Here is a 72089-nt window from a genome sequence, read left to right as displayed (position 1 = left end):
AGCTCTGCTGAGAGAATTTACCTCCCTTCAAAGAAGTTTGAAGACCCCTGAGATCTGTCAGAGATGAACCGGATCATGCAGGACATATAAAAGTAGCTGACTGGAATTTTTTGATGCGTAGCAAAGAGCGCCAAAAACGGCCCCTCCCTCTCCCACACAGCAGTGAAGAGAAACGAAACTGTCACAATTAAAGCAAAAAACTGCCAAGTGGAAAATAATGCCCAAACATTTATTCACACAGTACCTCAGCAATGTAAACGATTCTACATTCCAGCAAAAACGTTTAACATGAGAATAGTTATTAAAAGGATTAGTGACCTTAACACAGTAGTTCCGGTGAAATACCATCCCCAGAATACTGAAGTGTATACATACATGTCATTTTAACGGTATGGCAGGCTTTTCTCATCAATTCCATTCAGAAAATAAAAACTGCCACATACCTCAATGCAGATTCATCTGCCCGCTGTCCCCTGATCTGAAGCCTTTACCTCCCTCAGATGGTCGAGAACAGCAATATGATCTTAACGACTCCGGTTAAAATCATAGTAAAAAATCTCTGTCAGATTCTTCCTCAAACTCTGCCAGAGAAGTAATAACACGCTCCGGTGCTATTTTAAAATAACAAACTTTTGATTGAAGTCATAAAAACTAAGTATAATCACCATAGTCCTCTCACACATCCTATCTAGTCGTTGGGTGCAAGAGAATGACTGGGACTGACGTAGAGGGGAGGAGCTATATGCAGCTCTGCTGGGTGAATCCTCTTGCATTTCCTGTTGGGGAGGAGTTATATCCCAGAAGTAATGATGACCCGTGGACTGATCACACATAACAGAAGAAAAAAAAGCCATGTGCCCTCTTGTATACACTGAAACATCGTAACACTGCACTCCCTCAGGCCAATGATAAAGGTAACAGCCCTTAAGCAAACCGCAACTCCCAGCGTACAGCCCTTGAATAAGCCTCAAAGAGATATTTACATACTTTGGCAAATAATATAAAGGGATTCCAGGTACACCATTTCCTTTCATATAGTGCATACTGCTTACCCTTCCCTATATAGGAAAAATTGTCAGCCTGTTCTGATGCATCAAGTCTCCCCAGAAACAAAAGACTGAACATACCTCAATGCTGCTTGTAGCAAGACACCGTTCTCCACACTGAAGATTTCTCTTACACTACCTTCAGCTGCGCTGTGGTACCCATCATGGATCTTAGATAATGTTTGCTAAGATCATCAATATCAGGGCAGAAAATAAGATGTCTCCACTCCTCTTGGAAAGCAATAGACTGACGATTTCCCCCTGAGAAAAATAGTACTCACTGGCACCATTTTAAAATAAAATAACTTCTTGATTGAAGAATCTAAACTAACACCTCACTTTACCTCTTCCTATTACTAACACAGGCAAAGAGAATGACTGGGGGTGGAGGGAAGGGAGGAGCTATATATACAGCTCTGCTGTGGTGCTCTTTGCCACTTCCTGCTAGCAGGAGGTTAATATCCCACAAGTAAGAATGAAATCCGTGGACTCGTCATATCTTGTAGAAGAAAACAGGCCTGATTTGAGACAGAGCCTGAACAAAAGATTGGATGTCAGGGAGATCAGTGAGTCTCCTATGCAACAGAACGGATTTAGCCGAATTTTGTCCTTTTAGGGAATTAGCGGCGAGACCCTTCTCAAAACCCTCTTGGAGAAAGGAGAAAATCCTGGATACCCTCAGCTTGTGCCAAGGGTAGCCATGACTCTCACACCAGGACAAGTAAGTCCTCCACACCTTATGATAGATGCATCGAGTGACCGTCTTTATTGCCTGAACTAGAGAGAGTGTCAATCACATTCTCAGAAAAAAACCTTTTTGCCAAGACTAATCGTTCAATCTCCACGCAGTCAGCCTCAGAGAATAGAGATATTGATGTTGAAAAGGACCCTGCTCCAGCAGATCCCTGCAACAGGGTAACCTTAACGGCTGAGAGGATGACATCCCCACCAGATCCGCAAGCCACGTCCTCCTCAACCACGAAGGAGCCATCAGAATGGAGGACGCTCTCTCCCACTTTATACAAGCCACTACACGAGGAAGAAGCGGGAACTGAGGAAATATGTATACTAGACCAAACCCCCAAGACATCGCCAATGCGTCTATTAGCTCCGCCTGGGGGTCCCTCGACCTCAATCCGTATCGGGGAAGCTTGAAATTCAACCTTGACGCCATGAGATCGATCTCCGGCGTCCCCTATCTGAGACAGATCTCCGCAAACACTTCGGGGTGAAGAGACCATTCCCCCAGATGAAAAGTCTGCCTGCTGAGAAAATCTGCTTCCCAATTGTCCACTCACGGGATGTGGATCGCAGAGAGCGACAGTTGTGGGTCTCAGCCCACTCCAGGATCCGAGACACCTCCCTCATTGGCAGGGAGCTCCTCGTGCCCCCCTGGTGGTTGATGTAAGCCACTGAGGTAATATTGTCCGTCTGGAACCTGATAAAGCTGAAGTCTCCCAGACAAGGCCACGCCTTCAGAGCATTGTAGATCGCCTGAAGCTCCAGAATATTTATTGAAAAAAGAGACCAAGCGAGACCACTTCCCCATGCCATCCTGGCACCCCAAACAGCTCCCCATCCCGCCAGACTCGCGTCCGTGGTAATCTCCCAGGATGGTCTCAGGAAGGATATCCTCATGGGCAGGTGATCCGGGCGGATCCACCAGGAGAGGGAAATCTGAGTCCGAGCATCCATGTATATCGGCTGAGACAGATCGGAGTGATCGCCGTTCCACTGTCTCAACATGCACAGAAGAGGTCAGAGATGAAACCTGGCGAATAGAATGATGTTCATGCTGGAGACAATGAGCCCAATCATTAACATGCACTGAGCTACAGGTGGTCTCACTGTAGACTGAAGGGCAAGACAGGTAGACGCCATCTTTGTGCGTCGCTTGTCCGTGAGAAAGATCTTCATGGACACGGAATCTATGATCGTGCCCAAGAACTCCACCCTGGTACTGGGAACCAGATAACTCTTCTCGAGATTGATCTTTCAACCGTAAGATTGAAGTAACTGCAGCAGGACCCTGGTGTGGGCCTCTGCCAGATGGAATGACGGCGCCTGAACCAAGATGTCGTTCAGGTAGGGCGCCACCACAATGCCCTGGGATCTGGCTACTGCTAGAAGGGCCCCCAGGACCTTCGTGAAGACTCTCCGGGCCATCGCCAGGCCGAAGGAGAGAGACACAAACTGGAAATGCTGATCCAGAAAAGCAAATCTGAGGAACCTGAAATGGTCCCTGTGAATCGGAACATGAAGGTAGGCATCCTTCAAGTCTATAGAGGTCATGAGCTGCCTCTCTTGAACTAGGGGCAGAATGGATCTGATAGTTTCCATTTTGAATGATGGAATGGACAGGAACTTGTTTAAACATTTGAGGTCCAGAATCGGGCGGAACGTGCCCTCCTTCTTTGGAACTACGAACAAATTGGAGTAATACCCTACACCCCTTTCTGCACGGGGTACTGGTACGATAACACCTAGAGTGGAGATCCCGCACACAACTCAGAAAGGCCTCTTTTTTCCGGCCTTGAAGACAGGTTTGACAGAAAGAATCTGCCCCTCGGCGGAGTGGACTTGCCCTATCCTGTAACCCTGGGCGACTACTTCCAGAACCCAGGGGGGTCCTGAACATCCTGCAACCAGCCATCTAAGAGTAGAGATAATCTGCCCCCCACTTGGTTCCCCAACAGTCGGGGGCCACTCCTTCTGCGGGTGTCTTGTTCTGCTTATACTTGTTCCAAGCTTGAGCAGGCTTCCAGGCAATTGGTCTGCTTGGGGCTGTTGGCGTTGCGCCTTATCCCCCCGAAAGGAACAAAAATTAGAACCCTTAGGTTTCGCCTTCTTATCCTGGGGAAGGAAGGCCCCCTTGCCTCCTGTAACCGTGGATATAATAGAGTCCAGACCTAAACCAAACAGGATCTTGCCCTTAAAAGGCAAAGACATCAGCTTCGTCTTAGAGGTCATGTCCGCATTCAGGCGGATAATATGCATATTAGCATCACGAATGAAGGAATTGGCCACCTTTAGGGCCTTAATCTTTTCCTGCACTTCCTCAAAAGAGGGTTTCACCCTCAATCATATCAAATAAAGCATTGCACCAATATGACGCAGCTCCAGAAACTGCGGCGACTGCCGCTGCCGGTTGAAAAACAAACCCTGGGTGTTGAAACATCTTTCGTGACATGTTTTACAACTTTTTATCCATAGGCTCTTTGAACGAAGAACTATCCTCTAAAGGAATCGTCGTGCACCTAGCGAGCATGGAGATGGCCCCATCCACCTTGGGAATGGTCCCCACAACTCCAGCTGGGCCTCCGGGACATACTTTTTAAATCGAGAAGAGGGGGAAAATGAAGAACCTAACCGCTCCCACTCGTTCTTTAGAATGTTCGCCATCTTGACAGGAACAAGGAAAGTCTGGGAAACCACCCTGTACTCGTTGACCTTATCTAATTTAGGAATGGAGGGCTCTTCTGGAAGCTTAGGTTCCGGAACCTCTGAAGTAGCCAGTACTTGCTTTAGTAAGAAACGCAAGTTCTCCATCTTAAACCTAAAACTGGGCTCCTCCTCTACCGGAGGTTTAGATGACACAGACTCAGACCCGAAAGGGCCCCTTCTGATGCGTTGGAATGGGCCTCACCATTGTACCACCCTTCTGGGGCGTCCGACAGACAAATCCTAGGACGGGCCGCTTTGAAAAGCGCAACAAAGCATGGATCATCTTAGTGACTGACGTTTCAAGCTGATCCGCAAAATAAGGCGGCCAACCAATCTCCCCCGAAGGGGTAACAGTCGGACCCTGGGGCTCTGCATGTGGGATAGGGGACGCCATTAGAGAACGCACCTCACGGGACGGTGACCCCTCAGAAGTGGACAGCTCAGTAGTGCTAGACATTCTCTTATGTTTGGAAGTCGTAGCCTTCTCAAGGCATGTGGAACACAGCTGCGCAGTCTGGTCTAGCAAGACCTCACAATAAACACAGGTATAAGACTTAGATAAAGAGGGAGTACCCTCTAACGCGTCAGAATCCTCCATAGCTTTTAGAAAAAAAATAAGACAGGCACCCTTATAACCACCAATGGCCGGGCACTCACCACCTCCTATGACCCGGACTGCAGAAACCGTTCGTCTCCTCCATCACAGATCAGACCGGAAGTGAAGAGGCCTCATCTGGTCACAAGGATGTCTACGCAGGACCGCTCCTGCCGAGGAGAAAACGCGCAAAAAAGACTGAGCAAAAAATCCCGGAAGAGAACCTGTCAGTTCCACAAAAAAATGCCAGAGCCCCGTCCTTGCCCGTAACACAGCAATCACACAATAAACTTATCATGTACCTACCCCCCTGGTCAATAATCCCCTTATAGGAATAATAACCCTCAATTCTATAAAGATAAAGGCGCCACCCTGTGGCCCTGTCTTCTGCGTTATGATATAAAAAATGAAACGATCTTACCAGAATCTACGGCGTGGAACAGGAACACGGCCCTTCAAGTGTGACAGCTGGTAGCTGCGCTCCTGACATGGACTTGAGAGAACGCAATCTGCGAAACTCGTCAACGCCAATTGCTGTAGGAGCTGTTAATATGAGTCGGGATCGTGTCACAAAGGGAAGCTCTCTCTGCATCTCCGGACTCTAACGTTTACCCAGGCCCTCAACTGAGAAGCTTGAAGGGCTATTTAAACTCCTGTCCCATAGCGAAGGGTAGAACCCCTCATAAGAGACCTCCGATTTTCCGGCACCTCTCTGGTGGCCAGGTTCTTAATTCCCACAAGTAATGAATGAAGCCGTGGACTCTCCTCCCCTTTAGATGGAAATAAGTCTCCCAAAAATTTCAAAGAAAAAACATAAATCATAAGCAGAAGAATCAAACTGAGACAGCTGCCTGAAGAACTTTTCTACCAAAGACTGCTTCAGAAGAAGCAAATACATAAAAATTGTAAAATTTAGTAAAGTTGCTGCTTTGCAAATCTGATCAACCGAAGCTTAATTCTTAAAAGCCCAAGAAGTGGCGACTGATCTAGTAAAATGAGCTGTAATTCTCTGAGGCAGAGACTGTCCTGTCTCCAAATAAGCCTTGTGAATGAAAGGTTTTAACCAAGATGCCAAAGAAATGGAAGAGGTTTGCTGACCTTTCCTAGGACCAGAAAAAACAGACTAGAAGTCTTCCTGAAATCTTTAGTAGCTTCGACATAATAGTTCAAAGCTCTAACAACATTCAAAGAATGTAAATATCTTTCAAGAGTATTCTTAGGATTAGGACACAAGGACAACAATTTCCCTACTAATGTTGTTAGAGTTCACAACCATAGGAGAAATTTAAACGAAGTCCACAAAACAGCCTTATCCTGGAAAATCAGAAAAGGAGACTCACAAGAGAGCAGACAATTCAGAAACTCTTCTAGATGGAGATAGCCAAAAGAAACAACACTTTTCAAGAAAGTAGTTTAATATCCAAAGAATGCATAGGCTCAAAATGAGGAGCCTGCAAAGCCTTCAAAACCAAATTAATACTCCAAGGAGGAGAGATTGATTTAATAAAAGGCTTGATACGAAGCGATTTAAGATCCTGATAAAAAAAACGGCCCTTGACACATAAAGTCTGGCCTTAAAGGAAGTGGCTAAGGTTGGCAACTGGACATCCAAACAAGATCCGATAACAAAACCTGTGAGGCCATCAGAAACACATGCAATTGTTCCATTATGATCTTGGAGATCACCCTTGGAAGAAGAACCAGAGGCGGAAAAATTTAAGCAGGTTGGTAAAACCAAGGAACTTCTAACGCATCCACCATCTCCGCCTGACGATCCCTGGACCTGGAAAGGCACCTGGGAAGCTTCTTGTTTAGATGGGAAGCCATCAGATCTATTTCGGGGAGACCCCACATCTGTACAATCTGACAAAATACATCTGGATGGAGAGACCACTGCCCTAGATGTAAAGTCTGACGACTGAGATAATCCGCTTCCCAATTGTCTACACCTGGGATATGTATTGCAGAAATTACACAGGAGTTGGATTCCGCCCAAGAAAGTATCCGAGATAATTCTTTCATCACTAAAGGACTGAGAGTCCCACCCTGATGATTGACATATTCCACAGTTGTGATATTGTCTGTCTGAAAACGAACAAATGATTCTCTCTTTAATAGAGGCCAAATCTGAAGAGCCCTGAAAATAGCACGTAGTTCTAAAATATTGATTGGTAACCTCGCCTCTTGAGGATTCCAAACTCCTTAGGCTGTCAGAGACCCCCAAACAGCTCCCCAACCTGTGAGATTTGCATCTTTTGAAATCACAGTCCAGGAAGGACGAACAAAAGAGGCCCCTTGAATAATCCGACGATGGTCTAATCACCAAGTCAGATAGAGTTGAGTGTTGGGATCTAAGAATATCAATTGTGATATCCGAGTATAATCCCTGCACCATTGATTCAGCATGCAAAGCTGAAGAGGTCTCATATGAAAACGAGCAAAGAAGATAGCGTCATAGCTATGCACATAGCCACTGAAGGGAATGATCGAGACTGGAAATTTCGACAGGCAGAAACCAATTTCATTTGTCTCTGGTCTGTTAAAGACAGAGTCATGGACACTGAATCTATCTGGAAACCTAAAAAGGTGACCCTTGTCTGAGAAATCAAGAAACTCTTTGGTAAATTGATCCACCAACCATGTCTTTGAAGAAACAACACAAGTTGATTCGTGTGAGATTCTGCTAAATGAAAAGATTGAGCCAGTACCAAGATATCGTACAAATAAGGAAATACTGCAATACCCTGCTCTCTGATTACAGATAGAAGGGCACCTAGAACCTTCGAAAAGATTCTTGGCACTGGCGCTAGGCCAAATGGAAGAGCGACAAATTGGTAATGCTGGTCTAGAAAAGAGAATCTCAGAAACCGATAGTGGTCTGGATGAATCGGAATGTGAACTGGTCTGAACGAATGGTGAAACACACCTCAGAGATTTATCAGTGTCAATGTCTGAAGTAGGATCTTCTGAATCAGAGAGATCCTCATCAGAGGTGGATATATCAGTATGTTGTCGGTCATTACAAATTTCATCAGTAGTATGAGAAGTTTTAAAAGACCTTTTTACGTTTATTAGAAGGCGGAATAGCAGACATAGCCTTCTGTATCGCATCCGCAATATAATTTTTCATATAAACAGGGATATCATGTACTTTAGATGTTGAAGGAACAACAGACACTGTACTAGCACTAATAGAAACCTTTTCTGCATGCAAAAGCTTATCATGACAACTGTTACATACTATAGCTGGAGATATAATCTCCACTAGCTTACAACAGATACACTTAGCTTTGGTAGAACTGTGTTCAGGCAGCATGGTTCCTACAGCAGCTTCTGAGACAGGATCAGATTGAGACATCATGTAAAATGTAAAAGAAAAAATAACATTTAAACAAAAAACAGAATTTATGTTTACCTGATAAATTACTTTCTCCAACGGTGTGTCCGGTCCACGGCGTCATCCTTACTTGTGGGATATTCTCTTCCCCAACAGGAAATGGCAAAGAGCCCAGCAAAGCTGGTCACATGATCCCTCCTAGGCTCCGCCTACCCCAGTCATTCGACCGACGTTAAGGAGGAATATTTGCATAGGAGAAACCATATGTTACCGTGGTGACTGTAGTTAAAGAAAATAAATTATCAGACCTGATTAAAAAAACCAGGGCGGGCCGTGGACCGGACACACCGTTGGAGAAAGTAATTTATCAGGTAAACATAAATTCTGTTTTCTCCAACATAGGTGTGTCCGGTCCACGGCGTCATCCTTACTTGTGGGAACCAATACCAAAGCTTTAGGACACGGATGAAGGGAGGGAGCAAATCAGGTCACCTAAATGGAAGGCACCACGGCTTGCAAAACCTTTCTCCCAAAAATAGCCTCAGAAGAAGCAAAAGTATCAAACTTGTAAAATTTGGTAAAAGTGTGCAGTGAAGACCAAGTCGCTGCCGTACATATCTGATCAACAGAAGCCTCGTTCTTGAAGGCCCATGTGGAAGCTACAGCCCTAGTGGAGTGAGCTGTGATTCTTTCAGGAGGCTGCCGTCCGGCAGTCTCATAAGCCAATCGGATAATGCTTTTAATCCAGAAGGAGAGAGAGGTAGAAGTTGCTTTTTGACCTCTCCGTTTACCAGAATAAACAACAAACAAAGACAAGTTTGTCTGAAATCCTTAGTAGCTGCTAAGTAAAATTTGAGAGCACGAACTACATCCAAGTTGTGCAACAAACGTTCCTTCTTTGAAACTGGATTAGGACACAAAGAAGGCACAACTATCTCCTGGTTAATGTTTTTGTTAGAAACAACTTTTGGAAGAAAACCAGGTTTAGTACGCAAAACCACCTTATCTGCATGGAACACCAGATAAGGAGAAGAACACTGCAGAGCAGATAATTCTGAAACTCTTCTAGCAGAAGAAATTGCAACCAAAAACAAAACTTTCCAAGATAATAACTTAATATCAACGGAATGTAAGGGTTCAAACGGAACCCCCTGAAGAACTGAAAGAACTAGGTTGAGACTCCAAGGAGGAGTCAAAATTTTGTAAACAGGCTTGATTCTAACCAGAGCCTGAACAAAGGCTAGAACATCTGGCACAGCTGCCAGCTTTTTGTGAAGTAACACAGACAAGGCAGAAATCTGTCCCATCAAGGAACTTGCAGATAATCCTTTTTCCAATCCTTCTCGAAGGAAGGATAGACTCTTAGGAATCTTAACCTTGTCCCAAGGGAATCCTGCAGATTCACACCAACAGATATACCAAATTATGTGGTAATTTTTCTGGCTACAGGCTTTCAGGCCTGAACAAGAGTATTAATAACAGAATCTGAGAACCCTCGCTTTGATAAGATCAAGCGTTCAATCTCCAAGCAGTCAGCTGGAGTGGGTCGAACGGACCTAGAACAAGAAGGTCTCTCAAAGGTAGCTTCCATGGTGGAGCCGATGACATATTCACCAGATCTGCATACCAAGTCCTGCGTGGCCACGCAGGAGCTATCAAAATCACCGACGCCCTCTCCTGATTGATCCTGGCTACCAGCCTGGGGATGAGAGGAAACGGCGGGAACACATAAGCTAGTTTGAAGGTCCAAGGTGCTACTAGTGCATCCACTAGAGCCGCCTTGGGATCCCTGGATCTGTACCCGTAGTGAGGAACTCTGAAGTTCTGACGAGAGGCCATCAGATCCATGTCTGGAATGCCCCACGGTTGAGTGACTTGGGCAAAGATTTCCGGATGGAGTTCCCACTCCCCCGGATGCAATGTCTGACGACTCAGAAAATCCGCTTCCCAATTTTCCACTCCTGGGATGTGGATAGCAGACAGGTGGCAGGAGTGAGACTCCGCCCATAGAATGATTTTGGTCACTTCTTCCATCGCTAGGGAACTCCTTGTTCCCCCCTGATGGTTGATGTATGAACTTGGCCCTCGCTAGCTGAGGCCAAGCTTTGAGAGCATTGAATATCGCTCTCAGTTCCAGAATATTTATCGGTAGAAGAGATTCTACCCGAGACCAAAGACCCTGAGCTTTCAGGGATCCCCAGACCGCGCCCCAGCCCATCAGACTGGCGTCGGTCGTGACAATGACCCACTCTGGTCTGCGGAAGGTCATCCCTTGTGACAGGTTGTCCAGGGACAGCCACCAACGGAATGAGTCTCTGGTCCTCTGATTTACTTGTATCTTCGGAGACAAGTCTGAATAGTCCCCATACCACTGACTGAGCATGAACAGTTGTAATGGTCTTAGATGAATGCGCACAAAAGGAACTATGTCCATTGCCGCTACCATCAAACCTATCACTTCCATGCACTGCGCTATGGAAGGAAGAGGAACGGAATGAAGTATCCGACAAGAGTCTAGAAGTTTTGTTTTTCTGGCTTCTGTCAGAAAAATCCTCATTTCAAAGGAGTCTATTATAGTTCCCAAGAAGGGAACCCTCGTTGACGGAGATAGAGAACTCTTTTCCCCGTTCACTTTCCATCCGTGAGATCTGAGAAAGGCCAGGACAATGTCCGTGTGAGCCTTTACTTGAGGAAGGGACGACGCTCGAATCAGAATGTCGTCCAAGTAAGGTACTACAGCAATGCCCCTTGGTCTTAGCACCGCCAGAAGGGACCCTAGTACCTATGAGAAAATCCTAGGAGCAGTGGCTAATCCGAAAGAAAACGCCACGAACTGGAAATGCTTGTCCAGGAATGCAAACCTTAGGAACCGATGATGTTCCTTGTGGATAGGAATATGTAGATACGCATCCTTGAAATCCACCTTGGTCATGAATTGACCTTCCTGGATGGAAGGAAGAAGTGTTCGAATGGTTTCCATCTTGAACGATGGAACCTTGAGAACTTGTTCAAGATCTAGAGATCTAAGATTGGTCTGAACGTTCCCTCTTTTTTGGGAACTATGAACAGATTGGAGTAGAACCCCATCCCTTGTTCTCCTAATGGAACAGGATGAATCACTCCCATTTTTAGCAGGTCTTCTACCCAATGTAAGAATGCCTGTCTTCTTATGTGGTCTGAAGACAACTGAGACCTGTGGAACCTCCCCCTTGGAGGAAGCCCCTTGAACTCCAGAGAATAACCTTGGGAGACTATTTCTAGCGCCCAAGGATCCAGAACATCTCTTGCCCAAGCCTGAGCGAAGAGAGAGAGTCTGCCCCCCACCAGATCCGGTCCCGGATCGGGGGCCCGCATTTCATGCTGTCTTGGTAGCAGTGGCAGGTTTCCTGGCCTGCTTTCCTTTGTTCCAGCCTTGCATAGGTCTCCAGGCTGGATTGGCTTGAGAAGTATTACCTTCCTGCTTAGAGGACGTAGCCCTTGGGGCCGATCCGTTTCTGCGAAAGGGACGAAACTTAGGTTTATTTTTGGTCTTGAAAAGACCTATCCTGAGGAAGGGCGTGGCCCTTGCCCCCAGTGATATCAGAGATAATCTCTTTCAAGTCAGGGCCAAAGAGTGTTTTCCCCTTGAAAGGAATGTCAAGCAATTTGTTCTTGGAAGACGCATCCGCTGCCCAAGATTTTAACCAAAGCGCTCTGCGCCACAATAGCAAACCCAGAATTTTTTCGCCGCTAACCTAGCCAATTGCAAGGTGGCGTCTAGGGTGAAAGAATTAGCCAATTTAAGAGCACGAATTCTGTCCATAATCTCCTCATAAGAAGAAGAATTACTAATAATCGCCTTTCCTAGCTCATCAAACTAGAAACACGCGGCTGCAGTGACAGGGACAATGCATGCAATTGGTTGTAGAAGGGAACCTTGCTGAACAAACATCTTTAGCAGACCTTCTAATTTTTTATCCATAGGATCTTGGAAAGCACAACTATCTTCTATGGGTATAGTGGCGCGCTTGTGTAGAGTAGAAACCGCCCCCTCGACCTTGGGGACTGTCTGCCATCAGTCCTTTCTGGGGTCGACTATAGGAAAACAATTTTATAAATATGGGGGGAGGTACTAAAGGTATACCGGGCCTGTCCCATTCTTTACTAACAATGTACGCCACCCGCTTGGATATAGGAAAAGCTTCGGGGGGCCCCGGGGCCTCTAAGAACTTTTCCATTTTACATAGTGGTTCTGGAATGACCAGATAATCACAATCATCCAAATTGGATAACACCTCCTTAAGCAGAGCGCGGAGATGTTCCAACTTAAATTTAAAAGTAATCACATCAGGTTCAGCTTGTTGAGAAATGTTTCCTGAATCTGAAATTTCTCCCTCAGACAAAACCTCCCTGGCCCCCTCAGACTGGTGTAGGGGCCCTTCAGAAACCATATCATCAGCGTTCTCATGCTCTACAGAATTTTCTAAAACAGAGCAGTCGCGCTTTCGCTGATAAGTGGGCATATTGGCTAAAATGTTTTTGATAGAATTATCCATTACAGCCGTTAAATGTTGCATAGTAAGGAGTATTGGCGCACTAGATGTACTAGGGGCCTCCTGTATGGGCAAGACTGGTGTAGACGAAGGAGGGGATGATGCAGTACCATGCTTACTCCCCTCACTTGAGGAATCATCTTGGGCATCATTTTTACTAAAATTTTTTATGACATAAAATACATATAGTTAAATGAGAAGGAACCTTGGTTTCCCCACAGTCAGAACACAATCTATCTGGTAGTTCAGACATGTTAAACAGGCATAAACTTGATAACAAAGCACAAAAAACGTTTTAAAATAAAACCGTTACTGTCACTTTAAATTTTAAACTAAACACACTTTATTACTGCAATTGCGAAAAAGTATGAAGGAATTGTTCAAAATTCACCAAAATTTCACCACAGTGTCTTAAAGCCTTAAAAGTATTGCACACCAAATTTGGAAGCTTTAACCCTTAAAATAACGGAACCGGAGCCGTTTTTATATTTAACCCCTTTACAGTCCCTGGAATCTGCTTTGCTGAGACCCAACCAAGCCCAAAGGGGAATACGATACCAAATGATGCCTTCAGAAAGACTTTTCTATGTATCAGAGCTCCACACACATGCAGCTGCATGCCATGCTGTCCTCAAAAACAAGTGCGCCATACCGGCGCGAAAATGAGGCTCTGACTATGATTAGGGAAAGCCCCTAAAGAATAAGGTGTCTAAAACAGTGCCTGCCGATATAATCATATCAAAATACCCAGAATAAATGATTCCTCAAGGCTAAATATGTGTTAATAATGAATCGATTTAGCCCAGAAAAAGTCTACAGTCTTAATAAGCCCTTGTGAAGCCCTTATTTACTATCTTAATAAACATGGCTTACCGGATCCCATAGGGAAAATGACAGCTTCCAGCATTACATCGTCTTGTTAGAATGTGTCATACCTCAAGCAGTAAGAGACTGCACACTGTTCCCCCAACTGAAGTTAATTGCTCTCAACAGTCCTGTGTGGAACAGCCATGGATTTTAGTTACGGTGCTAAAATCATTTTCCTCATACAAACAGAAATCTTCATCTCTTTTCTGTTTCTGAGTAAATAGTACATACCAGCACTATTTTAAAATAACAAACTCTTGATTGAATAATAAAAACTACAGTTAAACACTAAAAAACTCTAAGCCATCTCCGTGGAGATGTTGCCTGTACAACGGCAAAGAGAATGACTGGGGTAGGCGGAGCCTAGGAGGGATCATGTGACCAGCTTTGCTGGGCTCTTTGCCATTTCCTGTTGGGGAAGAGAATATCCCACAAGTAAGGATGACGCCGTGGACCGGACACACCTATGTTGGAGAAATATCTTATTTCCACATATAGCAGTTTCAGGAATGGGAAAAAATGCAAATGCTAAAATTGACAAAAAAGCAAATAGCATAGCCCTCTGAGCATAAAGAAGGCAAGGAGCATATAGGAAGTGAGGTAAAATAAACTGAATTGTTTGGCACCAAATAAGACGCACAACGCCAAAGAAAGTTGCTAAGACGCAGGAAATGACGAACTTGAGTCTTTATAGACGCATATTCGCGCCAAAAAAAATCTTGCGCCAAGAATGACGCAATAAATAACAGCATTTTGCGCTTCACTGGCCTAATTGCGCGCAAGTTTTTCAAAAGAAAAAACAAATCAAATTGGACTGTAAAAGGAAATACACATATACCTGACTCATGTCATAAGTAAAATACCTAGATTTAATACTTTATATTAATACATAAAGCACCAAACCATAGCTGAGAGTGTCACTTCCCGAAAGACACCCATCCACATATAGCAGCTAGCCAAATCAGTACTGAAAACTATCAGCAGAGGTAATAGTATATAAGAGTATATCGTCGATCTGAAAAGGGAGGTAAGAGATTAATCCCTACGACCGATAACAGAGAACCCTTGAAAAGATTTCCCGCAAGGGAAAACATAAAAAAACAACATCCCTCTGACAAACACTGTACTCTGAGAGGAATTGGGTTTCAGAATGCTTAGAAGCGCTTATCATAGAAGAAATCATAAAAATCAAGCACAAACTTACTTCACCACCTCCATAGGAGGCAAAGTTTGTAAAACTGATTTGTGGGTGTGTTGAGGGGTGTATTTAAAGGCATTTTAAGGTTTGGGAAACTTTGCCCCTCCTGGTAGGATTGTATATCCCATACGTCACTAGCTCATAGACTCTTGCCAATTACATGAAAGAAATATAAACAGTGAATAATAAAGATACATACGCATTATATCCACTGTTTGCACTGGTGTGGGGTGGAAGGGTGGAAGTGAGCATGCCTGCAAGGTCTTCTTAGAGAAGCTGAGCAGAGAGAAGGCCCTGGAGCACAAATAAAGGGACTGCAGCGGGTAGTACGGCTTCACCGTGGCTGCACCACCAATTGCTTAAAATAAACCTCTGGGCTCCTTTCCACGAGTTAGCTGCATAAAGCGGTAAGGTAGAGGCACCATAGAGGCTCTTAGGAGTGATAGGATCTGGGCTTCCCAAAAGTATCAACATGTGTTAACAGTTGTACGTAGGCATACACAGCTAGGATTAATATGATTAAATAATTACAGCTGCTACACTGTTAAGTTGCTTCTACCGGATATCAATAGTTACATAACTAACGCCCTCAGTCATTAAAGGATAGTCACCTTAATTCTCTACTATTTAGTATAGGGGTTATTGCACAGGCTTATTCACGTGGCCTGCTTGGAGACCATTACCGTGTGTATGAATGTGTGTGTGTGTATATATATATATATATATATATATATATATATATATATATATATATATATATATATATATATAGGTGTTAGTTTGCCTACTCACCTGTGTACCTGCAACCTTGTTGAATAAACCACACACTTGAACCAGGTTTTTGTTCTCGGACTAGTCTCATTTCTTTCCCCTTGGGGATTATATATATATATATATATATATATATATACAGGGAGTGCAGAATTATTAGGCAAATGAGTATTTTGACCACATCATCCTCTTTATGCATGTTGTCTTACTCCAAGCTGTATAGGCTCGAAAGCCTACTACCAATTAAACATATTAGGTGATGTGCATCTCTGTAATGAGAAGGGGTTTGGTCTAATGACATCAACACCCTATATCAGGTGTGCATAATTATTAGGCAACTTCCTTTCCTTTGGCAAAATGGGTCAAAAGAAGGACTTGACAGGCTCAGAAAAGTCAAAAATAGTGAGATATCTTGCAGAGGGATGCAGCACTCTTAAAATTGCAAAGCTTCTGAAGCGTGATCATCGAACAATCAAGCGTTTCATTCAAAATAGTCAACAGGGTCGCAAGAAGCGTGTGGAAAAACCAAGGCGCAAAATAACTGCCCATGAACTGAGAAAAGTCAAGCGTACAGCTGCCAAGATGCCACTTGCCACCAGTTTGACCATATTTCAGAGCTGCAACATCACTGGAGTGCCCAAAAGCACATGGTGTGCAATACTCAGAGACATGGCCAAGGTAAGAAAGGCTGAAAGACGACCACCACTGAACAAGACACAAGCTGAAACGTCAAGACTGGGCAAAGAAATATCTCAAGACTGATTTTTCTAAGGTTTTATGGACTGATGAAATGAGAGTGAGTCTTGATGGGCCAGATGGATGGGCCCGTGGCTGGATTGGTAAAGGGCAGAGAGCTCCAGTCCGACTCAGATGCCAGCAAGGTGGAGGTGGAGTACTGGTTTGGGCTGGTATCATCAAAGATGAGCTTGTGGGGCCTTTTCGGGTTGAGGATAGAGTCAAGCTCAACTCCCAGTCCTAGTGCCAGTTTCTGGAAGACACCTTCTTCAAGCAGTGGTACAGGAAGAAGTCTGCATCCTTCAAGAAAAACATGATTTTCATGCAGGACAATGCTCCATCACACGCGTCCAAGTACTCCACAGCGTGGCTGGCAAGAAAGGGTATAAAAGAAGAAAATCTAATGACATGGCCTCCTTGTTCACCTGATCTGAACCCCATTGAGAACCTGTGGTCCATCATCAAATGTGAGATTTACAAGGAGGGAAAACAATACACCTCTCTGAACAGTGTCTGGGAGGCTGTGGTTGCTGCTGCACGCAATGTTGATGGTGAACAGATCAAAACACTGACAGAATCCATGAATGGCAGGCTTTTGAGTGTCCTTGCAAAGAAAGGTGGCTATATTGGTCACTGATTTGTTTTTGTTTTGTTTTTGAATGTCAGAAATGTATATTTGTGAATGTTGAGATGTTATATTGGTTTCACTGGTAAAAATAAATAATTGAAATGGGTATATATTTGTTTTTTGTTAAGTTGCCTAATAATTATGCACAGTAATAGTCACCTGCACACACAGATATCCCCCTAAAATAGCTATAACTAAAAACAAACTAAAAACTACTTCCAAAACTATTCAGCTTTGATATTAATGAGTTTTTTGGGTTCATTGAGAACATGGTTGTTGTTCAATAATAAAATGAATCCTCAAAAATACAACTTGCCTAATAATTCTGCACTCCCTGTATATATATATATATTATATTATATATATATATATACACAGGTAGCCCTCAGTTTACGCCGGGGTTAGGTTCCAAAAGGAATGGTTGTAAATCGAAACCATTGTAAAGTGAAACCCAGTTTATAATGTAAGTAAATGGGAAGTGAGGGAGATAGGTTCCAGGCCCCTCTCAAAATTGTCATAAGTAACACCTAATACATTATTTTTAAAGCTTTGAAATAAGACTTTAAATGCTAAACAGCATTATAAACCTAATAAAACAATCCCACAACACAGAATATATAATTAAAGTAATATAAATTAACAAAAACATTTGCTAAACTGCATTATAAACCTAATAAAGTAATCACACAACACAGACTTCACTTGCATTTTTCTGCAAACAGTTATTTCTATGAATTCCAATCTGGACTGATTTATAGACAGGAAGATCTTGTTCCTTTGAAATCTGCTCGATAGCTCAGGTCTGGTTATAATAATAAATGCACTGCTTCTCAATGCTTTTCAATAGCAGTCACTTGACTGGAAAAAAAGGTTGTTATTCTGAAACGGTGTACATTGAACCGTTGTAAAACGAGGGCCGTGTGTGTGTGTGTGTGTGTGTGTGTGTGTGTGTGTGTGTGTGTGTGTGTGTGTATGTATGTATGTATATATATATATATATATATATATATATATATATATATATATATATATATATATATATATATATACATATATACATATTCATACTTTCTTCACTCTACCTATAACCATTCATAGCTTTAATCCATGATGTCTCAATTTGGGATTTTAAAGCCCAACTTCAACCTTATATAGCCTAAAGTAATAGCCCTTGACCTGCAGACAGCGGCCGAGTTTGTGGGATAGGATAAGCTATTTTCTAAAAAGGCTTAAAGGGACACTGATCCCAAAAAAAAATTATTTCGTGATTAAGATAGGGCATGCCATTTTAAGCAACTTTCTAATTTACTCCTATTATCAAATTTTCTTCATTCTCTTGCTATCTTTATTTGAAAAAGAAGGCATATAAGCTTTTTTTCTTGGTTCAGAACTCTGGACAGCACTTTTTTATTGGTGGATGAATTTATCCTCCAATCAGCAAGGACAAACCAGGTTGTTCACCAAAAATGGGCCGGCATCTAAACTTACATTCTTGAATTTCAAATAAAGATACCAAGAGAATAAAGAAAGATTGATAATAGGAGTAAATTAGAAAGTTGCTTAAAATTTCATGCTCTATCTGAATCACAAAAGAAAAAAATTGGGTTCAACTGGGCAGCTAATGTATTGGTTACAGTAAGTGCATTCACTGCTAGATTAGCCACTGTCATTTTCAGGAAATATTTGAAGCTTTAGCAAGCTCATAAAATAATGCCCATCATGAAAATGTTTTAACCCCATTAGGTACGAATATAATCTGTTATAACTTATGAACATAAATGTACTACAGATCTGTGTTATAATTGTTATACTGTTCTTCTTTGTATAGTATATTTTTGCCCTCTGCCTGGACTCTATACTCTTCCAGGTCTGCTATCCCTTATAACCCGCTTAAAGTTGATGAGCAAATATACCCGGTAATTTTTAGGAAGTTCTAGAAGTAATTTCAGACTCATGAAACAACGCCTCTGCTACAATTTTTTTTTTTATCTCAACTAGGCACAGACATTCATGCATTCCAGTATGAGCATAACTGTATTATAGATTTTGTTCTTTAATTGTTAAACTGTTCTTTTTCTGTATAGTATATGATTGGGCTCCCTCAAGCACTTATATTCTCTAAGGTCTGTTGTCTTTTGTAATTTGGTTAAAGCAAATGAGCATACTCCCCCAGTAGCTAATCTCACAAGTGACCCCATAGTAACTACTATCCGTTTTAAGCATTAGTCCTCCTCAACTCATTAGAAGATATGATAGTAGTTACATAGTAATCTAAGCATACCCAAAAAAAAAAAAGATAGTTCATAAGAGGCCCCCTATAACTCAAATACTTGTACGATATGACATAAGCTATACTGGCCTATTTTTACTAACTTACAACTTAACACTTCCAGGTCCAAGAGTGACCGTTTGTTTCACTAGCTTTCCTCCTCTATGTTAAAGGGACACTGAACCCAAATTTTTCCTTTTATGATTCAGATAGAGCATGACATTTTAAGCAACTTTCTAATTTACTCCTATTGTCACATTTTCTTCATTCTATTGGTATCTTTATTTGAAATGCAAGAATGTAAGTTTAGGTGCCGGCCCATTTTTGGTGAACAACCTGGGTTGTTCTTGCTGATTGGTGGATGAATTCACCCACCAATAAAAAAAAAAGTGCTGTCGAGAGTCTGAACCAAAAAAGTGCTGTCCAGAGGTCTGAACCAAATAAAAGCTTAGATGCCTTCTTTTTCAAATAAAGATAGCAAACGGACAAAGAAACATTGATAATAGGAGTAAATTAGAAAGTTGCTTAAAATTGCATGCTTTCTTTATCTGAATCACAAAAGAAAATATTTGGGTTCAGTGTCCCTTTAATTTTACTTCTTCTCTTGGGTCCAAGAGAGGCCCAATATAATCTAGGAAGAATTAATGGTACAATTATGTAAAATGAGGTTCCAATACCCTATAAATCTAAATCTCACAGACCCTGATGCATCTACTGTTTCAGATTGTTCATGCAATATTGTCTGTAAATAGGTATAACTGTATTCTATCACAGATCAGTGTAACTATGCTTGTGATATTATGTCATGTTATCAATACTTCTTCTTTGTAACAAGATCGCTTATTATTGTATTTGCTGACAACCTCAATAAAAAAACATTAAAAAAAAAAACATATTTTACATTACCTACAATGTACAATTACATCCTGATAATAAGTACAACATTTGTACTATACTGTTCACAAAGTATTGCAAATCCCAAATTAAAATATGATCAAATATACATATACAGTGCTGCAAAAAGAATTATAAAACAAATACAGAAAAATCCAACTCCTTATTCATTCCTATTGGTTGCATTGAATTCAATTTATGGATCCAAAATGCCTCTTTTCTTATAAAGAAGATCTCCCTATTACCCGTAGGGAGGGGAACTGTGTCTATGATTGGAAAACTAAGCTGACTAATTATATGGGCAAATTTTAGAAAATGAGCAGATACCGGGGCCTCTGTATTTTTACACCTGATATTATCCCACATGGGCATTTAATCAAGTATATTGCATATATTGTATTGCAAGTAAAAAAACATAATTTATGCTTACCAGATAAATTCCTTTCCTTCCGGATAGGGAGAGTCCATGGCTTCATTCTTTACTGTTGGGAAATACAACACCTGGCCACCAGGAGGAGGCAAAGACACCGCAGCCAAAGGCTTAAATATCCCTCCCACTTCCTCATTACCCCTTCCTCATTACGTAGACAAGAAAAAACAGGCGGGGGCCGTGGACTCTCCCTATCTGGAAGGAAAGGAATTAATCTGGTAAGCATAAATTATGTTTTCCTTCCTAAGATAGGAAGAGTCCACGGCTTTATTCCTTACTGTTGGGAAAACTATACCCAAGCTCCAGAGGACACTGAATGAAAAACGGTAGGGAACAAAAATGAAGAGGCAGACCATATTCTTAGGGCACCACAGCCTGCAAAACTTTTCTCCCGAAAGCTGCTTCAGTCGAAGCAAAAACATAAAATTTGTAAAATTTTGAAAAAGTATGTAAGGAGGACCAGGTAGCCGCCTTACAAATCTGATCCATAGAGGCCTCGTTCTTAAAGGCCCATGAGGAAGCCACTGCTCTAGTGGAATGAAACGTTATCCTCTCAGGAGGACGATTTCCAGCTGTCTTGCAAGCTAAGCGGATGACACTCCTTAACCAAAAAGATAGTGAAGTAGAAGTAGCCTTCTGCCCCTTACGCTTCCCCAAAAATATAACAAAGAGGAAGATTGTCTAAACGCCTTAGAAGCCTGAAGATAGAACTTCAAGGCGCAAACCACATCCAAATTGTGAAGTAAGCGTTCCTTCGTTGAAGAAGGATTAAAACACAAGGAAGGAACCACAATCTCCTGATTGATAGAAAGAAAACCTAATTTAGTAATTTATCTGCATGAAAAATCAGGTAAGGGGGCTCACATTGCAAAGCAAAGCAATAGCAAATAAAAAGAGAACCTTCCAAGACAACAGTTTAATGTCAAACGGAACCTGTTGCAAAACACGAAGAACAAGATTTAGGCTCCAAGGAGGAGCCCCAGATCTAAACACAGGTCTAATCCTAATTAGAGCCTTAACAAAGGACTGAACGTCTGGAAGCTCAGACAGTCTCTTGTGCAATAAAACCGACAGGGCCGAAATCTGTCCCCTCAGGGAACTAGAAGAAAGGCCCTTCTCCAGCCCATCCTGGAGAAAAGATAAGATCCTGGCAACCTTAACTCTGTGCCAGGAAAAACCACGCTCTTCACACCAAAATAAGTAGGCCCTCCACACCTTGTGGTAGATACGGCGAGTAACTGGTTTACGAGCTTGAATAAGAGTATCAATGACACTCTCAGAGAAACCTCTCTTGGCTAAGACTAAGCGTTCAGTCTCCACGCAGTCAGCCTCAGAGAATCTAGATTTTGATGAACAAATATACCTTGTATCAGCATGTCTCTGCGACAAGGTAACTTCCACGGAGGAGATGAGGACATCACCACTATATCCGCAAACCACGTCCTTCACGGCCACGATGGAGCAATCAGGATTACTGATACCCGCTCCTGCTTGATGTGGGCCACCACTCGAGGAAGAAGCGGTAATGGAGGAAAAAGATATAGGAGTTTGATCCTCCAGGGCACTGCTAGTGCATCTATTAGATCTGCTTGGGGATCCCTCGACCCGTACCTGGGTAGCTTGGTATTGAGATGGGACGCCTTGAGATCCATCTCCGGCATCCCCCACTTCCTGCAAATCTCTGATAAACACCTCAGGATGGATAGACCATTCCCCTGGATGGAAGGATTGCCTGCTAAGAAAATAAGAAAATCCGCCTCCCAGTTGTCCACACCAAGAATGTGGATCACTGATAGCGAACAGCTGTGGGCCTCCGCCCACTCCAGAATCTGAGATACTTCCTTCATCGCCAAGGAACTTCTCGTTCCCCCCCTGATGGTTGATGTAAGCCACCAAGATTATATTGTCTGATTGGAATCCGATAAACTGGGACGAACTCAGAAGTGGCCAAGCCTTCAAGGCCTTAAAGATTTCCCGTAGTTCCAAAATATTGATCGGGAGATAGGACTCCTCCTGAGTCCACAACCCCTGTGCCTTCCTGGCACCCCAAACAGCTCCACATCCAGAAAGGCTTGCATCCGTAGTCACAATCACCCAGGATGGTCTTAAAAAGCATGTCACTCGGGACAGATGATCTGAACAAAGCCACAAAAAGAGAGCGATTCTCTTAACCAGCTGTCTAATACAATCTGTTGAGACAGATCGGAATGATCGCGGTTCTACTGCCTCAGCATGCAGAGTTGCAAAGGTCTGAGACTGAACCTGGCAAAAGGAATGATGTCCATGCAGGACACCACGAAACCAATCACCTCCATACACTGAGCCACAGAGTGACTCAAGGAGGTCCGGAGGGCAAGACATGCCGAAGTTAGCTTGCACCGTCTCTGGACTGTTAGAAATATCCTCATGGATATGGAGCCTATTATAGTTCCCAGGAATTCAACCCTGGTACTTAGGATAAGAGAACTCTTTTCCAAGTTTAACTTCCATCCATGTGATTGAAGAAGACTGAGAAGAGACTCTGAGAATTCTTCCACAAGACGAAAGGATGGTGCTTGCACCAGAATATCGTCCAAGTATGGGGCTACTGCAATACCCTGAGTTCTGGCAACGGCTAGAAGAGCCCCCAGAATCTTTGTAAAGATTCTTGGAGCAGTAGCTAGGCCAAACGGAAGGGCAATGAACTGGAAGTGCAGGTCCAGGAATGCAAACCTCAGGAACTGAAAGTGTTCCCTGTGGATAGGAACATGAAATTAAGCGTCCTTCAGATCTATAGTGGTCCTAAACTGGCCTTTCTGAATCAAAGGAAGGATGGACCTTATTGTCTCCATCTTGAAGTAAGGGACACTGAAAAATTTGTTTAAGCACTTTAGGTCCAGAATCGGGCAGAAATTTCCCTCCTCCATTGGGACCACGAAAAGGTTTGAATAAAACCCCAAACCTCTTTCTTCAATAGGCACCGGGACAACAACTAAGGTGGATAGATCCTGAACGCACCCTAGAAAGGCATCCCTCTTTTCTGGTCTGGTAGACAGATTCAATAAAAAGAATCTGCCCCTTGGCGGATGGGATTTGAAGCCTCTCTTGTATCCCTGAGATACCACCTCCAGGACCCACGGATCCTGTACGCCCTTGAACCAAGCATCTGAAAAAAAGAGACCGTCTGCCCCCTACACGATCCGATCCCGGATTGGGGGCCGCTCCTTCATGCCGATTTGTTTTCGGTGGGCTTCTTATTCTGCTTGGATTTATTCCAGAACTGAGCCGGCTTCCAAGTACTGTTGGGTTGCTCGGGTTTGGAGGAGGATTGTTGTCGTTGGGATTTGTCAGAATGAAAGGAACGAAAATTAGAAGATTGTCGTCCCTTAGACTTGTTCTTCTTATCTTGTGGTAGGAAGGCATCCTTGCCTCCGGTAACTGTAAAAATAATGGAGTCCAGGACTTGACCAAATAAAATCTTTTCCTTGAAGGGAAGAGAAAGGAGTCTGGACTTAGAAGTCATATCCGCAGACAAAAACTTCAACCAGAGCGCCCGGCGGGCTAGGACCGCAAAGCCAGAGGGCTTTGCATTAAGGCAAATAATTTGCATGCTCGCATCACAGATAAAAGAATAATTAATTCTCAGAGCTTTAATTCTGTCTTGAATATCCTCGAGGGGAGACTCCACCTCAATGAGTTCCAACAACGAGCCGCACCAATAGGTAGCCGCTACGGCAACCATGGAAACATCTTTCTCAGAAAGGTTTCCATTTTCTTATCCATCGGCTCTCTGAACGAAGAACTATCTTCAAGAGGTATAGTAGTACGTTTAACAAGCGTAGAGATAGCACCATCCACCTTCGGAATGGAGCCCCACAAAACCAGTTGAGAGTCCAGGACAGGGAACAACTTTTAAAAAGTAGACGAGGGGGAAAAGGAAGAACCAATTCTTTCCCTTCATTCTTAATAATGTTCGCCATCTTAATGGGCTCAGGAAAAGTCAAAGGAACTTTCAAGTCTTCGTAAACTCTGTCTAATTTAGGTATCATAGGTTCATCAGGCAGCGCGGCCTCTGAAACCTCTAACATAGACAGAACCTCCTTTAATAAAAAAAAACTCAAGTGCTCAATTTTAAATCTAAAGGACGGTTCCTCTTCAGCAGGAGGCTTAGACGCTAAGGACTCAGACTCAGAAAGTTCACCCTCTGGCTACAGAGGTCAACTCATCATCGAATAACTGGGACATAATAGCTAAATCCAATAAATATTTAGATGACTCCGGGTTAGGAGAGCTATGTTTAATCTTTCTTTTGCGTTTGTTAGAGTGAGGTAATGCACTAAGGGCCGCAGACACCACCGTTTGTAACTGCGTGGCAAAGTCTGCAGGAAGACGGCCCCCTCCGGATGGAGGATTAGATGTGCTACAGGGAACTGCATGTGGAGTGGATAATGTAGCAAGGGTAGTAATCTCACGGGACGCCTAGCCCTGAGAGGTAGACGGCTCAGAGGGACTAAGAGCCTTAGCAGGCTTATCTCCCTTCTTAGACTTTATAAACGGTGTTAAGGCATGTGAAACATAATTGAGTGGGCGGGAAAACCACAGCCTCCTCACAATATAAAACAGGTATGATTTACTACAGAAGGAGTACCTTCTAACATGTCAGATTCCTCCATAGTTCAGGTTATACCCACAGGAGGACACAAATAAAAACATTTTTTATTATAGAAAACTGCACATTTATACTATAAATATAAATATAACATTTATACTATAGAATGGCTGGGGCACTCACCACCTCCTAGACCCAGACAGTTAACAGAGGAAACACTCTCCTCAGGTTCAAGTCTCAGGCGGAATGGAGGAAATGAACATAGACCACACCTGGTCACATGGAGCACCAGCAAGTAATAGGAGCTGTGCAACACTTTCAAAAACGAAAGTGAAACTTAAAAGTGAAACCTGTTTGTTCCAGCCAAAAACACAGTCTATCAGCCCAGGAAAAAAAAAATCACATAAAGCAGCATGTAAATAATTAATACACTGATCAATTAACCCCAACTGTTCAATAAACCCCCTTCAGAGGATATTAACCCTGGATCCTATCAAGGTATAAAGGAGCCACACTGTGACCCTGTTACAGCGTTTTATGTGTAAAAATTGAAACGATCTTACCTACAGGATCCATGCTGTGGAACAGAACACAGCCTCTTAAGTGTGACAGTCTTTTAGCAGCGCTCCTGACATGGACTTGAGTGAGAGAAAGCAGGCACTGAAACTCGTCAACACTGATTGCTTAGGAGCTGTTAGCAGTAGTCTGGATGGTTTCGTAGAAAAACTTTCCCTGCATCTCCAGACTCTAACTTTCATCAATACTCTCACTGAGAGGTTGACATGACTACTTAAAACTCCAGTCCTATCTCAAAGGGCAGATACCCTTTTTCAGGGCTCTCCGAATCTTCTGACACTTCTCTGCCACCTCCTAACGTGACGAAAGGCAAAGAATGACTGGGGTAATGAGGAAGTGGGAGGGATATTTAAGCCTTTAGCTGGGGTGTCTTTGCCTCCTCCTGGTGGCCAGGTGATGTATTTCCCAACAGTAAGCAATGAAGCCGTGGACTCTCCCTATCTTAGGAAGGAAAGCCCCTGATTCCATATATCTTCCCTGCAAGTGGATGTTCAAATTGTGAACCTTTAATCATGGAGTTAATGTTTCCACAATTCAGACAAGGAAAACTGCCATTTCTTTTGCATGTCAGAAAGCTTTGCTGCCCCTTAGTACTACCCAAGTCAGTGTGTACAAGTTAATTCCTTAAAATTCTCCTTCTCCTATACACTGGTCTTGGTGGAACCTTAAATTCCACTACCTCTGAATGACAGGATTGAAAAAACATAATTTATGCTTACCTGATAAATTTATTTCTCTTGTAGTGTATCCAGTCCACGGATCATCCATTACTTATGGGATATTAACTCCTCCCCAACAGGAAGTGCAAGAGGATTCACCCAGCAGAGCTGCTATATAGCTCCTCCCCTAACTGCCATTACCAGTCATTCGACCGAAAACATGCAGAGAAAGGAAAACCATAGGGTACAGTGGTGACTGTAGTTTAATGGAAAAATTACCTGCCTTAAAGTGACAGGGCGGGCCGTGGACTGGATACACTACAAGAGAAATAAATTTATCAGGTAAGCATAAATTATGTTTTCTCTTGTTAAGTGTATCCAGTCCACCGATCATACATTACTTATGGGATACCAATACCAAAGCTAAAGTACACGGATGACGGGAGGGACAGGCAGGCTCTTTATACGGAAGGAACCACTGCCTGAAGAACCTTTCTCCCAAAAACAGCCTCCGAAGAAGCAAAAGTGTCAAATTTGTAAAATTTGGAAAAAGTATGAAGAGAAGACCAAGTTGCAGCCTTGCAAATCTGTTCAACAGAAGCCTCATTCTTAAAGGCCCAAGTGGAAGCCACAGCTCTAGTAGAATGTGCTGTAATTCTTTCAGGAGGCTGCTGTCCAGCAGTCTCATAGGCTAACCGTATTAAGCTACGAAGCCAAAAGGAGAGAGAGGTAGCCGAAGCTTTTTGACCTCTCCTCTGACCAGAATAAACGACAAACAGGGAAGACGTTTGTCGAAAATCCTTAGTTGCCTGTAGATAAAATTTCAGGGCACGGACTACATCTAGATTGTGTAGCAGACGTTCCTTTTTCGAAGAAGGATTAGGACACAAAGATGTAACCACAATCTCTTGATTGATATTCCTGTTAGTGACCACCTTAGGTAGGAACCCAGGTTTAGTACGCAGAACTACCTTGTCTGAATGAAAAATCAGATAAGGAGAATCACAATGTAAGGCAGATAACTCAGAGACTCTTCGAGCCGAGGAAATCGCCATTAAAAACAGAACTTTCCAAGATAACAACTTGATATCAATGGAATGAAGGGGTTCAAACGGAACCCCCTGTAAAACATTAAGAACTAAGTTCAAACTCCATGGTGGAGCAACAGTTTTAAACACAGGCTTGATCCTAGCTAAAGCCTGACAAAAAGCTTGAACGTCCGGAACTTCTGACAGACGTTTGTGTAAAAGAATGGACAGAGCTGAAATCTGTCCCTTTAAGGAACTAGCGGATAAACCCTTTTCTAAACCTTCTTGTAGAAAAGACAATATCCTCGGAATCCTAACCTTACTCCATGAGTAACTCTTGGATTCGCACCAATATAAGTATTTGCGCCATATCTTATGGTAAATCTTTCTGGTAACAGGCTTCCTAGCCTGTATTAAGGTATCAATAACTGACTCAGAAAAACCACGTTTTGATAAAATCAAGCGTTCAATTTCCAAGCAGTCAGCTTCAGAGAAATTAGATTTTGATGTTTGAAGGGACCCTGGATCAGAAGGTCCTGTTTCAGAGGTAGCGACCAAGGTGGACAGGATGACATGTCCACTAGATCTGCATACCAAGTCCTGCGTGGCCATGCAGGCGTTATTAGAATCACTGATGCTCTCTCCTGTTTGATTCTGGCAATCAATCGAGGAAGCATCGGGAAGGGTGGAAACACATAAGCCATCCCGAAGGTCCAAGGTGCTGTCAAAGCATCTATCAGAACCGCTCCCGGATCCCTGGATCTGGACCCGTAACGAGGAAGCTTGGCGTTCTGTCGAGACGCCATGAGATCTATCTCTGGTTTGCCCCAACGTCGAAGTATTTGGGCAAAGACCTCCGGATGAAGTTCCCACTCCCCCGGATGAAAAGTCTGACGACTTAAGAAATCCGCCTCCCAGTTCTCCACTCCCGGGATGTGGATTGCTGACAGGTGGCAAGAGTGAGACTCTGCCCAGCGAATTATCTTTGATACTTCCATCATTGCTAGGGAGCTTCTTGTCCCTCCCTGATGGTTGATGTAAGCTACAGTCGTGATGTTGTCCGACTGAAACCTGATGAACCCCCGAGTTGTTAACTGGGGCCAAGCCAGAAGGGCATTGAGAACTGCTCTCAATTCCAGAATGTTTATTGGTAGGAGACTCTCCTCCTGATTCCATTGTCCCTGAGCCTTCAGAGAATTCCAGACAGCGCCCCAACCTAGTAGGCTGGCGTCTGTTGTTACAATTGTCCAGTCCGGCCTGCTGAATGGCATCCCCCTGGACAGATGTGGCCGAGAAAGCCACCATAGAAGAGAATTTCTGGTCTCTTGATCCAGATTCAGAGTAGGGGACAAGTCTGAGTAATCCCCATTCCACTGACTTAGCATGCACAATTGCAGCGGTCTGAGATGTAGGCGTGCAAAGGGTACTATGTCCATTGCTGCTACCATTAAGCCGATCACCTCCATGCATTGAGCTACTGACGGGTGTTGAATGGAATGAAGGACACGGCATGCATTTTGAAGCTTTGTTAACCTGTCTTCTGTCAGGTAAATCTTCATTTCTACAGAATCTATAAGAGTCCCCAAGAAGGGAACTCTTGTGAGTGGAAAGAGAGAACTCTTCTTTTCGTTCACCTTCCATCCATGCGACCTTAGAAATGCCAGTACTAACTCTGTATGAGACTTGGCAGTTTGAAAGCTTGAAGCTTGTATCAGAATGTCGTCTAGGTACGGAGCTACCGCAATTCCTCACGGTCTTAGTACCGCCAGAAGAGCACCCAGAACCTTTGTGAAGATTCTCGGAGCCGTAGCCAATCCGAATGGAAGAGCTACAAACTGGTAATGCCTGTCTAGAAAGGCAAACCTTAGATACCGGTAATGATCTTTGTGAATCGGTATGTGAAGGTAAGCATCCTTTAAATCCAAATTGTCCGAATAGTTTCCATTTTGAACGATGGAACTCTTAGGAATTTGTTTAGGATCTTTAAATCCAAGATTGGCCTGAAAGTTCCCTCTTTTTTGGGAACCACAAACAGATTTGAGTAAAACCCTTGTCCTTGTTCCGACCGCGGAACCGGATGGATCACTCCCATTAATAAAAGATCTTGTACGCAGCGTAGAAACGCCTCTTTCTTTATTTGGTTTGTTGACAACCTTGACAGATGAAATCTCCCTCTTGGGGGAGAGAATTTGAAGTCTAGAAGGTATCCCTGAGATATGATCTCTAACGCCCAGGGATCCTGGACATCTCTTGCCCAAGCCTGGGCGAAGAGAGAAAGTCTGCCCCCCACTAGATCCGTTCCCGGATCGGGGGCCCTTGATTCATGCTGTCTTAGGGGCAGCAGCAGGTTTCCTGGCCTGCTTGCCCTTGTTCCAGGACTGGTTAGGTCTCCAGCCTTGTCTGTAGCGAGCAACAGCTCCTTCCTGTTTTGGTGCAGAGGAAGTTGATGCTGCTCCTGCTTTGAAATTACGAAAGGAACGAAAATTAGACTGTCTAGCCTTAGGTTTGGCTCTGTCTTGAGGCAGGGCATGGCCTTTACCTCCTGTAATGTCAGCGATAATTTCTTTCAACCCGGGCCCGAATAAGGTCTGCCCTTTGAAAGGTATATTAAGCAATTTAGATTTAGAAGTAACGTCAGCTGACCAGGATTTTAGCCACAGTGCTCTGCGTGCCTGAATGGCGAATCCGGAATTCTTAGCCGAAAGTTTAGTTAAATGTACTACGGCATCTGAAATAAATGAGTTAGCTAACTTAAGGGCTTTAAGCTTGTGTGTAATCTCATCTAATGGAGCTGATTCAAGTGTCTCTTCCAGAGACTCAAACCAAAATGCTGCTGCAGCCGTGACAGGCGCAATGCATGCAAGAGGTTGCAATATAAAACCTTGTTGAACAAACATTTTCTTAAGGTAACCCTCTAACTTTTTATCCATTGGATCTGAAAAGGCACAGCTATCCTCCACCGGGATAGTGGTACGCTTAGCTAAAGTAGAAACTGCTCCCTCCACCTTAGGGACCGTTTGCCATAAGTCCCGTGTGGTGGCATCTATTGGAAACATCTTTCTAAATATCGGAGGGGGTGAGAACGGCACACCGGGTCTATCCCACTCCTTAGTAACAATTTCAGTAAGTCTCTTAGGTATAGGAAAAACGTCAGTACTCGCCGGTACCGCAAAATATTTATCCAACCTACACATTTTCTCTGGTATTGCAACTGTGTTACAATCATTCAGAGCCGCTAACACCTCCCCTAGTAATACACGGAGGTTTTCCAGCTTAAATTTAAAATTTGAAATATCTGAATCCAGTTTGTTTGGATCAGAACCGTCACCCGCAGAATGAAGCTCTCCGTCCTCATGTTCTGCAAATTGTGACGCAGTGTCTGACATGGCCCTAATATTATCAGCGCACTCTGTTCTCACCCCAGAGTGATCACGCTTACCTCTTAGTTCTGGTAATTTAGCCAAAACTTCAGTCATAACAGTAGCCATATCCTGTAGTGTGATTTGTAATGGCCGCCCAGATGTACTCGGCGCTACAATATCACGCACCTCCCGAGCGGGAGATGCAGGTACTGACACGTGAGGCGAGTTAGTCGGCATAACTCTCCCCTCGTTGTTTGGTGAAATATGTTCAATTTGTACAGATTGACTTTTATTTAAAGTAGCATCAATACAGTTAGTACATAAATTTCTATTGGGCTCCACTTTGGCTTTAGCACATATAGCACAGATATCTTCCTCTGAATCAGACATGTTTAACACACTAGCAAATAAACTAGCAACTTGGAAATACTTTTCAAGTAATTTACTATAATATGAAAACGTACTGTGCCTATAAGAAGCACAGAAAAAGTTATGACAGTTGAAAATTAATAAACTGAAAAGTTATAGCATCAAATCTTTGTAAAAAACACAATTTTAGCAAAGGATTGCTCCCATTAGCAAAGGATAACTAACCCTGATAGCAGAAAAAAAAAAAAAAAAAAAATACAGAAATAAACGTTTTGGTTTTTTTATCACAGTCAACTACAATCTCACAGCTCTGCTGTGAGTGATTACCTCCCTCAAAACAAGTTTTGAAGACCCCTGAGTTCTGTAGAGATGAACCGGATCATGCAGGGAAGACAATAAACTTCTGACTGAATTTTTTGATGCGTAGCAAAAGCACCAAAAAAGGTCCCTCCCCCTCACACATAACAGTGAGAGAGATCAGTAAACTGTCATAAATTAAATAAAACGACTGCCAAGTGGAAAAAAATAGTGCCCAAAACATTTTTTCACCCAGTACCTCAGAAAATTAAACTATTTTACATGCCAGCAAAAAACGTTTAACATTAATAAATTGAGTGTTATTAAAAAGCCTGTTGCTAGTCCCTGCAAATTAGGCTAAAGTTTTATGCATACAGTATAATTCCAGTGAAGTGCCATTCCCCAGAATACTGAAGTGTAAAATATACATACATGACAGCCTGATACCAGTTGCTGCTACTGCATTTAAGGCTGAGTTTACATTATATCGGTATGGCAGAATTTTCTCATCAATTCCATTGTCAGAAAATAAGCTGCTACATACCTCTTTGCAGATTAATCTGCCCGCTGTCCCCTGATCTGAAGTTTACCTCTCCTCAGATGGCCGAGAAACAGCAATATGATCTTAACTACTCCGGCTAAAATCATAGAAAAACTCAGGTAGATTCTTCTTCAAATTCTACCAGAGAAGGAATAACACACTCCGGTGCTATTATAAAATAACAAACTTTTGATTGAAGGTATGAAACTAAGTATAATCACCACAGTCCTCTCACACATCTATTCGTTGGGTGCAAGAGAATGACTGGTAATGGCAGTTAGGGGAGGAGCTATATAGCAGCTCTGCTGGGTGAATCCTCTTGCACTTCCTGTTGGGGAGGAGTTAATATCCCATAAGTAATGGATGATCCGTGGACTGGATACACTTAACAAGAGAAATTGGCCAGTTTCCTTACTATACTATTACTATATCATTATTACAGTCGTTGTGGTCCATAACCAATGTTAACCTCTTATCCTTCATTTTACCTCTTCTCTGAAAATCCTTCCCCTTACCAGACTGTGTCACAACCTGACTTAACTCATTCTGTACCAGTATTATGGCCAGTCATGAGTCAGTTCATGAGAGTAGACAGGATAGTATCGGAACCAAAACATTTGCAGACATGATATGATGAAATGACAAGGAAATTTACAGCTAGGGGATATCCTATGGAACATGGACTCTCCCTGCCTTATGGAAGGAAATTTATTAACCCCCTAAACAGCCATTCCCCACAATGCAATACACCTAATTACACTATTAACCCCTAAACCGCCATTGCCCACAACGCAATACACCCAATTACACTATTAACACCTAAACCGCCGTCCCCCACAACGCAATAAACCTAATTAAAATGTAGACCCCCTAAACCGCCATACCCCACAATGCAAATAACTAATTTAATCACTAAGCCCCTAAGCTAACATCCCCTAAATTAACCCCAAATACATAAAATAGAAAAATACTAAGTTAAAATTAAAATAAAAAATCCTAACATTACTTAAAAAAACAAAATGAAAATAAATAAATCTAAAATTACAAAAAAAAAAAAAAAAGTCTAAAATTACAGAAAAAAAAGCAAATGATCAAAAATTAAACCTAATCTAATACCCAAAAGAAATAAAAACACCCCCCAAAACAAAAACACCCCCTAATCTAATACTAAGATACCAATAGCCCTTAAAAGGGCCTTTTTTAGGGCATTGTCCCAAGTTAAAAAGCTCTTTTACCTCAAAAATACAAATTAGCCCTTAATAGTAAACCCCCCAACCCACCAAACCCCCAAAATAAAAAACCGAACACTAAAAAAACCTAAGCTACCCATTGCTCCTAAAGGGGCATATGTATGGGTATTGCCCTTAAAAGGGCAATCCTCTCGTTTGCAGCCAATTAGAATAAAAAAATCCCTAATCTAAAAAAAAACTACACCAAAAAAAAAAAAAAAATGAATTTATGCTTACCTGATAAATTTCTTTCTCTTGTGATGTATCGAGTCCACGGATTCATCCTTACTTGTGGGATATTCTCATTCCCTACAGGAAGTGGCAAAGAGAGCACACAGCAGAGCTGTCCATATAGCTCCCCCTCAGACTCCGCCCCCCCAGTCATTCGACCGACGGTTAGGAGAAAAAGGAGAAACCATAGGGTGCAGTGGTGACTGTAGTTTTACAAAAAACATAATTTATGTAAGAACTTACCTGATAAATTCATTTCTTTCATATTAGCAAGAGTCCATGAGCTAGTGACGTATGGGATATACATTCCTACCAGGAGGGGCAAAGTTTCCCAAACCTTAAAATGCCTATAAATACACCCCTCACCACACCCACAATTCAGTTTAACGAATAGCCAAGAAGTGGGGTGATAAAAAAGTGCGAAAGCATATAAAATAAGGAATTGGAATAATTGTGCTTTATACAAAAAAATCATAACCACCACAAAAAAGGGTGGGCCTCATGGACTCTTGGTAATATGAAAGAAATGAATTTATCAGGTAAGTTCTTACATAAATTATGTTTTCTTTCATGTAATTAGCAAGAGTCCATGAGCTAGTGACGTATGGGATAATGATTACCCAAGATGTGGATCTTTCCACACAAGAGTCACTAGAGAGGGAGGGATAAAATAAAGACAGCCAATTCCTGCTGAAAATAATCCACACCCAAAATAAAGTTTAATAAAAAACATAAGCAGAAGATTCAGACTGAAACCGCTGCCTGAAGTACTTTTCTACCAAAAATTGCTTCAGAAGAAGAAAATACATCAAAAAGGTAGAATTGAAAAAGTATGCAAAGAGGACCAAGTTGATGCTTTGCAAATCTGATCAACCGAAGCTTCATTCCTAAACGCCCAGGAAGTAGAAACTGACCTGGTAGAATGAGCTGTAATCCTCTGAGGCGGAGTTTTACCCGACTCAACATAGGCAAGATGAATTAAAGATTTCAACCAAGATGCCAAAGAAATGGCAGAAGCTTTCTGGCCTTTTCTAGAACCGGAAAAGATAACAAATAGACTAGAAGTCTTTCGGAAAGACTTAGTAGCTTCAACATAATATTTCAAAGCTCTAACAACATGCAAAGAATGCAATGCTTTCTCCTTAGAATTCTTAAGATTAGGACATAATGAAGGAACCACAATTTATCTACTAATGTTGTTGGAAATCACAACTTTAGGTAAAAATTCAAAAGAAGTTCGCAACACCGCCTTATCCTGATGAAAAATCAGAAAAGGAGACTCACAAGAAAAGAGCAGATAATTCAGAAAAACTTCTGGCAGAAGAGATGGCCAAAAGGAACAAAACTTCCCAAGAAAGTAATTTAATGACCAATGAATGCATAGGTTCAAAGGGAGGAGCTTGAAGAGCTCCCAGAACCAAAATCAAACTCCAAGGAGGAGAAATTGACTTAATGACAGGTTTTATACGAACCAAAGCTTGTACAAAACAATGAATATCAGGAAGAATAGCAATCTTTCTGTGAAAAAGAACAGAAAGAGCAGAGATTTGTCCTTTCAAGGAACTTGCAGACAAACCCTTATCTAAACCATCCTGAAGAAACTGAAAAAAATTCTCGGCATTCTAAAAGAATGCCAAGAAAAATGATGAGAAAGACACCAAAAAATATAAGTCTTCCAGACTCTATAATATATCTCTCTAGATACAGATTTACGAGCCTGTAACATAATATTAATCACAGAGTCAGAGAAATCTCTTTAACCAAGAATCAAGCGTTCAATCTCCATACCTATAAATTTAAGGATTTCAGATCCTGATGGAAAAAAGGACCTTGCGACAGAAAGTCTGGTCTAACGGAAGAGGCCATGGTTGGCAAGAGGCCATCCGGACAAGATCCGCATACCAAACCTGTGAGGCCATGCCGGAGCTACCAGCAGAACAAACGAGCATTCCTTCAGTATCTTGGAGATTACTCTTGGAAGAAGAACTAGAGGCGGAAAGATATAGGCAGGATGATACTTCCAAGGAAGTGAAAATGCATCCACTGCCTCCGCCTGAGGATCCCAGGATCTGGACAGATATCTGGGAAGTTTCTTGTTTAGATGAGACGCCATCAGATCTATTTCTGGAAGTTCCCACATTTGAACAATCTGAAGAAATACCTCTGGGTGAAGAGACCATTCGCCCGGATGGAACATTTGGCAGCTGAGATAATCCGCTTCCCAATTGTCTACACCTGGGATATAAACCGCAGAGATTAGACAGGAGCTGGATTCCGCCCAAACCAAAAAAATTTGAGATACTTCTTTCATAGCCAGAGGACTGTGAGTCCCTCCTTGATGATTGATGTATGCCACAGTTGTGACATTGTCTGTCTGAAAACAAATGAACGATTCTCTCTACAGAAGAGGCCAAAACTGAAGAGCTCTGAAAATTGCACGGAGTTCCAAAATATTGATCGGTAATCTCACCTCCTGAGATTCCCAAACTCCTTGTGCCGTCAGAGATCCCCACACAGCTCCCCAACCTGTGAGACTTGTATCTGTTGAAATTACAGTCCAGGTCGGAAGCACAAAAACATAATTTATGCTTACCTGATAAATTCCTTTCTTCTGTAGTGTGATCAGTCCACGGGTCATCATTACTTCTGGGATATTACTCCTCCCCAACAGGAAGTGCAAGAGGATTCACCCAGCAGAGCTGCATATAGCTCCTCCCCTCTACGTCACTCCCAGTCATTCGACCAAGGACCAACGAGAAAGGAAAAGCCAAGGGTGAAGTGGTGACTGGAGTATAAATTAAAAAATATTTACCTGCCTTAAAAACAGGGCGGGCCGTGGACTGATCACACTACAGAAGAAAGGAATTTATCAGGTAAGCATAAATTATGTTTTCTTCTGTTAAGTGTGATCAGTCCACGGGTCATCATTACTTCTGGGATACCAATACCAAAACAAAAGTACACGGATGACGGGAGGGATAGGCAGGCTCTTTATACAGAAGGAACCACTGCCTGAAGAACCTTTCTCCCAAAAATAGCCTCCGATGAAGCAAAAGTGTCAAATTTGTAAAATTTGGAAAAAGTATGAAGCGAAGACCAAGTTGCAGCCTTGCAAATCTGTTCAACAGAGGCCTCATTCTTGAAGGCCCAAGTGGAAACCACAGCTCTAGTAGAATGAGCTGCAATTCTTCCAGGAGGCTGCTGTCCAGCAGTCTCATAAGCCAAACGAATCATGCTACGAAGCCAAAAAGAAAGAGAGATAGCGGAAGCTTTTTGACCTCTCCTCTGCCCATAGTAAATGACAAACAGAGAAGACGTTTGTCGAAATTCCTTAGTTGCCAGTAAGTAAAATGTTAGAGCACGGACTACATCCAGGTTGTGCAGTAGACGTTCCTTCTTTGAAGAAGGATTTGGGCATAAAGAAGGAACAACAATCTCTTGATTGATATTCCTGTTAGTAACTACCTTAGGTAAGAACCCAAGTTTAGTACGCAGGACTACCTTATCCGAAAGAAAAATCAAATAAGGAGAATCACAATGTAAGGCTGATAATTCAGAGACTCTTCGAGCCGAGGAAATAGCCATTAAAAATAGAACTTTCCAAGATAACAACTTTATATCAATGGAATGAAGGGGTTCAAACGGAACGCCCTGTAAAACATTAAGAACAAGGTTTAAACTCCATGGTGGAGCAACAGTTTTAAACACAGGCTTAATTCTGGCCAAAGCCTGACAAAAAGCCTGGACGTCAGGAACTTCTGACAGACGTTTGTGTAACAGAATGGACAGAGTTGAGATCTGTCCCTTTAATGAACTAGCAGATAAACCCTTTTCTAAACCTTCTTGTAGAAAAGACAATATCCTAGGAATCCTAACCTTACTCCAAGAGTAACCTTTGGATTCACACCAATATAGGTATTTACGCCATATCTTATGGTAAATCTTTCTGGTAACAGGTTTCCTAGCCTGTATTAAGGTATCAATAACTGACTCAGAAAATCCACGTCTTGATAAAATCAAGCGTTCAATTTCCAAGCAGTCAGCTTCAGAGAAGTTAGATTTTGATGTTTGAAGGGACCCTGTATCAGAAGGTCCTGTTTCAGAGGTAGAGACCAAGGTGGACAGGATGACATGTCCACCAGGTCTGCATACCAAGTCCTGCGTGGCCACGCAGGTGCTATTAGAATCACTGATGCTCTCTCTTGTTTGATTCTGGCAATCAATCGAGGAAGCAACGGGAAGGGTGGAAACACGTAAGCCATCCTGAAGTCCCAAGGTGCTGTCAGAGCATCTACCAGGACTGCTCCTGGATCCCTGGATCTGGACCCGTCCATCCATGTGACCTTAGAAATGCCAGCACTAACTCTGTATGAGACTTGGCAGTTTGAAAGCTTGAAGCTTGTATCAGAATGTCGTCTAGGTATGGAGCTACCGAGATTCCCTGCGGTCTTAGTACCGCCAGAAGAGCACCCAGAACCTTTGTGAAGATTCTTGGAGCTGTAGCCAATCCGAATGGAAGAGCCACAAACTGGTAATGCCTGTCTAGGAAGGCAAAACTTAGGTACCGATAATGATCTTTGTGAATCGGTATGTGAAGGTAAGCATCTTTTAAATCTACAGTGGTCATGTATTGACCCTCTTGGATCATAGGTAAAATTGTCCGAATAGTCTCCATCTTGAACGATGGAACTCTTAGGAATTTGTTTAGGATCTTTAAGTCCAGGATTGGTCTGAAAGTTCCCTCTTTTTTGGGAACCACAAACAGATTTGAGTAAAACCCCTGTCCCTGTTCCGATCGTGGAACTGGATGGATTACTCCCATTAACAAGAGCTCTTGTACGCAGCGTAGAAACGCCTCTTTCTTTGTCTGGATTGTTGACAATCTTGACAGATGAAATCTCTCTCTTGGAGGAGAGTATTTGAAGTCCAGAAGGTATCCCTGAGATATTATCTCTAGCGCCCAGGGATCCTGAACATCTCTTGCCCAAGCCTGGGCGAAGAGAGAAAGTCTGCCCCCCACTAGATCCGATCCCGGATCGGGGGCCCTCAATTCATGCTGTTTTAGGGGCAGCAGCAGGTTTCCTAGTCTGCTTGCCCTTGTTCCAGGACTGGTTAGGTTTCCAGCCTTGTCTGTAGCGAGCAACAGCTCCTTCCTGTTTTGGTGCAGAGGAAGTTGATGCTGCTCCTGCTTTGAAATTACGAAAGGAACGAAAATTAGACTGTCTAGTCTTGGCTTTGGCTTTGTCCTGAGGCAGGGCATGGCCTTTACCTCCAGTAATGTCAGCGATAATCTCTTTCAACCCGGGCCCGAATAAGGTCTGCCCTTTGAAAGGTATATTAAGCAATTTAGACTTAGAAGTAACATCAGCTGACCAGGATTTTAGCCACAGCGCCCTGCGTGCCTGAATGGCGAATCCTGAATTCTTCGCCGTAAGTTTAGTAAGATGTACTACGGCCTCCGAAATGAATGAATTAGCTAGTTTAAGGACTCTAAGCCTGTCCGTAATGTCGTCCAGAGTAGCTGAACCAATGTTCTCTTCCAGAGACTCAATCCAGAATGCCGCTGCAGCCGTGATCGGCGCAATGCATGCAAGGGGTTGCAATATAAAACCTTGTTGAACAAACATTTTCTTAAGGTAACCCTCTAACTTTTTATCCATTGGATCTGAAAAAGCACAGCTATCCTCCACCGGGATAGTGGTACGCTTAGCTAAGGTAGAAACTGCTCCCTCCACCTTAGGGACCGTTTGCCATAAGTCCCTTGTGGTGGCGTCTATTGGAAACATTTTTCTAAATATCGGAGGGGGTGAGAACGGCACACCGGGTCTATCCCACTCCTTAGTAACAATTTCAGTAAGTCTCTTAGGTATAGGAAAAACCTCAGTACTCGTCGGTACCGCAAAATATTTATCCAACCTACACATTTTCTCTGGTATTGCAACTGTGTTACAATCATTCAGAGCTGCTAACACCTCCCCTAGTAATACACGGAGGTTTTCCAGTTTAAATTTAAAATTTGAAATATCTGAATCCAGTCTGTTTGGATCAGAACTGTCACCAACAGAATGAAGTTCTCTGTCCTCATGTTCTGCCACCTGTGACGCAGTGTCTGACATGGCCCTAATATTATCAGCGCACTCTGTTCTCACCCCAGAGTGATCACGCTTACCTCTTAGTTCTGGTAATTTAGCCAAAACCTCAGTCATAACAGTAGCCATATCCTGTAATGTGATTTGTAATGGCCGCCCAGATGTACTCGGCGCTACAATATCACGCACCTCCCTCTGAGCGGGAGATGTAGGTACTGACACGTGAGGCGAGTTAGTCGGCATAACTCTCCCCTCGTTGTTTGGTGAAATTTGTTCAATTTGTACAGATTGACTTTTATTTAAAGTAGCATCAATACAGTTAGTACATAAATTTCTATTGGGCTCCACTTTGGCATTGCAACAAATGACACAGGTATCATCCTCTGAATCAGACATGTTTAACACACTAGCAAATAAACTTGCAACTAGGAAATACAATTCAATTAGAATAATATTAAAACGTACTGTGCCTTTAAGAAGCACAGAAGATCTATGACAGTTGAAAATTAATAAATTGAAACAGTTATAGCCTCAATCCTTGTAAACAACACAACTTTAGCAAAGGTTTAATCCCATTAGCAAAGATAACAAATTCTGAAAGCAGGAAACAAATTACAGAATAAACGTTTTTTATCTCAGTCAAACTATAATTCTCACAGCTCTGCTGAGAGAAATTACCTCCCTCAAAATAAGTTTTGAAGACCCCTGAGCTCTGTAGAGATGAACCGGATCATGCAGGGAATACAATGAGTTGCTGACTGAAATATTTGATGCATAGAAAAAGCGCCAAAAAACGGCCCCTCCCCCTCACACACAGCAGTGAGGGAGAACAGAAACTGTCAGAAAAACAGATTAAGCAACTGCCAAGTGGAAAAATAGTGCCCAAACATTTATTCACACAGTACCTCAGCAAATGAAAACGATTTTACATTCCAGCAAAAACGTTAAACATAATCTCTAGTTATTAAACAGCTTTATGTATTTCTTACAGTGTAATTCTAGTGAAGTACCATTCCCCAGAATACTGAAGTGTAAAGTATACATACATGACATTATATCGGTATGGCAGGGTTTTCTCATCAATTCCATTGTCAGAAAATAAAAACTGCTACATACCTCTATGCAGATTCATCTGCCCGCTGTCCCCTGATCTGAAGTTTACCTCACTCCTCAGATGGCCGAGAACAGCAATATGATCTTAACTACTCCGGCTAAAATCATAGCAAAACTCTGGTAGATTCTTCTTCAAACTCTGCCAGAGAGGTAATAACACACTCCGGTGCTATTTTAAAATAACAAACTTTTGATTGAAGATATAAAACTAAGTATAATCACCATAGTCCTCTCACACATCCTATCTAGTCGTTGGGTGCAAGAGAATGACTGGGAGTGACGTAGAGGGGAGGAGCTATATGCAGCTCTGCTGGGTGAATCCTCTTGCACTTCCTGTTGGGGAGGAGTAATATCCCAGAAGTAATGATGACCCGTGGACTGATCACACTTAACAGAAGAAAAGAAGCCCCCTAAATTAAACGATGGTGATCTGTCCACCACGTTAGAGAGTGTCGAACAATCGGTTTTTAAAGATATAAATTGAGATATCTTTGTGTAATCCTTTCACCATTGATTCAGCATACAGAGCTGAAGAGGTCGCATGTGAAAACGAGCAAAGGGGATCGCGTCCGATGCAGCAGTCATAAGACCTAGAATTTCCATGCATAAGGTTACCGAAGGGAATGATTGTGACTGAAGGTTTCGACAAGCTGAAATCAATTTTAGACGTCTCTTGTCTGTTAAAGACAGAGTCATGGACACTGAATCTATCTGGAAACCCAGAAAGGTTACCCTTGACTGAGGAATCAATGAACTTTTTGGTAACAACACAAATAAGTAACAACACAAATCGATTCGCATGAGATTCTTCGAATGAGAAGACTGAGCAAATACCAAGATAATCGTCCAAATAAGGAAATACCAAAACCCCGTTCTCTGAATACAGAAAGAAGGGCACCGAGAATCTTTGAAAAAAATTCTTGGAACTGAGGCTAGGCCAAACGGTAGAGCCACAAAACTGGTAATGCTTGTCTAAAAAGAGAATCTCAGACACTAAAAATGATCTGGATGAATCGGAATATGCAGATACACATCCTGTAAATCTATTGTAGACATATAATGCCCTTACTAAACAAAAGGCAGAATAGTCCTACAGTAACCATCTTGAATGTTGGTATCCTTACATAACGATTCAATATTGATAGATCCGGAACTGGTCTGAAGGAATTGACCTTCTTTGGTACAATGAAGAGATAAAATAAAACCCTAGTCCCTGTTCCAGAACTGGAACTGGCATAATTACTCCAGCCAACTCTAGATCTGAAACACATTTCAGAAATGCTGAGCCTTGCTGTGTTAACTGGGACACGGGAAAGAAAAAAAAAATCTCTTAGCAGGAGGCCTTAACTTGAAGCCAATTCTGTACCTTTCTGAAACAATGTTCTGAAACCAGAGATTGAGAACGGAATTGATCCAAATTCCTTTGAAGAAAACGTAATCTGTCCCATACCAGCTGAACTGGAAAAAAGGGCCGCACCTTCATGGGTACTTAGGAGCTGACTATAGGTTTCTATAAGGCTTGGATATATTCCAAACTGGAAAAAGTTTCCAAACTGAAACCGCTCCTGAGGATGAAGGATCAGGCTTTTGTTCCTTATTATGAAAAAAAGAACGAAAAAATGATTATTACCCTGGACAGAAAGGGAAAACAAAGTTGACTTAGAAGACATATCAGCATTCCAAGTTTAATCCATAAAGCTTTTCTAGCTAAAATAGCTAGAGACATATACCTGACATCAACACTAATGATATCAAAAGATGGTATCACCAATAAAATTATTAGCATGTTATAGAATAATAATAATGCTATAAAATTATGATCTGTTACTTGTTGTGCTAAAACTTCTAACCAAAAAGTTGAAGCTGCAGCAACATCCGGTAAAAATATAGCAGGTCTAAGAAGATTACCTGAACATAAGTAAACTTTTCTTAGAAAGGATTCAATTTTCTTATCTAAAGGATCCTTAAATTTAGTACTATCTGCCGTAGAAATAGTAGTACATTTTAGCAGGAATAGAGACAGCCCCAAACCTTAGGGATTTTGTCCCAAAAAACTCAAATCTGTCAGATGGCACAGGATATAATTGCTTAAACGTTTAGAAGGAGTAAAAGAATTACCCAAATTATTCCATTCCCTGGAAATTACTTCAGAAAAAACACTTCTGGAATAACTACAGGAGATTTAAAAACCCTATTTAAACGTTTGGATTCAGTATCAAGAGGACCAGAATCCTCTATATCTAAAGCAATTAATACTTCTTTAAAATAAAGAACGAATAAATTACATCTTGAACAAATACAAAGATTTATCAGCATCAACCTCTGAGACAGAAACCTCTGAACCAGAAGAACCATTATCAGTATCAGAATGATGATGTTCATTTAAAAATTCATCTGAAAAAAAGAGAAGTTTTAAAGGACTTTTATGTAAACTAGAAGGAGAAATAACAGACATAGCCTTCTAAATGGATTTAAAAAATAAAATCTCTTATGTTTATCAGGAACACTCTGAAATTTAGATGTTGACGGAACAGCAACAGGTAATATAACAGTACTAAAGGAAATTTTATCTGCATTAATAAGTTTGTCATGACATGCAATACAAACAACAGCTGGAGAAACAGATACCAAAAATTTATAGCAGATACACTTAGCTTGGTAGCTCCAGCCCCGGCAGTGATTTTCCTAAAGTATCTTCTGACTCAGTTGCAACGTGGAACATCTTGCAATATGTAATAGAAAAAACAACATATAAAGCAAAATTGAACAAAATCCTTAAATGACAGTTTCAGGAATGGGAAAAAAAATGCCAGTGAACAAGCTTCTAGCAACCAGAAGCAATAAATAATGAGACTTAAATAATGTGGAGACAAAAGCGACGCCCATATTTTTTTAGCGCCAAACAAGACGCCCACATTATTTGGCGCCAAAAATGACGCCACATCCGGAACGCCGACATTTTTGGCGCAAAATAACGTCCAAAAAATTACGCAACTTCCGTCGACACGTATGACGCCGGAAACGGAAAAGAATTTTTGCGCCAAAAAAATCCGCGCCAAGAATGACGCAATAAAATGAAGCATTTTCAGCCCCCGCGAGCCTAACAGCCAACAGGGAAAAAAAAGAGTCAAATTTTAGAAAGGTAAGAAAAAATGATTAATTCAAATGCATTATCCCAAATATGAAACTGATTGTCTGAAAAATAAGGAAAGTTGAACATTCTGAGTCAAGGAAAATAAATGTTTGAATACATATATTTAGAACTTTATAAACAAAGTGCCCAACCATAGCTTAGAGTGTCACAGAAAATAAGATTTACTTACCCCAGGACACTCATCTACATGTTTGTAGAAAGCCAAACCAGTACTGAAACGAGAATCAGCAGAGGTAATGGTATATATAAGAGTATATCGTCGATCTGAAAAGGGAGGTAAGAGATGAATCTCTACGACCGATAACAGAGAACCTATGAAATAGACCCCGTAGAAGGAGATCACTGCATTCAAATAGGCAATACTCTCCTCACATCCCTCTGACATTCACTGCACGCTGAGAGGAAAACCGGGCTCCAACTTGCTACGGAGCGCATATCAACGTAGAATCTAGCACAAACTTACTTCACCACCTCCATCGGTGAATTGTGGGTGTGGTGAGGGGTGTATTTATAGGCATTTTAAGGTTTGGGAAACTTTGCCCCTCCTGGTAGGAATGTATATCCCATACGTCACTAGCTCATGGACTCTTGCTAATTACATGAAAGAAATACATTTGAACCTGACCTAATTGTCAGGGCGGGTAGTGGACTGGATACACCGTAAGAGAAAGTAATTTATCAGGTAAGCATAAATTCTGTTTTCTCTTACATGGTGTATCCAGTCCACGGATTCATCCTTACTTGTGGGATACCAATACCAAAGCTTTAGGACACGGATGAAGGGAGGGAACAAGTCAGGTAACCTAAACGGAAGGCACCCCTGCTTGCAAAACCTCTCTCCCAAAAATAGCCTCCGAAGAAGCAAAAGTATCGAATTTGTAAAATTTGGCAAAAGTATGCAGTGAAGACCAAATCGCTGCCTTACAAATCTGTTCAACAGAAGCCTCATTCTTGAAAGCCCATGTGGAAGCCACAGCTCTGTTGGAATGAGCTGTAATTCGTTCAGGAGGCTGCTGTCCAGCAGTCTCATAAGCCAATCGGATGATGCTTTTCAGCCAGAAGGAAAGAGAGGTAGCAGTCGCTTGCTGACCTCTCCTCTTACCAGAATAGACAACAAACAAGGATGATGCTTGTCTGAAATCTTTAGTTGCATTTAAATAGAATTTTAAAGCACGAACCACATCAAGATTGTGTAACAGTCGTTCCTTCTTAGAAACTGGATTAGGGCACAGAGAAGGAACAATGATTTCCTGGTTAATATTCTTATTAGAAACCACTTTTGGAAGGAAACCAGGTTTGGTACGCAAAACAACCTTATCTGCATGGAACACCAGTTAGGGTGAATTACACTGCAAAGCAGACAATTCTGAAACTCTTCGAGCAGAAGAAATAGCTACCAAAAACAAAACTTTCCAAGATAATAACTTAATATCTATGGAATGTAAGGGTTCAAACGGAACCCCTTGAAGAACTGAAAGAACTAAATTTAGACTCCATGGAGGAGCCACAGGTTTATAGACAGGCTTGATTCTAACTAGAGCCTGTGCAAACGCCTGAACGTCTGGTACTGCTGCCAGACGCTTATGTAACAGGATAGACAGAGCAGATATCTGTCCCTTTAAGGAACTAGCTGACAGTCCTTTCTCCAATCCTTCTTGGAGAAAAGACAATATCCTTGGAATCCTAATTTTACTCCACGAGTAACCCTTGGATTCACACCAACAAAGATATTTCCGCCATATCTTATGGTAAATTTTCCTGGTGAAAGGCTTTCTGGCCTGGATCAGAGTATCTATAACTGATTCAGAGAACCCACGCTTAGCTAGAATTAAGCGTTCAATCTCCAAGCAGTCAGATGCAGAGAAACTAGATTTGGATGCTTGAATGGACCCTGTATTAGAAGATCCTGCCTCGATGGCAGTTTCCATGGTGGAACTGATGACATGTCCACTAGGTCTGCATACCAAGTCCTGCGTGGCCACGCAGGCGCTATCAGAATTACCGAAGCCTTCTCCTGTTTGATTCTGGCTACTAGCCGAGGGAGAAGAGGAAACGGTGGAAAGACATAAGCTAGACTGAAGGACCAAGGCGCTACTAGAGCATCTATCAATGCCTTGGGATCCCTGGACCTGGACCCGTAAAGGGGAAGTTTGGTGTTCTGACAGGACATCATCAGATCCAATTCCGGAATGCCCCATAGCTGGGTCAGCTATGAGTTCCCACTCCCCCGGGTGAAAAGTCTGACGACTCAGAAAATCCGCCTCCCAGTTGTCTACTCCTGGGATGTGAATAGCAGATAGGTGGCAGGAGTGATCCTCCACCCATTTGATGAATTTGGCCTCCGCTAGTTGAGGCCATGCCTGGAGCGTATTGAATATCGCTCTCAGTTCCAAAATGTTTATCGGGAGAAGAGATTCTTCCCGAGACCATAGGCCCTGAGCTTTCAGGGAGTCCCAGACCGCACCCCAGCCTAACAGACTGGCATCGGTCGTGACAATGATCCATTCCGGTCTGCGGAAGCACATTCCCTGAGACAGGTGATCCTGAGACAACCACCAGAGAAGAGAGTCTCTCGTTTTCTGGTCCATTTGTATTTGAGGAGACAAATCTGCATAATCTCCATTCCACTGTTTGAGCATGCACAGTTGTAGTGGTCTGAGATGAATTCTGGCAAAAGGGACAACGTCCATTGCCGCAACCATTAATCCGATTACCTCCATGCACTGAGCCACAGAAGGCCGAGGAATAGAATGAAGAACTCGGCAAGTAGTTAAAAGCTTTGACTTCCTGACCTCTGTCAGAAATATTTTCATTTCTACCGAGTCTATTAGTGTTCCCAGGAAGGGAACCCTTGTGAGCGGGGACAGAGAACTCTTTTCTACGTTCACCTTCCATCCGTGAGACCTTAGAAAGGCCAGAACAATGTCCGTATGAGCCTTAGCTCTGTGAAAAGACAACGCCTGTATTAAGATGTCGTCTAGGTAAGGTACTACTGCAGTGCCCCGCGGTCTTAGTACCGCTAGAAGGGACCCTAGCACCTTTGTGAGAATTCTGGGAGCGGTGGCCAACCCGAAAGGAAGGGCCACGAACTGGTAATGCATGTCCAGAAAGGCGAACCTTAGGAACTGATGATGATCTTTGTGGATAGGAATATGTAGGTACGCATCCTTTAGATCCACAGTAGTCATATATTGACCTTCCTGGATCATCGGTAAGATTGTCCGAATGGTTTCCATTTTGAAAGATGGAACTCTGAGGAATTTGTTTAGAATCTTTAGATCCAGGATTGGCCTGAAAGTTCCTTCCTTTTTGGGAACTACAAACAGGTTTGAGTAAAATCCCAGTCCTTGTTCTGCAATTGGAACTGGGTGTATCACTCCCATTTTTAGAAGATCTTCTACACAGCGTAAGAACGCCTGTTTCTTTGTTTGGTCTGAAGACAAAAGAGAAATGTGGAACCTTCCCCTTGGAGGAGAGTCCTTTAATTCTAGAAGATACCCCTGAGCAACAATTTCTAATGCCCAGGGATCTGGAACATCTCTTGCCCAAGCCTGAGCAAAGAGAGAAAGTCTGCCCCCTACCAGATCCGGTCCCGGATCGGGGGCTACCCCTTCATGCTGTCTTGGTAGCAGCCGCAGGCTTCTTGGCCTGCTTACCCTTGTTCCAGCCCTGCAAAGGCTTCCAGGTTGCTTTGGGCTGGGAAGCGTTACCCTCCTGCTTTGCGGTTGCAGAGGTTGAAGCAGGTCCGCTCCTGAAGTTGCGAAAGGAGCGAAAATTAGCCTTGTTTTTGGCCTTAATCAGTCTATCTTGTGGAAGAGCATGGCCCTTTCCCCCAGTGATATCCGAAATAATTTCTTTCAATTCTGGGCCAAATAGGGTCTTTCCCTTGAAAGGAATATTTAATAGTTTTGTTTTGGACGACACGTCAGCCGACCACGATTTGAGCCAAAGCGCTCTCCGCACCATAATGGCAAAACCAGTATTTTTCGCCGCTAACTTAGCTAATTGGAAAGCGGCATCTGTGATAAAGGAATTAACCAGCTTTAGAGCATGAATTCTATCCATGACTTCGTCATATGAAGTCTCTCTCTGGAGCGACTCCTCCAGTGCCTCAAACCAGAAAGCCGCTGCAGTAGTTACAGGAATAATGCAGGCAATCGGTTGAAGAAGGAAACCTTGTTGAACAAATATTTTCTTTAGTAAACCTTCTAATTTTTTATCCATAGGATCTTTGAAAGCACAACTGTCTTCTATAGGTATGGTTGTGCGCTTGGCTAGTGTTGAAACCGCTCCCTCTACCTTAGGGACCGTCTGCCACGCGTCCCGCCTGGGGTCATTTATGGGGAACATTTTCTTAAAGATAGGGGGAGAACAATAGGTACACCTGTCTCTCCCACTCCCTAGTCACAATATCCGCCACCCTCTTCGGGATCGGAAACGCATCAGTGTATACAGGGACTTCTAGAAACTTGTCCATTTTACACAATTTTTCTGGGACCACCATGGGGTCGCAATCATCCAGCGTAGCTAAAACCTCCTTAAGCAGTACGCGGAGGTGTTCCAGCTTAAATTTAAACGCTAAGGAATCTGATTCTGCCCGCTGAGAAACCTTTCCTGCGTCACAAATTTCTCCCTCGGACAGCACATCCCTCACTGCCACTTCAGAGTGTTGTGCGGGTACAACGGATAAATCATCCAAAGCTTCTGATTGCTCATCCTCTGTTTTTAAAAACTGAGCTATCACGCTTTTTAGGAAAAACTGGCAGTTTGGATAGAAATGCCGCAAGGGAATTATGCATGACTGCTGCTAATTGTTGTAAGGTAATAGGGGCCAATGCGCTAGAGGTACTAGGCATCGCTTGCGCGGGCGTAACTGGTGTCGACACATGGGGAGAGGAAGGAGGACTATCCTCGTTACCTTCCGTTAAAGAATCTTCTTGGGCTACATTTTTAAGTGTCACTGCATGGTCTTTAAAATGTTTAGATACCTTAGCACACTTTAAACACAAATGTAAAGGGGGTAATTCCATGGCTTTTAAACACATAGAACAAGGTCTATCAGTAGGCTCTGACATGTTAAACAGATTTAGACAGCACTCAAATACAGTAAAATAAAATTTTTGAAAAAACGGTACTGTGCCTTTAAATAATAAAAAGCGCACACTTTTTTACTAAATCTCCAAAAATCATCCAATCTTTATGAAATTTTCACCATATGATCCTAATGCTTTGAAATGATTGCACAGCAAATTTCAAGTCAATTAACCCCTTACTGCCCAAACCGGAGCAAATTAAAGCTAAGCACCATGCCACAGCCTCTGCTGTGGTCCTACCTTCCTTGGGGATTAGTTTAATCGAAAATAAGCCTCTCTGAAGTCCTCAAGTAATCTCTGGACTCTTCACATGGAGCTGCATGAAGCTGTCTGTAAAATCAACTGCGCAACTGAGGCGCGAATTTCAGGCCCTCTCCCTCTTCACTCTGGGGATGTGGGGCCTTCCCAAGCCAAAATAGGTGTCTAAATAGATGCCATGCGGAATAAACCCCAAAAAAGTGTTTCAAATGTAATATAAACTTATCAGATTTTTGTAAAAAAAAATAATCGATTGCCCCTTAACAGTGAGCCCTTTCAAATAAGCATTCCTTCTATACTAAGTCTCAGAATATGGCTTACCTTTCCCACATGGGGATTCTTGTCAGTCTTCTAGCATTACTAAGTCTTGACTAGAAAAAATGACTGACATACCTCAAAGCAGTTAAGCCTGCAAACTGTTCCCCCCAACTGAAGTTTTCTGATGCTCAACCGTCCTGTGTGGGAACAGCAGTGTATTTTAGTTACAACATGCTAAAATCATTTTCCTCTCAGCAGAAATCTTCATCACTTTCTGCCACAGAGTAAATAGTACAAACCGGCACTATTTTAAAATAACAAACTTTTGATTGAAGAAATAAAAACTACAAATCTAACACCACATTCACTTTACCCTCCCGTGGAGATGCTACTTGTTAGAGCGGCAAAGAGAATGACTGGGGGGGCGGAGCCTGAGGGGGAGCTATATGGACAGCTCTGCTGTGTGCTCTCTTTGCCACTTCCTGTAGGGAATGAGAATATCCCACAAGTAAGGATGAATCCGTGGACTGGATACACCATGTAAGAGAAATATACTATACTACCTGTCCTAAATAGACAGGGCGGGCCGTGGACTCGATACATCACAAGAGAAAGAAATTTATCAGGTAAGCATAAATTCTGTTTTCTCTTGTAAGATGTATCGAGTCCACGGATTCATCCATACTTGTGGGATACCAATACCAAAGCTTTAGGACACGGATGAAGGGAGGGACAAGACAGGTTCCTTAAACGGAAGGAACCACTGCTTGTAGAACCTATCTCACAACAATAGCCTCCGAAGAAGCAAAATAAGCTCCGAAGAAGCAAAATAAGGACATTTGGAAAATTTGGAAAAAGTATGAAGCGAAGGCCAAGTCGCCTCCTTACAAATCTGTTCAACAGAAGCCTCATTTTTAAAAGCCCTTGTGGAAGCCACTGCTCTAGTAGAATGAGCAGTAATTAATTCAGGAGGCTGCTGGCCAGCAGTCTCATAAGCCATACGGATGATGCTTTGCAGCCAAAAAGAAAGAGGTAGCCGTAGCCTTTTGACCTCTCCGCTTACCAGAATAGACAAACAATGAAGATGTTTTACGGAAATCTTTGGTTGCTTGTAAGTAGAACTTTAAAGCACGAACCACATCAAGATTGTGCAACAGACGTTCCTTCTTTGAGAAAGGATTAGGACACAGCGAAGGAACAACAATTTCCTGATTGATATTCCTATTAGAAACAACCTTAGGAAGGAATCCAGGTTTGGTACGTAAAACCACCTTATCTGCATGGAAAATAAGATAAGGTGAGTCACACTGTAAAGCAGATAACTCAGAAACTCTTCAAGCCGAAGAGATGGCTACTAAAAACAGAACTTTCCAAGATAGAAGCTTAATATCTATGGAATGCATAGGTTCAAACGGAACCCCTTGAAGAACTTTAAGAACCAAGTTTAGGCTCCATGGCGGAGCAACAGGTTTAAATACAGGCTTGATCCTGACCAAGCCCTGACTAAACGCTTGAACGTCTGGGACATCTGCCAGACGTTTGTGTAAAAGAATAGACAAAGCAGATATTTGTCCCTTTAAGGAACTAGCTGATAATCCCTTCGTCAATCCTTCTTTGAGAAAAGACAAAATTCTAGGAATCCTAATCTTCCTCCATGAGTAACCCTTGGATTCACACCAACAAAGATATTTGCGCCAAATCTTACGATAGATTTTCCTGGTGACAGGCTTTCTAGCCTGATTTAGGGTATCAATGACCGACTCAGAATCAGGCGTTCAATCTCCAAGCAGTCAGACGCAGAGAAATTAGATTTGGATGCTTGAACGGACCTTTGATTAGAAGGTCCTGCCTCATTGGCAGACTCCACGGTGGAACAGATGACATGTCCACCAGGTCTGTATACCAAGTCCTGCGTGGCCACGCAGGCACTATCAGAATCACCGATGCTCTCTCCTGCTTGATTCTGGCAACCAGACGTGGGAGGAGAGGAAACGGTGGAAATACATAAGCCAGATTGAAGGACCAGGGCACTGCTAGAGCATCTATCAGTACCGCCTAGGGATCCCGGGACCTGGACCCGTAACGCGGAAGTTTGGCGTTCTGTCGGGACGCCATCAGATCCAATTCTGGTGTGCCCCATAGCTAAGTCAGCTGGGCAAATACCTCCGGATGGAGCTCCCACTCCCCCGGATGAAAAGTCTGACGACTTAGGAAATCCGCCTCCCAGTTCTCTACCCCTGGGATATGGATTCCTGAGAGATGGCAAGAGTGATCTTCCGCCCATCGGATAATTTTGGTTACCTCCATCATCGCTAGAGAACTCTGTGTTCCTCCTTGATGATTGATATAGGCTACAGTCGTGATGTTGTCCGACTGAAATCTGATGAAATTGGCCGCAGCTAGCTGAGGCCACGCCTTAAGCGCATTGAATATTGCTCTCAGTACTAGAATGTTTATCGGGAGGAGAGATTCCTCCCGAGACCATAAGCCCTGTGCTTTCAGGGATTTCCAGACTGCACCCCAGCCTAGCAGGCTGGCATCTGTCGTTACTATGAGCCACTCTGGCCTGCGGAAACATATTCCCTGAGACAGGTGGTCCTGAGACAACCACCAGAGAAGAGAATCTCTGGTCTCTTGGTCCAGATGCAGTTGAGGAGATAAATCTGCATAATCCCCATTCCAATGTTTGAGCATGCATAGTTGCAGTGGTCTGAGGTGTAGGCGGGCATAAGGAACTATATCCATTGCCGCTACCATAAGTCCAATTACCTCCATACACTGAGCCACTGATGGCCGAGGAATGGAATGAAGAGCTCGGCAAGTGATTAAAAGTTTAGATTTTCTGACCTCCGTCAGAAATATTTTCATTTCTACCGAGTCTATCAGAGTCCCTAGGAAGGAAATTCTTGCGAGAGGGACGAGAGAACTCTTTTTTATGTTCACCTTCTACCCGTGAGATCTCAGAAAAGCCAACACGAAGTCTGTGTGAGACTTGGCTAGCTGGAAAGTCGACGCCTGAATTAAGATGTCGTCTAGATAAGGCGCCACTGCTATACCCTACGGTCTTAGAACCGCCAAAAGGGACCCTAGCACCTTTGTGAAAATTCTGGGAGCCGTGGCCAACCCGAAGGGAAGGGCCACAAACTGGCAATGCCTGTCCAGAAAGGCGAATCTGAGGAATTAATGATGATCTCTGTGAATAGGGATATGTAGATACGCATCCTTTAAGTCCACGGTAGTCATATATTGACCCTCCTGGATCAGAGGAAGAATAGTCCGAATTGTCTCCATCTTGAACGATGGTACTCTGAGGAATTTGTTTAGAATTTTGAGATCCAAGATTGGTCTGAAAGTTCCCTCTTTTTTGGGAACCACAAACAGGTTGGAGTAAAAACCTAGCCCTTGTTCCGCTCTTGGAACTGGGCGAATTACTCCCATGGTATGTAGGTCTTCTACACAGCGTAAGAATGCCTCTCTCTTTGTCTGGTTTGCAGACAATTGAGAAATGTGAAATCTCCCCCTTGGGGGGGAGGGGGGGGGGGAGTCTTTGAAGTCCAGAAGATATCCTTGGGACACAATTTCTAAAGCCCAGGAATCGTGAACATCTCTTGCCCAAGCCTGAGCAAAGAGAGAGAGTCTGCCCCCTACTAGATCCGGTCCTGGATCGGGGGCTACCCCTTCATGCTGTCTTTGAGGCAGCAGCAGGCTTCTTGGCCTGTTTACCTTTGTTCCAAGCCTGGTTAGGTCTCCAGACTGACTTGGATTGGACAGAATGCCTCTCTTACTTTGCTGCAGGGGAAGCTGAAGCGGGACCACCCTTGAAGTTCCGAAAGCAACGGAAATTATTTTGTTTGGTCCTTATCTTATTTGTTTTATCCTGAGTGAGGACATGGCCTTTCCCTCCAGTGATGTCTGAAATAATTTCTTTCAGTGCAGGCCCGAATAGGGTCTTTTCTTTGAAAGGGATGTTCAACAATTTAGATTTTGATAACACATCAGCAGACCAGGACTTAAGCCATAACGCCCTGCGTGCTAAAATGGCAAAACCTGAATTCTTTGCCGCTAATTTAGCCATTTGGAAAGCGGCATCTGTAATGAAAGAATTAGCCAACTTAAGGGCCTTAATTCTATCCATAATATCCTCTAATGGAGTCTCCACCTGGAGAGCCTCTTCTAGAGCCTCAAACCAGAAAGCAGCTGCAGTAGTTACAGGAACAATGCATGCAATAGGTTGGAGAAGAAAACCTTGATGAACAAAAATTTTCTTTAGGAGACCCTCTAATTTTTTATCCATAGGATCTTTGAAAACATAACTGTCTTCGATAGGTATAGTTGTACGCTTAGCAATAGTAGAAATAGCTCCCTCCACCTTAGGAACAGTCTGCCACGAGTCCTGTATGGTGTCATATGGGAAACATTTTCATAAAAACAGGAGGGGGAGCGAACGGAATACCTGGTCTATCCCACTCCTTAGTAACAATAGTCACAATCCTCTTAGGGACTGGAAAAACATCAGTGTAAACAAGAACCTCTAAGTATCTGTCCATTTTACACAATTTCTCTGGGACCACTATAGGGTCACAATTGTCTAGAGTAGCTAATACCTCCTTGAGCAATAAGCGGAGGTGTTCAAGCTTAAATTTAAAGGCCATCATATCAGAATCTGTCTGAGGGAGCGTCTTTCCTGAATCAGAAATCTCTCCCTCAGATAACAAATCCCTTACCCCTACTTCAGAACATTGTGAGGGTATATCTGATACGGCTACTAAAGCGTCAGACGGCTCAGCATTTGTTCTTAACCCAGAGCTGACACGCTTTCCTTGTAAACCAGACAGTTTAGAGAAAACCTCTGTGAGGGTTTTATTCATAACTGTGGCCATGTCTTGTAAAGTAAATGAATTAGACGCACTAGAGGTACTTGGCGTCACTTGTGCAGGCGTTACTGGTTGTGACACTTGGGGAGAGCTAGATGGCAAACCCTCAATTCCTTCTAACTGAGAATCATCTATTGCAATATTTTTAAGTGCTAAAATATGCTCTTTATAATTTATAGATATATCAGTGCAAGTGGGACACATTCTAAGAGGGGGTTCCACAATGGCTTCTAAACACATAGAACAAGGATTCTCCTTGGTGTCAGACATGTTAAACAGGCTAGTAATGTAACAAGCAAGCTTGGAAAACACTTTAATCAAAGTAAATAACACTTTAAACAAAAATGGTACTGTGCCTTTAAGAGAAAAAAAGCTGCACAAACTGCAAAACAGTGTAAAAAAGCAGTAAACACAACAGAATTTTTACAGTAGCATCATAAAGCCTTAGTAACTTTGCACAACAATGCAAATAAACAATTAACCCCTTAATGTAAAAACCGGATAGAAAAAACTTCAAAACCGGTAAAATAACGTTCAGCACCTTGATACAGCTCTGCTGTGGCGCCTACCTGCCCTTTAGGAACGATTTGTAGGGAAAAAAAACTCTTTACAGCCCTTAAATACAGCAGGAATCTCTGGAGAAGTAGCTGGATGCTTCGAGGTAAATAAACTGCGCAACTGAAAATAGGCCCCTCCCACCTCACTCGATGTTATGGGGCCTAAAAAACACCACAGAGTGTTTCTTAAACTAGCCATGTGGGTTAATAACCCTTAAACAAGCCACAAAGACCCCTTGAAGTCCCTCAAAAAACATTTTATTTGTAACTAAACCAAAACGTTTTTTCCTATTAGTGTCAGCAGTAACTATGAGCCCTTTATGCAAGCTTGGATTCCTCTTTTACTGAATACAGCTTACCTTTCCCTCATGGGGATATTGCCAGCCTTTTCTAGAAATAACACAGTCTGTCTAGAAAGACTGAACATACCTGAATGCAGTTTAGCCTGCAAACTGTTCCCCCAACTGAAGTTTTCCTGTACTCTTCAGCCCTTGTGAGAACAGCAGTGGATCTTAGTTACAAAGTGCTAAGATCATCATCCTCCTTGCAGAAATCTTCATCCCTTTTCTGCCAGAGAGTAAATAGTACACACCGGTACCATTTAAAATAACAAACTTTTGCGTGAGAAAATAAAAACTAACATTTTTGTCACCACACTCACTTTGCTCTTCCTAGCAGTTAAGCAGGCAGAGCGAATGACTGGGGGGTGGAGCTAAGGGAGGAGCTATATAGACAGCTCTGCTGTGGGTGCTCTCTCTGCCACTTCCTGTAGGGAAGGAGAATATCCCACAAGCATGGATGAATCCGTGGACTCGATACATCTTACAAGAGAAAAAAAAACTAATTCTAACCCCAAAATAGCTACTCACCTTTCTTGAAGACCAGCGGTGAAATTCTTCTTCCAGGCGGCGACATCTTCATTCAGCATGGGGACCACTTCTATCTTCATGCAGGGAGAAGGCGAAGGTGGCCGTGGAAAACAGGACCGGCGCCCGCGGAGTTATCCAGCGTGGAGGATCCTCTTAATGCGATCACCACCACACACTGAAGCTTGAATATAAAACGGGTACCTTGCATTCCTATTGTCTGAAAAATTAAAATCAGCCAATAGGATGAGAGCTACTGAAATCCTATTGGCTGTTCAAATCAGCAGACGTTATGGAATAAAAGTATATTGAAGATCCATAAAGGGAGGCAACAGACGCATCCTATGATTATGGAAAGCTTAAGAAATTCCCATGAGGTGAATATAGAAAAAAAACAATACCCCACATACATACCTCTGACAAGCCCTGCACTCTGAGGGGAACTGGGCCTTAAAATACATTGAAAGCCCCTCTCTCTGAAGAAATCTCATGTACATCTTCCTTTCTACAGCGGAGGCAAAGAAAAGACAAGGTATCGTGAGGTGGAAGCAGTAATATAGGGCTCTTGGGGTTTGGGAATCTTTGCTTCCTCCTACTGATAGGGAAGGTAATTCTAAGGAGTAATGGATCGTGAGCTGTCACCATCTATATGAAAGAAAGTACCGATTTTGGTAGAGAGCCACAAAGATTACAAAAGCCACAAAGTTACAGCTACTACATTTTTACTTGTGGTGTTTTCCCCTAAAATTATAGATATAAATGTATCTACCAATATAGTAGTGTGTCATTTTTTTACTTTGATCTTAAAATTTCTGTTCTGACACAAGGGGTGAAAAACCTGAATGACCAAGTAACTGCCCATCCGTTAAACACCTGCAAGGCCGTCCTAGAGACTACTCAGAATCTCTAGAATCCATTGAGAAAAAAAACACAAATTATGCTTACCTGATAATTTTGTTTCCATCTTTGGGAGGAGAGTTCACTGCTTCATTCATTACTTGTGGGAAATAAGAACCTGGAGGCAAAGACACCCCCAGCCAAAGGCTTAAATACCTCCCCCACTCCCTTCATCCCCCAGTCATTCTGCCAAGGGAACAAGGAACAGTAGGAGAAATATCAAGGTATAAATGGTGCCAGAAGATTATTATTAAATTTAGGTTCGCCCACCGGAGCAAACGGGCGGGAGCAGTGGACTCTCCTCCCACAGATGGAAACAAAATTATCAGGTAAGCAAAATTTAGGTTTTCCATCTTAATGGGAGGAGAGTCCACCGCTTCATTCATTACTTGTGTAAACAAATACCCAAGTTTTAGAGGACACTGAATGAAAAAAACGGGAGGGTAAAAAGGGAGGCCGACCCTATACTTTGGGCACCACAGCCTGCAGAACCTCTCCCCCAAACACAGCTTCCGCCGAAGCAAAAATATCAAATTTGTCAAATTTTGCATAAGTATGTAAGGAAGACCAAGTAGCCGCCTTACAAATCTGCTCCACAGAGGCCTCGTTCTTAAAGGCCAAGAAGAGTCCACAGCCCTAGTTGATTGAGCCGTAATCCTCTGAGGAGGCTTATGTCCCGCTGTCTCATAGGCCAAACAGATAATGCTCCTCAACCAAAAGGACAGTGAAGTGGAAGAGGCCCTCTGCTCCCTACGCTTCCATGAATACACCACAAACAAAGACAAAGTCTGTCTGAAATCCTTCGTGGACTGAAGGTAAAACTTCAAGGCTCGAACCACATCCAAGTTATGAAGCAACCTTTCCTTAGGAAAAGAAGGGTTAGGATACAAAGAAGGAACTACTATCTGCTGATTGATGTTCCAATCAGACACCACCTTGACAAGAAATCCCAACCCAGCGTGAAAAGCCGGGTAAGGGGGTTCATGTTGCAAGGCCGCTAACTCAGAGACTCTGCAACCGATGCAATAGTCAGAAGAAACAGAACCTTCCAGGAAAGAATCTTAATGTCAAGAGCATGCATAGGCTCAAACAGAGTCCTCTACAAAACCTTAAGAAGCAAGTTCAAGCTCCAAGGAGGAGCCGAAGGTCTAAAAATCAGTCTGATTCTGGACAGAGCCTGAACAAAAGGAATGAATATCAGGATGCTCCGCTAGCTTCTTGTGTAACAGAACTGATAAGGCCGAAATCTGTCCCTTTAAGGAACTAGCGGTAAGGCCCTTATCCAAACCATCTTGAAGAAAAGCCAGAATCCTGGATACCCTAATCTTATGCCAGGGATATCCATGTTCCTCTCACCAGAATAAATAGGTCCTCCACACCTTATGATAGATGCGACAAGTGACCGGTTTCCTGGCCTGAATTAGAGTGTCAATCACTCTCTCTGAGAACCCTCTCTTGGCCAAGACTAGATGTTCAATCTCCACGCAGTCAGCCTCAGAGAATCGAAATTGTGGTGGAGAAAAGGACCCTGCACCAGCAGATCCTTGCGACAGGGTAACCTTCATGGAGGAGATGACGACATCCCCACCAGACCCGCAAACCACGTCCTCAGTGGCCACAACGGAGCGATCAGAATGATTATAGTCTGCTCCTATTTGATGCGGGCCACCACTCGAGGGGGAAGTGGCAACGGTGGAAATATGTAAATTAGATTGAACTCCCAAGGGGCCGCCAAGGTATCCATCAGTTCCGCCTGGGGATCCCTGGACCGCGACCCGTATCTGGGTAGCTTGAAGTTGAGTCTGGACGGCATGAGGTCTATCTCCGGCATCCCCCATCTGTTGCAGATCTCCGTAAACACTTCGGGAGGGAGAGATGAAACGATTGTCAGCTGAGAAAATCCGCTTCCCAGTTGTCCACACCCGGAATGTGGATCGCTGAGAGCGAACAGTTGTGGGTCTCCGCCCATTCCAGAATCTGAGATACTTCCCTCATGGCAAGGGAGCTTCTCGTTCCCCCCCCCCTGATGGTTTATGTAACCCACTGAGGTAATGTTGTCCAACTGGAATCTGGGTGACCCCAGGGGGAGTCAAGCCCTCAGAGCGTTGAATATCGCTTGAAGTTCCAGAATATTTATCGGTAGAGTTGACTCCTCTCGAGTCCACCAGCCCTGTGCCCGTCTGGCACCCTAAACAGCTCTCCATCCTGATAGACTTGCGTCCGTGGTTACAATCTCCCAGGATGGTCTCAAGAAGGATGTCCCCTGGGACAGCTGTCCCGGACAGATCCGCCAAGAGAGGGATTCCCTCGCTCGGTTGTCCAGAGATATCTGTTGGGATAGATCTGAGTGATCGCCGTTCCACTGTTTCAACATGCATAACTGAAGAGGTCTGAGATGGAACCTCGCGAATGGAATGACATCTATGCTGGATACCATGAGCCCAATCACCTTCATACACCTCTAGTCTGTCAAGAATATCTTTATGGATATGGCATCTATTATCGTACCCAGGAACTCCACCCTGTTGCTGGGGACCAGAGAACTCTTTCCCTCGTTTATCTTCCATCCGTGGGATCGAAGGAGAAGAAGAAAAGCCCTCGAGTGGTAGTCCACAAGACTGCAGGACAGAGCCTGGACCAGAATATCATCTAGGTAAGGAGCCACCGCAATACCTCCGGCTCTCGCTACCGTGAGCAGCGCTCGCAGAACCTTCGTAGAGACTCTTGGGGCAGTCACCAGAACGAACGGTAGGGTCACAAACTGGAAATGTTGGCTCAGAAAAGCGAATCTTAGGAACCTGATGTGGTCCTTGTGTATGGGCATCCTTCAGTTCTATTGTCATCACAAACTGCCCCTCTTGAACTAGGGGCAGAATTGACCTGATCGTCTCCATTTTGAAAGATGGTACTGACAGGAACTTGTTGAGGCACTTTAGGTCCAGAATTGGGCGGAACATGCCCTCCTTCTTTGGGACCACGAAAAAGTTTGAATAGTACCCTAGACCCCTTTCTGCTAGAGGTACTGGAACGATTATGCCAAGAGAGGAGAGATCCCTCACGCACTCTAGAAAGGCGTCTCTCTTGAGGATAGGTTGGACAGGAGGAATCTGCACCTGGGCGGATGAGTCTTGAACCCTATCCTGTAACCCTGGGTAATAACCTCCAGAACCGAAGGATCCTGAACATCTCTTATCCAAGCCTCTGCGAACAGTGATAGTCTGCCCCCTACACGATCCAGAGACGAATCGAGGGCTGCCCCTTCATGCCGACTGTCTCAGCTGGCTTTTTGTTCTACTTGGACTTGTTCCAAGATTGAGCTGGTTTCCAAGATCCCTTGGACTGTTTGGCCTTCGCAGCAGACCGAGACTTGTCCGAACGAAAGGGACGAAAAGTAGAGCCCTAAGGTTTATTCTTCTTATCCTGCGGGAGGAAAGCACCCTTGCCTCCCGTGACCATGGATATGATAGAGTCCAGGCCTGGACCAAAAAGGACTTTCCCCTGAAACGGGAGGGATAGTAATCTCGACTTGAAAGTCATCTCAGCCGACCACGACTTTAACCACAACACCCTACGGGCTAGAACAGAGAAACCTGATGTTTTGGCATTCAGGCGAATGACCTGCATGTTTGCATCACAGATAAAGGAATTAGCTACCCTTAAGGCCTTAATCTTTTCCTGTATCTCTTTGAGGGGAGTCTCCACCTCGATCATAGCAGACAGTGCGTCACACCAATAGGTAGCCGCTCCTGCCGCCGCAACGATTGCAGCTGCAGGTTGGAAAACCCACCCCGTAAGTTGAAACATCTTTCTCAACATGGACTAACTTTTTATCCATGGGCTCCTTGGACGATTAACTATCCTTGAGGGGAATAGTCGTACACTTAGCGAGCGTGGAGATAGCTCCATTTACCTTAGGAATAGCCCCCCCATAGCTCGAGCTGAAAGTCCAGAACGGGGAACAACTTCTTAAAAGAGGTAGAAGGAGAAAAGGACGAGCCCAGTTTCTCCCACTCAATAATAGTAGCCATCTTCACGGGCACTGGGAGGGTCTGAGGCACCACCCTGTCCTCGTAAAACCTATCTAGTTTAGGGATCCAAGGTTCTTCTGCAAGTTTCTGTTTCGGGACCTGCAACGTACCAAGCACTTCTTTCAGTAAAAAGCACAAATGCTCAATTTTACACTTAAAATCTGGCTCCTCCATAGTCGGAGGTTTTGAAGATGCCGATTCCGTCCCAGAGAGGGCCCCCTCCGACGAGTCGGAGTTGTCCTCTGAAAATCTCTTAGGCTGAGAAACATCCAACTGAGTAGATGACCCCTGGGTCGGAAGACTATGTCTCTCCCTCTGCTTGCGCTTCGCAGGGCATGGTAGGGCATGGAAAGCCACAGAAACCGCTTCTTGCAACTGGGCAGCGAAATCTGGCGGCATGTGTAATCGAAGATGAATGTTGGGAACGCACCTTGCGGGACGAAGAACCCTCAGAGGTGGACGGCTCTGTAGTACTAAATATCTTATTCTTTTTAGATATTGCAATCTTATCAAAGCATGTGGAACACAGTTGAGCAGGGGGATCAACCTGTACCTCTTCACAATAAACACAGGTATTAGATTTAATTAAAGAGGGAGTATCATCTAACATATAAGAGTCCTCCATAGCTTACGCCTTTAATACGGACTAGATAGATTAAATGGCACCTTTATACACTAATGGCCGGGGGCCCTCACCACCTCCTATGACCCGGACTACAGAGAAACAGTTACGTCTCCTGCAATAGCCGAACAGGAAAGAGGAAGAGGCTACACCCGGTCACATGGAGTACCATGCAGGACCGCCCCTGCACTATAGAAAATACACGCCAAAAAAAGGCTGCGCCGATCTTAAGCCTCACTGTTCACACATTGCGAGAGCCACATCTCACACATGACATAGCATCAAACACCATAAAATATTATGCATAAATCCCCCCCCTGTTCAATAATCCCCTTTCCAGGGATATTAACCCATGACTCTATATAGAAAAAAAGGAGACACTGTGACCCTGTCTTCTTGCGTTATCATACGTGTATAAAATGAAACGATCTTACTAGAATCTATGCCGTGGAACAGGAACACGGCCCTTCAAGTGACAGGTTAGTAGAATGACATGGACTTGAGAGAATAAAGCAGGCAGCGAAACTCATCAACGCTGTTTGCTTAAGGAGTTCTTAATCATGAGTCGGAATTGTTTCGCAGGAAAACTCCCCCTGCATCTCCGGACTCTAACTTTCACCCATGCTCTCACTAAGAGGCTGACAGGACTACTTAAAAATTCAGTCCCATTTTGAAGAGTACTACCCTCCATAAGAGACTACTCCAATCCTCCGACACTTCTCTGCCAACCTCCTGTGACGAAAGGCAAAGAATGACTGGGGGATGAGAGGAATGGGGGAGGTATTTAAGCCTTTGGCTGAGGTGTCTTTGCCTCCTCCTGGTGGCCAGGTTCTTTATTCCCCCAAGTAATGAATGAAGCAGTGGACTCTCCTCCCATTAAGATGGAAAACCCCCGAGGAACCAAGTTCCGCAACCCGAAGGAAGAGAGACTTACCCCTAACCTCGAAGGAGAAAACGGAGGACCCATAAGGTATCCAAAGGATCAGAAACTATGGTAAAAAATCTCAAAACGAGTAAGCAAACCCAAGGTTGCTAAAGACAACCACCAAGGGAAGGACTCCCTAGAAGGACAAGGCCCAGGGATCAACTCTACACGTATGAAAAGGTGATCACGGGAAAGAACCAAGGTCTATCTTCAGCTCCCTGACACAACACCATACAACTACTGGTGCTTCAAGAAAGCCACCGGCTCCTCACTTTACCATAATTTAGCAGACACAACTGCTAAAAGTAGACAACAGATTAAGAAACCCATATGGAGCTGAAGAAAGTAGGAGCCCGTAGACAAGGATAGAAACAAACTAAATATCCTATCAGAAAAAAAAGGCTACCTTGTGAAAAAACACAGCCACCTCTGAGCACCAGCCGCAAGGCAGCAAGGCTGACCCTGAGCCAACGTGGGAGATCAACCCATAGAGAATGTCGAAAATATTGACAGCAACTCCTTAGAAGAACATCCAACCAGCAGCAAAAGAAATCAGTGGAGGGCTGAAACACAGTGAATCCCTCACCGAAAGCAGGAGACCAGATTAGAAAGCTGCCACAGCAGGACTCAAACTCCAAGCCTTCATCTACAAGGCAGGGTAGAGATCCCTTAGGCTACCTAGACCTGCATCAACTGGAAGTACACAGTCAAGATTCAGCAGAGCAGTCAGATCCCCGACCCCCACTCAGAGAAAACTGAGCCTGTCCAAAAGGATTGGCAACATCCGAAACAAATAATATAAATTCTTTGTCCCACACCTCAGAAGAAAAGGGAGGGGCCTAAAAGGCAACGACCCCAAGGGGGAACAACTCTGACCACAATTTAAATCACGCTTGCTCCCAAAATCCCTTGGAAACGAGAAGAGGACGACCTCGGGGGCCTCAATGGAAAATGTATACAGAAAACTCCCTGAAGGAGGAAAAACGCAAAAGAACCACTTCCACAGCCATAGGCATGGAAAAAGAATGAGAGAATGGTGAATCCAAGTGATAAGAGACCATTCGGTCAAACCAACAGCTCAGTGGAACATACAACCACAAGCCCACATCAAGGTGCAAAAACTGCCCCTGACGACCACTGACAGATCCCACCAGAAGACCACAAGCTAACCTTCAGGTAGACACCAGAAGGGACAAGCAGATGACTTCAAACCTAAAAGGTTTGAAACCGAACCGGCCAGGACCAAGTCAGGTCCGGACTCCAAACTCTCAGACAAGAGACATGGTCAAAAACTAGATCCCCAGAATCCAAGAAGTTGAAGTTCAAACCCCCTGAGAAGCTGGCAAGTCACCTCATACGGAGAAGAGCACCCTGAGCAGTGCATCCCAATGTCCCTGGACATTGGACGCTTGAAATCAGTTGAGACCAGAGAGCCTAGAAAGACATCTTAACAGGCCTACTTAAAGGGCAAGCGGCACCCGGGGGAGCGTCCGAAACCAAGACCCTCTGCTTGCAAATCCCAAAGGCTAGATCTCTTAGAGAGTTGAAAGGGAACATCCCCCCTCTAAGGTCACAGGATTACATGGAACAGGCTCCATTTAAAGGATGAAGGGCTGATGAAGTCAGGGTATTTTACCAACTGAGCTACCTCTCTGGCTTACAAGCCTTTAGGATGAGAAGTGAAAATATCACCAAGACCCCTAAAGGATCAGCCTCCTGGAAAATCCTGTACCTCACAGGAAAAACGGTGGGAGCCTCACAACTCCTGGCAGACCAGTCAACCAGGAGATGCCGGGGGAAGAACAACAGGGAGTAACCCCAACCCCTGCGCTCCCTAGAGAGCATGCAACCTTTTAAAAATGGAAAGGTAAGGAAGACACAGATGACCCGACGACCCAGAAAGAGCAGCAGGTAGCCCCAGCAACCTACGAAAAGGAAAAGCGACAAGGCCACACAAAAAAACAGACATCCGGAAGATACCAAGAGTGAAAACGAAAATCGTCATCCATCTGGAACCCCCACCACCCAGAGGTCATCCAAACCTCCCAACCCATGGGAAATGGAGGAACTTCGGTTACCAGGCCAAAAGGCCTTCCACTAGGAGCCTCAGTAGGCTCCGTGTCCGGAACCCCCTCAACAGGAGGAACAGGAGGAGGACCGATGTATTCCCTGCGACTTCTAGTAATGGTAACAAGAACAAACAAACACTTACCAAAGTGAATAACTCAGCACCTGACAAGGTAACCAGCACACCGGCACTACGTGGGTGACATGAAGCGTAAGGAACAGCAGTTAGTGCCTGACCAGTACGAGAACACTCCGAAACAGTTCAAGAAAAATTGAAGCCCCCGAAGGGATCGATAAACTATAAACATAACTATGTCATTATATAGTACTGTGCAACTTCAAAGAAAGTGCTCAGGCGACCATAAATTCGCAAGTATCAGTTCCAGAGAAGAAATGTTCCAAACGGAAAATCATAACAGACATGAGCTTCATAAAACAAAATAACACACATCCTAACTGAACTAAAGAAAAAGAAGGCAGCACCCAAGGGTGAACGCCCAAGGAAAATGGGCACGCTAATAGGACCAGCCGATCAGAGGCCCTAATCTCCTAAAACCAGAACTGGAACAGATACTTAAAAGAAAAGAAAAATTGAGACGTCAAGGAGATTGGCTTCATCCCCATACGTCTAACCCAGTTTGCTATCCAGCACGCAAGACCGGTGATCTCTCTGCCCAGTAGGACCAGAATCCTCCAGCACCACCAAAACATGCCTTAGTAGTACACGAAGACGTGCCAGTCTATAACGGAAGGCAAAATGTTCCCCCGCCGCATCGATGGACGACCTCGGCCCCAAGGGAGGGGTCCCTGAAGCCTCAGAGGCCATTGCTTCCCCAGAAGGTCGAACTGACTCAGGTGATCTCACGCTTGACAGACCCTGGTTAACAGAACACGGACAGTATCTTAAAAATACTTCTCTTGGGAGATATAAATGCGCCAGCGCCATAGATATGGCCATGCGGAACCGTGCCGTAACAGTTGGAGGAAACAAGCCGCCTTCCGGAAAAGGAGTAACCGCCATAGGGACACCTGCTTGTGTAGCAAAAGAAGGTTCTGGGGCACGCGCCTCATGGGACAGGGAATCCTCAGGAGCGGATGGCTCAACGCACTCTAGATTCCCTGATTCGGGGGAATATAGTACTTTAGAATGGCAATCCTCCATAACTGATGGGCATGGATAACCCGGGCCATTTCATACTCCTCACAAGACGTATACTCCGAGTCGGAGATGTCCGTCTCTAAAAAATCAGAAGCTTCCTTAACTTGGAGATTGTAAATATGGACTAAAGCTAACGGCACCTTACACTCCCTACGGCTGGGACACTCACCACCTCCTATGAACGAGACAACCAACGAACAGACTCTCTCCGTCGCCACTCGGTCAGGGTTTGGAAATTAAATTACAATGTGTCCACACCAGGTCACGAGGTGCGCCGTGTAAGCCCGCAAAAAAAAAAAGGCACACCAGTCCAAAAGGACAACGCAGTCTGATAAGGCCGTTATGTTCTGAATAGCCATGAGCCCAAGCATCACTACACATTAGCAGACAGATCATATAACAAATAATTTTGTTAATATTACATTCACATCTGGAAATAAAATGCAACAATCTTACCGGAATCCATGCCGTGGAAAAGGACATGGACTTGAGTGAAGAAAGGCAGGCAGCGAAACTCGTCAAAACACTGATTGCCAAGGGGCGGTTAACATGAGTCGGGATGGTTTCGCAGAGACGACACTCCCTGCATCTCCGGACTTTAACTTTCACCCATGCCCTCACTGAGAGGCTGACAGGATTACTTAAAACTCCAGTCCCATTTTGAAGAGTACTACCCTCCATAAGAGACTATCTTTCAATCTTCTGACACTTCCCTGCCAACCTCCTGTGAAGAAAGGCAAAGAATGACTGGGGGATGAGGGAAGTGGGGGAGGTATTTAAGCCTTTGGCTGGGGTGTCTTTGCCTCCTGGTGGCCAGGTTCTGAATTCCCAAAAGTAATGAATGCAGCTGTGGACTCTTCCCGTTTAAGAAGAAAATGTAATATTTAAAGATCACCTGAGCATCTCTATGTAAAAAAGGAAGATGCTGTAGTTTACCTTACAATTTCCTCAGCTCAGCAGATTAAGTGATTTGTAAAAAGTTATACTTTAGCTGCTGTCCAGCTGCAGGTAAAAAAAAAATAAAAAAAAAAAAAATGAATAAATGAACTGCAGCCAAACAGCATCAACAGTGCTGAGGTCATGAACTCTTTTACTGTGATCTCATGAGATTTCATAGTAAATTTCTTTAAACTGCATAGGGAAATAACATGAGCGTGCATGAGGCTCACTCCCTTGCAGGTCCTGGGACAGGCATACTGATTTGCTGCTTAAAGTCCTTAACAATGGGGTATGAATACTTAGTACATTTTTAGGTAAAATATCTATCTTTTTTACATAGAGATGTTCAGGTGATAGTTTCTTATCGGCTTTTTACAGTTATGCTGCATAACTTTCAAGTGTTTCAACATTTGGGTATCATGGCCCTTTAAGCCACAAAAACACACCTAAATACCCATTAATAGTTTTATTTGGTTCAAAAAGTTTGTATTATGTACAAATCATATTTGAGCAACATGTAAAACTAAATTACTCTTTGTCTGCAACTCAAAATGTTTAAATAGACTATCAACTGCATTAAAACATGTACCTACCATGAACTGCTGAAGGACCAATATCAGCTTAAGATGTAACCATAAATCTTTGATGTCTGAAAATTCCCTAGAGAAAACCAGAGAAATATATTAAATAAAAAATGATCACTAAATAGGTACAAAAACCAATATATAAATATGGACTAGCAATAGCTTGCATGGATTGTTATGCTACTAATTTCAGCTTTCCTTTACAGTCCACATCATTCTTAAAAGGGACATGAATTAAATACATGAATTGAGTCAAAATTAAACTTCCATGGTTCATATAGACCATGGTATTTTAAGAAATCTTCAATTTACTTCTATTAATAAAGCTAAATTCTTCTCTTGGTATCTTTTGTTGAAGGCTCAGGGCCACCAATGCATTTCTAGGAAATAGCTGGTGATTGGTGGCTATGCACCTATGCCTTGGCACAATGAAAGTACAGGTACAGATCCCCGAATCTAGAATTCCAAAATCCAAACATTTTAATTAATACTTAAAAATAATAATAAAATGATCATTAGTTACTCTTTTTCTGTGTTTGTAAGTCACAATCTTCTCTGTGTTTTTTGTGTTCTAAAATGCAAATAAAAGTTAATATTTAAAACAAATATTACCTTTGTGATTGCAGTACTGCGCTAGCTTCCTGAGGTGTTCTATGTATACAAAAGTATTAAAAATAATATAAAACTACCTTTAGGGTACATAAATAAGCTGTATTAGGACATGTAAATATTGCCTAAATGACATAAGATATTGTTTGTATATTTGGTCGCATCCCCTTGCAAAACTGTCCCATTTTACAGATGCAAATATACAAATATTGCAAAATTCAAACCTTTTCAGGTACCAAGCAGTTTGATAAAGTTTTTTCTACCTGTATTCAGCTTGCTCCCAGCCGTGCACTGTTGCTCTGGAGCTGACTTTAACAATAAGTTTAACCCATAGACGCCATTAGGACATCCCTTGCCATACTAAAAGCGTTGGGCTTAAATGCCTTTAGGATGGCATGGAATGTCCTAACTTTTGCAGCGTCCTGCTCCATTCTGAAGACAAACTGTGGCTGATCAGACAGGGGAAGTGCCTAGCAACGCAGGCAGTTCCCCAGGGGCCAATCAGTGGAGTTTTTGAAGCACATGATCACAGTGACGATCATGTGCTACATTTTCCTTTTTTGTTTACTTGGAACTTGGATGGATGGGTCAATCCTGAAGGGGTTAAACCCTTTGCGGGGGTAATTAAAAAGTTAAATGCAAGCAACATATTTGCTGTCAAAATTCCACAGCAATAAAAATCTTTAAATTGACTACTGTTGGTACGTATTACAGCAAACAGAAAATGTTTATGCATAATAGACATTGCCTGGATACTATAGAATAATAATACAATGGACGTCTTAAAAGGGATAGGAAAGTCAAAATTAAACTTGCATGATTCAGATTGAACATCTATTTTTAGGACACTTAAATTTACTTGTATTTTCAAATGTGCTTTCCTCTCTTAGTATCCGTTGTTGATAAAGAATATGCACATATCCTACACTAGTGGGAGCTAGCTGCTGATTGGTGCCCGCACACATTTGTCTCGTGTGATTGGCTAACTAGATGTGTTATGTTAGCTGCCAATGTTCCATCAGAACAGAATAACAAGAGAATAAAGCAAAATTGGTAATAGAAGTAAATTGGAACGTTGATTAAAATTGTATGTTCTATAGGAATCACAGAATAAAATTATGGGATTTCCTGTCCCTTTAATAATGATGCTGCTGCAAGACTAGACAAAGGATTTTGCATGCTACCATACTGAAGACACTTGATTGCAAGGCAGGCTCTGGTATTTAATGAATATTACTGCTGAGCTGTATAAATGAGACCACTACATATCTATTCTAACCGGCTCCTAATTTGAACTACTTTAGATTTGTCAGCTCTGCTATAAAAGGACACGCCCATTCAAGCATACGGAAACAATATACTGTACCCATAAAGCAAAAACTAACAGACTATAAAAAGTCATAAAGCTGCAATGTAAAATACTAATTAAAATATTTTTATAACTTCAGTTTTAAAGAACAAAAAACAACAGATCAAACAATATCTTTTAAAATGCATAAAGATTGTACTTAAAAGGGACAGTCAACAACAGAATTTTTGTTGTTTAAAAACAAAGATAATCCCTTTATTACCCATTACCCAGTTTTGCATAACCAACACAGTTATAATAATACATGTTTTACCTCTGTGATTACCTTGTATCTAAGCTTCTGCTGACTGCCCCCTTATTTCAGTTCTTTTGACAGACTTGCATTTTAGCCAATCAGTGCTCACTCCTAGGTCACTTCACGTGCATGAGCTCAATGCTATCTATATGAAATACATGAACTAATGCCCTCTAGTGGTCAAAATGCATTCAGAATAGAGGCAGTCTTCAAGGTCTAAGAAATAAGCATATGAACCTCCTAGGTTTAGCTTTCAACTAAGAATACCAAGAAACAAAGCAAAATTGGTGATAAAAGTAAATTGGAAAGTTGTTTAAAATTACATGTCCTATTTAAATCATTAAAGTTTTTTTGGGACTTGATTGTATCTTTAAACACACTATTAAAATTTAAGTAATACAATGAAAGAGCATCAACAAATAAGGTTTTTTTTTTTTTACAGTTTCCAAAAGCAAGAAAAATATTTAAAGGAGGGTATTCTCCACTATCATATGAGAAGTATTGTGTGTGTGTGGTGTAAGCTAGCTTTAGGGGGCATGCATTCATTTGGAGCTATCCCACTATAAAATAAAAAAAAACATAATTTATGTAAGAACTTACCTGACAAATTAATTTCCATAAGCTAGTGACGTATGGGATATATATTCCTACCAGGAGGGGCAAAGTTTCCCAAACCTCAAAATGCCTATAAATACACCTCCCACCACACTCAGACCTTAGTTTAACGTATAGCCAAGTAGTGAGGTGTAAAAAGGAGTAAAAAAAAAAAAAGAATACAAAAAAAGAGGAACTGGAAAATATTGTTCTTTTAAACAAAAAAAAATATAACCACCAAAAACAGGGTGGGCCTCGTGGACTCTTGCCATTATAAAATAAATTAATTTATCAGATATGTTCTTGCATAAATTATGTTTTCTTTCATGTAAATGGAAAGAGTCCATGAACTAGTGATAAAATACCCAAGATGTGGAAATCCACAGAAGAGTTACTAGAGAGGGAGGGATAAAATAAAAACAGCTATTTCCGCTGAGAAATGAAATCCAAAGTTTTTCTTATAAATTAAGAAAAAAAATTAAAATAGAAGCAGAATAACTTTTCTACCAAAGACTGCTTCAGAAGAAGCAAATACATCGAAATGGTAAAATTTAGTAATGTATGCAAAGAAGACCAAGTTGCTGCTTTGCAAATCTGATCAACTGAAGATTCACTCTTAAAAGCCCAAGAAGTGGCAACTGATCTAGTAGAATAAGCTGTAATTCTCTGAGCCGGAGACTGACCCGCCACCAAGTAAGCCTTGTGAATCAAAAGCTTTAACCAATATGCCAAAGAAATGGCAGAGGCTTTCTGACCTTTCCTAGAACCAGGACAACAAATAGATTAGAAGTCTTCCTGAAATCTTTAGTAGCTTCAACTTAGTATTTCAAAGCTCTTACCACATCCAAAGAGTGTAATGATTTCTCAAGAGAATTCTTAGGATTCGGACACAGAGGAGGAAAAACTATTTCCCTACTAATGTTAGAATTCACAAACTTAGGAAGAAATTTAAACAAAGTCCACAAAACAGCTTTATCCTGATGGAAAATCAGAAAGAGAGACTCACAAAAGAGAGCAGACAATTCATAAACTCTTCTAGTAGACGAGATAGCCAAAAGCAACAATACTTTCCAGGAAAGTAGTTTAATATCCAAAGAATGCATAGGCTCAAAAGGAGGAGCCTGCAAAACCTTCAAAACCAAATTAAGCTTCCAAGGAGGAGAAATAAATTTAATAACAGGCTTGATACAGACCAAAGCCTGAACAAAACAGTGAATATCAGGAAGTTTAGCAATCTTTCTATGAAATAAAACAAAGAGCAGAGATTTGTCCCTTCAAAGTACTTGCAGACAAACCTTTATCCAAACCGTCCTGAAGAAACTGTAAAATTCTAGGAATTCTAAAAGAATGCCAAGAGAATTTATGAGAAGAACACCATGAAATATAGGTTTTCCAAACCCGATAATAAATTTTCCTTGAAACAGACTTACGAGCCTGCAGCATAGTATTGATCACCGAGTCAGAGAAACCTCTATGACTAAGAACTAAGCATTCAACTTCCATACTTACAAATTTAGCGATTTGAGATCCTGATGGAAAAAAAGCCCTTGAGACAGAAGGTCTGGCCTTAAAGAAAGTGGCCAAGGTTGACAACTGGACATCTGGACAACCTGTGAGGCCATGCAGGTGCTATCAGAAACACATGCGATTGTTCCATTATGATCTTGGAGATCACCCTTGGAAGAAGAACTAGAGGCAGAAAAATATAAACAAGTTGGTAAGACCAAGGAACTGCTAACGCATCTCCGCCTGAGGATCCCTGGACCTGGAAAGGAATCTGTGAAGTTTCTTGTTTAGATGGGAAGCCATCAGATCTATTTCTGGAAGACCCCACATCTGTACAATCTGAAAAAAAACACATCTGGATGGAGAGACCACTCCCTTGGATGTAAAGTCTGATGGCTAAGATAATCCGCTTCCCAATAGTCTACACCTGGGATATGAATCGCAGAAATTAGACAAGAGTTGGATCCCGCCCAAGAAAGTATCTATGATACTTCTTTCATTGCTAAAGGACTGTGAGTCCCTCCCTGATGATCGACATATGCCACAGTTGTGATATTGTCTGTCTGAAAGTGAATGAAAAGTTCTCTCTTTAATAGAGGCCAAGCCTGAAGAGCCCTGAAAATAGCACGGAGTTCTTCTAAGATAATGATTAGTAACCTTGCCTTTA

This window comes from Bombina bombina, chromosome 6, assembly GCF_027579735.1.
Source record: "Bombina bombina isolate aBomBom1 chromosome 6, aBomBom1.pri, whole genome shotgun sequence".
NCBI classification, from domain to species: Eukaryota; Metazoa; Chordata; class Amphibia; order Anura; family Bombinatoridae; genus Bombina; species Bombina bombina.
Note: the sequence above shows the minus strand (reverse complement) of the source record.